Source organism: Pelophylax lessonae (assembly GCF_965119305.1).
Source record: "Pelophylax lessonae genome assembly, chromosome: 4".
NCBI classification, from domain to species: domain Eukaryota; kingdom Metazoa; phylum Chordata; class Amphibia; order Anura; family Ranidae; genus Pelophylax; species Pelophylax lessonae.
In genome coordinates, this window is record NC_138771.1 from 580,090,295 (window position 1) to 580,162,383 (window position 72,089).

Consider the following 72,089-nt stretch of genomic DNA (forward strand, 5'->3'; position numbering starts at 1 on the left):
TCACAGTGGAGGGCCCCTATAAGTCATATACAGAGGGGGGGATGGGATCCTTCTGATCACAGTGGAGGGCCCCTATATGTCATATACAGAGGGGGATGGAATCCTTCGGATTACAGTGGAGGGCCCCTATATATCATATACAGAGGGGGATGGATCCTTCTGATTACAGTGGAGGGCCCCTATATGTCATATACTGAGGGGGATGGGATCCTTCTGATCACAGTGGAGGGCCCCTATATATCATATACAGAGGGGGATGGGATCCTTCTGATCACAGTGGAGGGCCCCTATATGTCATATACAGAGGGGGATGGAATCCTTCTGATTACAGTGGAGGGCCCCTATATGTTATATACAGAGGGGGGATGGGATCCCTCTGATCACAGTGGAGGGCCCCTATATGTCATATACAGAGGGGGGATGGGATCCCTCTGATCACAGTGGAGGGCCCCTATATGTCATATACAGAGGGGGATGGGATCCTTCTGATCACAGTGGAGGGCCCCTATATGTTATATACAGAGGGGGATGGGATCCCTCTGATCACAGTGGAGGGCCCCTATATGTTATATACAGAGGGGGATGGATCCTTCTGATTACAGTGGAGGGCCCCTATATGTCATATACAGAGGGGAATGGAATCCCTCTGATCACAGTGGAGGGCCCCTATATATCATATACAGAGGGGGATGGGATCCTTCTGATCACAGTGGAGGGCCCCTATATGTCATATACAGAGGGGGATGGGATCCTTCTGATCACAGTGGAGGGCCCCTATATGTTATATACAGAGGGGGATGGGATCCTTCTGATCACAGTGGAGGGCCCCTATATGTCATATACAGAGGGGGATGGGATCCTTCTGATCACAGTGGAGGGCCCCTATATGTCATATACAGAGGGGGATGGGATCCTTCTGATCACAGTGGAGGGCCCCTATATGTCATATACAGAGGGGGATGGGATCCTTCTGATCACAGTGGAGGGCCCCTATATGTCATATACAGAGGGGGATGGGATCCTTCTGATCACAGTGGAGGGCCCCTATATGTTATATACAGAGGGGGATGGGATCCTTCTGATCACAGTGGAGGGCCCCTATATGTCATATACAGAGGGGGGATGGGATCCTTCTGATCACAGTGGAGGGCCCCTATATGTCATATACAGAGGGGGATGGGATCCTTCTGATCACAGTGGAGGGCCCCTATATGTCATATACAGAGGGGGATGGGATCCTTCTGATCACAGTGGAGGGCCCCTATATATCATATACAGAGGGGGTGGGATCCCTCTGATCACAGTGGAGGGCCCCTATATGTCATATACAGAGGGGGATGGGATCCCTCTGATCACAGTGGAGGGCCCCTATATGTCATATACAGAGGGGGATGGGATCCTTCTGATCACAGTGGAGGGCCCCTATATGTCATATACAGAGGGGGATGGGATCCTTCTGATCACAGTGGAGGGCCCCTATATGTCATATACAGAGGGGGATGGGATCCTTCTGATCACAGTGGAGGGCCCCTATATGTCATATACAGAGGGGGATGGGATCCTTCTGATCACAGTGGAGGGCCCCTATATGTCATATACAGAGGGGGATGGGATCCTTCTGATCACAGTGGAGGGCCCCTATATGTTATATACAGAGGGGGATGGGATCCTTCTGATCACAGTGGAGGGCCCCTATATGTCATATACAGAGGGGGATGGGATCCTTCTGATCACAGTGGAGGGCCCCTATATGTCATATACAGAGGGGGATGGGATCCTTCTGATCACAGTGGAGGGCCCCTATATGTCATATACAGAGGGGGATGGGATCCTTCTGATCACAGTGGAGGGCCCCTATATGTCATATACAGAGGGGGATGGGATCCTTCTGATCACAGTGGAGGGCCCCTATATGTTATATACAGAGGGGGATGGGATCCTTCTGATCACAGTGGAGGGCCCCTATATGTCATATACAGAGGGGGATGGGATCCTTCTGATCACAGTGAAGGGCCCCTATATGTTATATACAGAGGGGGATGGGATCCTTCTGATCACAGTGGAGGGCCCCTATATGTCATATACAGAGGGGGATGGGATCCTTCTGATCACAGTGGAGGGCCCCTATATGTCATATACAGAGGGGGATGGGATCCCTCTGATCACAGTGGAGGGCCCCTATATGTCATATACAGAGGGGGGATGGGATCCTTCTGATCACAGTGGAGGGCCCCTATATATCATATACAGAGGGGGATGGGATCCCTCTGATCACAGTGGAGGGCCCCTATATGTCATATACAGAGGGGGATGGGATCCCTCTGATCACAGTGGAGGGCCCCTATATGTCATATACAGAGGGGGATGGGATCCCTCTGATCACAGTGGAGGGCCCCTATAAGTCATATACAGAGGGGGGGATGGGATCCTTCTGATCACAGTGGAGGGCCCCTATATGTCATATACAGAGGGGGATGGGATCCTTCTGATCACAGTGGAGGGCCCCTATATGTCATATACAGAGGGGGATGGGATCCTTCTGATCACAGTGGAGGGCCCCTATATATCATATACAGAGGGGGATGGGATCCTTCTGATTACAGTGGAGGGCCCCTATATGTTATATACAGAGGGGGGATGGGATCCCTCTGATCACAGTGGAGGGCCCCTATATGTCATATACAGAGGGGGATGGGATCCTTCTGATCACAGTGGAGGGCCCCTGCAGGGGAGGGGGGATCCCCTTGGGTAGTCAGTGTCGGTGAGATGGGGGTCGGGGCCGCCTGGTCCCCGCTGTCATGTGTCGGAGTAGCGGTAGAAGCCCCCCACCCCCCGCACACACATACAGGCCTCACCCTCCCTGCACACAGCCCCCCTCTTCTCCTCCCCCGTGCACAGCACAGCGCGGCCTGCGCTCCCCTCCCCCCTCTCCGCCGCACCTTGGGCAGCCGCCCAGCCTCCCCCGTCACCTGTAGGACCCGCAGGCCGCGGAGCCTCTTGCCTCCTCCTCTGCGATACCTCTAGGACCCCGCTCACCTGCTGGCCACGCCTCTACTGGCGTCATTCAACAAACGTCAGCCAATCCTCTTAGGAGCCCCGCCCAGCCGTCAGCGGCGGCCGCCAATCCGCTACCTCCTTCTTTCGCTTCGCAGCGGACTCCCCTTTCCGGCCGGTCGGTTCGGGCTGGTCCCTCCTCCTCCTCGCTGGTCACCCGGGAGACGGTGAACGTGACGTCACGCCAGTCGCAAACCAATAGCAGGGCGTGGGAAACAGAGGGCTCCGCCCTTCGCTGCTTACTATTGGATGAGACCGATTGATTGATAGCTAGAAGAGGGCGGGATATGATATGTGTCATTGACTGGGACCAGCTCCACCGGCGACGTCACTGCGCTATTTATAGCTACATACACATCCCGCCTTTTAAAGGGGACGCTGGCCAGTTATTCCTAAAGGGCCATACACACTATAAGATTTTCTGAAGACTTTTTCCTTTAGATTTACCTTTTCTATGTAGTGCAGGGGCCTGCCAGAGTGCATACAAATAGAAAGTGTTTAGGTTTGACCTCATATTATATGGTTTTGGTAAATCTAAAGGAAAAAGTCTTCAGAAAATCTTATAGTGTGTATGGCCCATAACGATCGAGCTGTTGTCATTAGAAGAGAAGAGCGCTGGGATTTGTAGTTCCTCAGGATTGTAGAATATAGCTGTAGATGGACCCAGTGCTGGGTGGACCAGTCGGCACTTAACACTTTCCCTGCCAGAGCCATTTTCTGCACATGTTTAAGAAGTCTTTTAGGCTAAAAGATCCGTTAAATTCCTCCAAAAATGACATGTTTTATGAAAGAAGACACCCGGGAGAATAAAATGGTGGTAGTTTCAATGTTTTATGTCACACGATATTAGCGCAACAATATAGGAAATCAATATTAGGGCCCACAAACACAATAAATTACCACTTTCTGGGGTAAGATATAAAAGATGAGGTTACACCGAGTTAAAGGGATACTTTACTATACTTTACTTTTTTTCTTTAACCACTTTAGGACCGGAGGATTTTCCTGCTTAATGACCAGGCCACTTTTTGCAACTTGGCACTGCGCGACTTTAACCGCTTGCCGACCGCCGCACGACAATTTACGTCGGCAGTCAGCCCCTCACAGGCAAAGCGACGTAGGGCTACGTTGCTAGCCTGAAAGGGTCTAGGGAGCGAGTGCGCGCCGCCGGAGGTGCACTCCCACTCCCGCGCGGTCAGGGACCCCCCCCCGCGCGTGTGCCCGGTGGACCCGATGTCCGCCGGTCACTCGTGATCGTCCGTTACACCGGAAGAAAGGCAGGCGGCTATTGTATACAAAGCCGCCTGTCATTCTTCCCTGTGTAAGAATGGAGATCAAACGGTTCTGCTATGTAGGACCGTTGATCTCTGTTCTTACGCTAGTAGCCACAGCCAATCACAGTTAGAAACACGCCCCTAGGGACACACTTAACCCCTCCCTCTCCAATAAAGTTAACTCCTTCACTGCCAGTGTCACTTTTATAGTAACAGTGCATATGTATAGCACTGATTACTATAGTAATGTCACTGGTAACCCCAAAAATGTCAGTCAAGGGTCCGATCTGTCCGCCGCAATGTCGCAGTCCCACAAAAAAAAATTGCAGATCGCCGCCATTACTCGTTACAAAAAAAAAACAAAAATGGCTAAAATCTTTCCCTTAGTTAGTAAAGGCAATAACTTTTGCGCAAACCAATCAAAATACGCTTTTTGCGATTTTTTTTTTACCAAACATATGTAGCAGAAAACAAATTGGCCTAAAATGTTAAACAATTTTGATTTTTACATTTTTTTTTGCAGGGGAATTTCATATAAAAAAATGTGAAAAATATTGCTATTTTTGCAAAATTGTCGCTCTTTTTTTGTTTATAGCGCATGATCAAAAAATCGCACAGGTGATCAAATACCACCAAAAGAAAGCTCTGTTTGTGGGAAAAAAAGGACGTCAAATTAGTTTAGGTACAGTGTCGCACGACCGCGCAATTGTCCGTTAAAGTCACGCAGTGCCGAATCGCAAAATAGGCCCTGGTCAGGAAGGGGGTAAAATCTTCCGGGGCTTAAGTGGTTAACTGACAATTGCGCGGTCATGCGACGCTGTACCCAAATGAAATTTACGTCCTTTTTTCCCCACAAACAGAGCTATCTTTTGGTGGTATTTGATCACCTGTGCGCTTTTCATTTTTTGCAATATTAATCAAAAGTGAGCAAAAATTTTGCGAAAAAATTAACATTTTCTACTTTGACAGTTAAAAAATATCCAATATATTCAATTTTTGTCATAAATTTAGGCCAACATGTATTTAGCTACATGTCTTAGTCAAAAAATTCTCAATGAGCAAATTTTTAACCACTTTAAGACTGGAAGATCTTACCCCATTCCTGACCAGGCTATATTTTGCGATTTGGCACTGCGTTACTTTAACGGACAAATGCGCAGTTGTGCGATGCTGTACCCAAATTAAATTTATGTCCTTTTTTTCCCCCACAAATTGAGCTTTCTTTTGGTGGTATTTGATCACCTGTGCCATTTTTAATTTTTGAAAGAAAGAGCATCAATTTTGAAAAAAAAAAAAAACAATATTTTTCACATTCTGATATATAACATTCCCCAGAAAAAATGTATAAATCAAAATTTTTTAACATTTTTTAACATTTTAGGCAAATTTGTTTTCTGCTACATATTTTTGGTAAAAAAATTTACAATAAGCGTATTTTGATTGGTTTGCGCAAAAGTTATTACGTTTACTAACTACGGGAAAGATTTGTAATTTTTATTGTTTATTTTTTTTTACTAGTAATGGCGGCGATCTGCGATTTTTTTGTGGGACTGCGACATTGCGGTGGACAGATCGGACCCCTGACTGACATTTTTTACACTTTTGGGGGGACCAGTGACATTACTACAGTAATCAGTGCTATAAATATGCACTGTTACTGTAATAATGACACTGGCAGGGAAGGAGTTAACACTGTTGGTGATCAAGGGGTAAATTTATGCCTCATGCTTACTGACGTGTGTGGGGGGAGGGGGTTGTGTGACACACACACAGATTGCAGGTTCAGCTATCTGGCCCGACTCCCGCTGTGTCCGCATACAGCCGGAGCAAGCCTCCGGCGGGGCACGCGCGCCGCTGAGAGGAGGGCAGGATCCAGCGATGTAGGTCTACGTCGCTGGACCCAGGAGAGCCACTCTGCCGCAGTAGGCTCAATGTGAGCGGTCGGCAAGTGGTTAAAAATCATAAACATGATATACAGGTGAATCTCATAAAATTAGAATATCATCAAAAAGTTATTTATTTCAGTAATTCAATTGAAAAAGTGAAACTCGTATTATATATAGATGTGTTACACACAGGGTGATATTTTTTAAGCATTTATTTCCTTTCATTTTGATGATTATGGCTTACAGCAAGTGAAAACCCAAAATTCGGTATGTAGCACCTTCCTAGGTAGGTACTAGTGACAGAGTAGAGTTTTTGGCTTTGTCTGCCTATCAGAGGAGCTGCAGATAAATCTCTATTTATAGAAAAACACCATTAAATCCCAAATATAATAATTGGTATTAGTACCGCAGACAAAACTTAGTCGGGGGCAACAATAAGATTGTCCCATAAAGTTTCAATCCACAAAGAATGCACAGTCCATCAAATAGGATAGAGTGTTTTAGCAGAGTCTGTATAGCAGTGGATAGTCTTATATTTTAAGATCAGACCCACAGGAATCCCAGTGTGCAGCCGAGGCCACCTCACACTCCTTCACCGCTGTGCAGACAGATATAGTACAGATGGTAACTCACCAGAACCTAATGCCTACCCACTCTCATGGATAAGGCAGAAGGGCATAGTAGATAATCTCCACAATGGCCTGACTCCTGATTCTTGTGTCCAGCGCTGATAAAATATGGTATCCACTGTGGGCCCTTTACGCTGACACACACCCCTCTCCTCAGCCTCCCTAAAGTCTCCCAATAGCTTCCCTTACCCGCTCCACGCCAGTGTAGAGACTCCCAAAACACCCCGTTCGTCACCCCTGAACACTTCCGGCTTCCATATGGTCACGACCTGACGTGTTTCGTCATTTCTGACTTTGTCAAAGGGAGTGTGCTAGGAACATGGAGTTACATGACTGCAGTGAAAAAATGTATTTACATTTAGTAGAAAATGTCTGAGTTGAGTATAAAAGCAAAGGGAAAACAGCACATAACAGGTATGTTGCGATATAGGCTTTCCTTCCACTTTAACCCAGTCCAGTTGTGGCGAGCCAGCCAGAGAAGGATGGAAGGTACTTGTGGGGCAGCCACAAAAGTGAGGAAACATTCCTCGAACAAGTTGCTGTTCACCAGTTATCAAAAGTTTATACAATACCAAATCATTTGTGTATACAAAATTAAAACAGTACACCCTATGATATCTATCACTAGTGAGCGGGGAGGTCAAGGATGAACTCAGGAATGCTTGGACACGAGTCCAAACACGCATGGTAGGCATTCAACAGCACACAGCTGCACATATGAATGCTCTTCGTAAACCTGTGGCTGCTGGGTAGCCAAGCCTCCACTGCAGCTTCCTGGTGGGGGAGCTAGGGCAGGTTTGAATTAGGATCCAAAACTTACCATGTGAGAACTCAAGACAGCTGTCACCTGTATGGGTTAATCATCTGCGGCATGGGCATTCCCTGCCCTATGTATAGTTCTGGCTGCAGGATGGGGAATTTCTCAGTTGAAGACGGTTGACCCGTACAGGTGATATCAGCCTGGCGGGCTCGTATACATTGGTTTGGACCCTACTCATGCCCGAGCTCATTACTGTTTACAGTGTATTACAGGTGCTTATATACCGCCATCAATTAGTGAAGCACTTAAGGCTCCATTCACAAATGCAGAGCGTGCTCGCATTTCTGTACTTTCCCACGCATTGTGTGTAGGGCAGCCCATTCAATTCAATGAGCTCTATGTACGAGAAACGTGCAAAGGAAGTCCCTGACCCTTTTGCAAACTTGCACGCACTGAACCACATGGTGCTGTGGTAATTTTAGAGCATGCAAAATCATTTGAAATCGTGGCGATATTGTTAACAATTAATGGCACCGTCACACGTCTGCTGAAGGGCAACGCGTTTCTGTGCATGTTGGGAGGACGTGTGAAGCATTCCTGCCACACACAGATGCGAGCATAACCTTACATATTGTTCATTCACATGAGTCCCTGCCCTAAGGAAGCTTGCAATCTAAAACTGTCCATACACTGGTGTTCCGTCAGAATCAGGGAATCAGGGACCTGTCAGTTTGTGTAACGGAAGTGACATTCCATCAGCTGTGCATGCGTCCACCACTACCAGGTTTGCTAATCTGACAGAACACCTGCAGTCAGAAGGTGGCAGCGGACATCTTACTACACCCAGCTATGTCTTAAATTTAACAGTAATTTTATAAATATAGTGAGCGGATATATAAATAAATATAGTATGTTGACATCTGTGATGCTGTTTTCATGTTACATTTTCAAACAAGCTGGACGCCAGCAGTAGGAAGGTGGCGGAGGCCATGTTGGTACACCCCGCACTACTCAGCGCTAAACCTTTAGGCTTTCAAAAATAAACATGTCAATATACTATATTTATTTATATACGCTTTTATTGCTAAAATTACTCTAAAATTCAAAACGTAGCTGGGTGTGGTGAGATATCTGCTGCCTTCCTCTGACTGCAGGTGTTCTGTCAGATTAGCAAACCTGGTAGCGGTGGACGCATGCTCAGCTGATGGACCGTCACTTCTGTTACATTATCTGACGGGTCGCTGATTCTGACGGAACACCGGCACCAGCTGCTGTCAGGATTTCTGAACAGTGGCTGCATCTGACTGGATGCAACTGCTGTTTGGCTTAAAAAAATTCCGTCAGGGCCACCCAATGAGTAATTTTGTGGACAGTTCATTAGGGACCAGTTAAAATTCGCATATCGAGTATAGCCAGGTTTTGGACTCGTTCACATGGTATATGTTTAGCTGCAATGATCAGCACTGATCAAAGTAGAACTATAGGAATAACTTTTTTTTTTTTTATTTTGGATAGAGTAAGGGAGGGTTATAACCAGTGGCAGAACTACCAGGGTTGCAGAAGTCACACTTACGACCGGCCCTGGAGCTCCACCACTGTTGGGGGGCCCCAAGCCAACCATTATCTCAGTGGTAGTTTGAAAAAAACAGACTGATGTCTCCCCCTCCGTAGGATAGGAGAATCAGCCTGTAACTTCAGAGACTGGTCACTGCAGTTGAGCCAGTGTCTATGACACTCTTAGGCCCCTTTCACACAAGCGGTTAGAATTCAGCTTTTAGCTGCGGAAAGAGGAACTAATTTACCGCAGCTAAATGCAGACAATGCATCCCTATGGCCCCGTTCACACACTGCGTTAAGCAACGTTTTCATAACATACGGTTTTGTGCATTTAGGAAAAATAAAGTTGACAGCGTCCAGGAGCGATGTACCGCAGCTATCTGTATATAAACATAGTTAATCGCAGTACAAAGAAAAAATAAGTAAACAGTTGCTATACAAAAGGCAAGAATTGATTACCGCAGCTAAACCCAGCCGCAGGTAAACGCAAATAATCGCACATAATGGCAATGTACAAATGTGAGTAATCTTTGTTTCAGGAGTGTTGGAATTTCAAAATAACAAAACATGCTTTTACCAATGGCCCAACATCCGCCCGTGTAAAAGGGGCCTTACACAGCCCAGCGAGCACACCCACCCCCTTCACTCCAGTCCCCTCACGGACGGGAAGAATACAGCTCCTCCTCCTGCCCCTGTTCCTCCTGTGTCTGCCTGTCCTGACCACATTATCCCGGCGTGCAGCTGTATCTGAAAGAGAGGGGATATGTGGGTGGGAGATATAAAAATTAGCAGCTACAGCTTCCCTTCCTTGGCTGTGTCAGTGATGCGTGAGCTTCCAGCCACAGCCAGGCCACGGGTGAGTGAGCATTACAGTACACTGTGATCAATGAGCTGTCCCTATCTCCTTCTCTTCTTTCCCCCATCTGTCTCCCTCCCCTCTGCTATTCCAAGACCTTCACAATCTTTCAGTTCCAGTTAGGCTAGTTCCATAGAGGGTGCAAATTTCTTTCCTGCAGCCACAGGTTGCAGGAAAGTAATTTGCACAATTCCCCCATCTACACAGACAGTGCTGACAGCGGAATCCCACCTGCCGAGCAATTGTCTTCTCCTGCCAAACAGTGATTATCGCTAGCAGCTACAGCAACCACTAGCGATAATCATAAGAGAATTCACCAGACTGTCTATGGCCGGCCTTAGCACTTAGGCAGCCCATGCATTAATCACTTTTTTTTCATTCAATTATTAAGTTGAATACAAAAAAATAATAATAAGCTCCAACTCCCCCATCTACACGCTCCAGGTGGATGGGGGAATCCTCCCACTGTGGACCAGTGGCAGAACTACCAGTGGCCAAACAACCAGGGTTACTGCTCTGTCCCTGCTATTGACAGCGTTGATCTCTGTCTTCATGGCAGCAGTACAGCACATTAGGATCCAGTGCTGGTTACTTTATGGGACTGATGGGCTCATGCACAAGAGGGCCAGCACAATTGTGGACAGTAGAGCTCCCTGCAGGTTGCTTAGGAGCGGTGGAGCCTTCTCTGTCATGCTGACTGAGATGCAATCCAGGTGATGCTCCTAGTCAGATCTAATGTTAAGCCGAGGTTCAGACTGAGGCAGGTTTAAAATCATGTGAGTTCAGCTGAACTTCCACGATTCAAACCGGCATTTTCAGTCCGACTTTGTGGGCAATTTCACAGAAATCTGTGCGGGTTCTTGCACAGATGTCTATTGAAATCGCCCCCTGAAGTCATCAAAAGTAGTGCAGGACCTACTTGTAGGAATCAGTGTGTTGCCCCAAAGTCAGCGTTGTACTGATTTAGATGGTGCCATTGCCGACGTTTGACATGCAATTTGACATGTCAACTCGCATGTAAAATCGGACCAATGTGAACGTGGGCTAAATATAGTGGTTTTATTGATCGGAGCCAACAACAGGCATGGAGCCCACATGGCTGCTGAACATATGATCGATCTATCTATCTATCTATCTATCTATCTATCTATCTATCTATCTATCTATCTATCTATCTATCTATCTATCTATCTATCTATCTATCTATCTATCTATCTATCTATCTATCTATCTATCTATCTATCTATCTATCTATCTATCTATCTATCTATCTATCTATCTATCTATCTATCTATCTATCTAAACACACAGTATTTATAATTGTGCTCTTGACTCTAATAAATATTGTGTTTCTTAGATCTGACTGGAAGCATCACCTGCATCACATCCTAATCGGCTTGTCAACAGAGAAGGTTATACAGTGTTACAGCTGCTAGGTGACCAGCTGGGAGCTCAGCTGTCTACAACCAATAGTGCCAGCCTTCCCCTGCATGCACCCATTAGCCCCATAATGTCACCATAATGTCCACTGCAAAAGAGATAGACACCAGACCAACACTGTCAAAAGCAGGGACAGGACAGCAAGAGAAGGCTGGGGACCCCCAGGGTGGTAGAACATCAGGGCCCAATCGCAAGTGTAACCTTTGCAACCCTGGTAGTTCTCCCACTGCTTTGGACCCTTATATGGAGTTTTCTGGTGTGTTGGTGACATATCTCTTGCTTTCTGCCACCCTGAGGGGCCCCAATACAGAAGGAAGGAGGCCACTGCATAACATGTGAAAGGTTCCTGCTGGGGGGTTGTAATAAAGGGCCCCGCAACAGGAGTAAAGGGCCCAAGGACCAGTGGGGAGGGCTGTAGGACAAGAGGAAAGGGCCATGGGACTGAAGGGGAAAGGAAGGATGTCAGGGGGGCCCTTCAAGGTTTCTTGCATCGGGCTCTGAAGGTTCTAGTTAAGCCTCTGGTTATGACCCCTGTCAGGTTTTTTTGCCATCTGTGTCCCATTGTGGAGAGTTCCCTTCACTTCCTGTCCCATATCCAAACCAGGAAGTGAGAGTAAATCCCTTCAAATTAAGTGAATCTCTTGGGGACGCACAGGTCGCCAGAACTAGTGTCTGCATTGAAAGATTTCCCCTTTATTACTTTTCTGGGGACTACCCATAATTTGTGATTTTCTTTTACTTTCAATGATAATGGTAAACAGGACAATTAGAGAGGATGCATCTCTTAACGGGGGTACAGACAGCAATAAAAACTGACAGGGGCTCTAATCCCTCTCCACTCTATCCAAAACTAAAATAAAAAATTAAATAAAATTGTGACTTTGTTATACTTTAGGGTAGGCTCAACTCATGGACATTGAGATATTGTTTTTCTGTGTACCCTGTTTACACCAAACAGATGTGTTGGTGCGCCTCGCATAAAATGCTGTATGACAGCATTTTTACATAGCTCAACATCCCATTACATTTTATCAAAGCGTTTTGCAATGTCCTGTTGTCCAATGAGTAAATGGGGTGTCATTTTGTGACATTTTAATAATGTTAAAAAATAGACACTGGCATGCATTGTAACAACACATCGTAAAACAAACCATATGCAACCTCTAATGTGAATAGACCCTTATGGCCTTTACACACGATCCGAAAATCACATGAAAAATACCACTTTTAAATTACAGAGCTTTCGAGAGCTAACCACGACAGTTCATTCGATATTATCCAATCGGACAAGCACGAAAATGTTCTCGTACGATACCAGATCGTATGATTTTCGTTTAATCAGTACAGTTGTCTTTTTGAAAATACAATACACATAACATTACAACACATGACATCACTTCCGATTTTTTAATCTGTAGTTTGAGAATTTTTGTAACTTTAGTAAGCTGTTCACTTTCGATATGCGACTAGAATGCAGAGAAAAATAAACTGTCGTCCGATTTTCGGATTGTGTGTACAGGCCATTAGTATGGCTCTGCCATAATACCAATGGAGCGTGGGTTTGTTTCCCTACTTCTTTGGCTGGGTAAGTCTGCCATACCCTGAAATCAGCCAGTTCAGCAGGGACCAGCCAAAAAGTGTGTGGGCTCCGTCACTCTGCAGAAGTTGATTGTTTAACTGGTTCCTATCCAAGGGATATGTTGAAAAATGCTCTATTAAGTAGCAGCTGCAGCCACTGACAGGATACAATGACCCAGCAGGGCCAGGGGGATTCCTCCATCCACCCCCATAGCGAGAATGAAAGAATCTATAAATCTAGCTTTAATCCTCCTATTGCCTCCCTGGGGTTTGCACTGACTTCTACCATAGCCAATACATGTATAGTTTCTCTTCAGCTCAGCTCTGATATCATACCTCCCAACATTTTGAGATGGGAACGAGAGACACCCATTGGCAAAAGTATATAGGCATAGGACGTACCTCCATGCCACGCCCCTTAACAGAGAATTATAGAAAAAAAAAATGTTAGTTAAACCCACAAGTGCTTTTTTTAGCACTCATTCCTAGATTCCTTTATACTGGCTTATGCAATTTACAAATTAAGCAATTTAGAAAGTGGATAAAAGGTTTAGCACTGGGAAACACGTTTTTTAAAGATAAAAAGGGAAAAAGAAAAGAAAGTGGGACAGAGGGACTTTGTTCCAAATCAGGGACAGTCCCTTGAAATCAAGGAGCTATGTGATATTACTATTGCACTTTACTGTGCCTGCAGGTGAGTGTGGGTTTATTAGTTTTGATAGTGCCTTGCACTAAGACCAGGGTCTTCTACTAACCTTTGTGTTATAAAGACAGGTTACTGTTTACTTTGAGTATGCCATTTACAAGTAGGTTTGTTTTTAGGGGCTAGGGTATACTGTTTTTTATTTTGCATGCTTTTGCATGTTTTTATTTTTTTGTTATTTTATAAACTTTTGATATATGCTGTGCAGCAAAATTGCACACCTTGCTGGCACACTAGAGTGGTGCAATCCCCATATGTAAAAGAGTATCTGTGGGGCAATAGGTGTGGAGAGGGTGGCTATTACACAAGTGAGGGGAAGGGAGCTTACCTGGTAGTCACTGTATTCATCAATTCTATACGGTCCATGTATACAAATCTATGTGTGTACAAATAAAAAAATAAATAAAGTGTACATTATTTCAAAATTCCACAAAAAAGTGCAGTAGTGCAGATATCTCCAAATTCAGGCTCTATGCCCTTGATACTGCGTCTATATCATGAAACCCATAAAAGTGCTCTCGTGTTCACTTCTTGAATACATGCAGCCAAATGATGCAGTGCTCCAGTGGTCCTCCACCACCAACACAGAAAACTCATCAGATTTATATCACTACCCACTACAGGTAAGTCGAAAAATGCTTGTTACACAGGGGACAAACATCATTGACTTTTCATCCAGACCAACTCCTTTTCTATCCTCTTGCTGGTTATAATCATATAGACGCATGCAACATAAGGAAGAAACAGAGGAAGACCGCCATAGTGTGAAACCTTAAAAAACTTGATTTTGACATAAAACCACTTCCACATTGCCTACTCACATAAAAAAATGCTATTCCTTGCAATAAGGTACATTTGCTTGTTTCCTAACATCAAGAGTGCTAGGGTACCTGCTCCATATGCTGTGGCCACAAGCGGCCCATTCCAACTCTTCCCCAGGTGTATGATGCATCACTTTGCGTTATACTGTGCGGGATGTTGTCACTTCCTGGCCTAGGTAGGCACGGCGTTATTTGTGAACTTAAGAGCACTTTTATGGGATCCATGATATTGACACTGTATCAAGTGCATAGAACCTGAATATGTTAGAGATATCTGCACTACTGCACTTTTTGTAGAATTTTGATAAAAGTTATTTTTGCACTTAATTGTAAAAAATATGTATTTTCTTTTTTTTTTGTATGCACAATCACATAGATTTGTATGCACATAGATTTGTATGCACAGACCAATAGTGCTGTATAGAATTGATAAATATACACTATATTGTCAAAAGTATTGGGACACCTGCCTAACCTTTACCTGTCAGACAGATTTTTGTTTGGCGGGGGTGCATTGGTCTAAATGCACCCGGTATCTTCCTATGTTTAAACGTGTAAATATTGTGCAGCAGAGATATATATTTTTTTACTTAATTTATTGTATTCACTTGCCACAAATGGGGTATGCCCCATCCCCCTGTACATATGTTTTTTTCCCTTTTCCCCCCTTTCCAAGTTTGAGGGATACTCCGTGTAGATTTTTGTATAGGTGTTTTTGTAAGGGCGGATGCCCAGAGTCAGTGAGGAAATGGCTCAGTTTGGTGGGGGGGGGGGGGTAAATGTAGCAACCTCCTAGGTAGATGCTAGAGAGAGAGAGAGAGAGTATGGTTTTGGATCATTTCTGCTTACCAAAAGGATTACCAGGTAAATCTATATTGTTCTCTGCCTACCAAAGAGCAGGATCTGCTAGTGAGGTCTGCTCAATGTGCTCAGGTGCAAGTCAGTTTCACACTGATCCAATAGGGAGGCATATTGGACAGTGGGAGGAAACCTGACAAATGAGTGCACAGGCATTTAGTACAGCCCTGGTTATTGGCAGAGGAAAGTGCATTGGTGCATGCTGGAATACTGTATAAATGCCGGGAGCACATGTGCTCGTGGTCTATCAGCTGGATAGTGGAGTTCCGAAGGGAGGGGGCGGCTGCCTCCTCCTCTATAGAAGTTGCCATGCAGCCTCAGGTAGTTTACCTGAGGGACTAAAGAGTCAGAGAGGAACTGAACCCGGAGGTCCTGTAAAGCTGACTGGAAGGGAGACACTGGAAGGATCTGATTCTGCAAACAGTGAGAGTATCCTGAAGATAATGTAGTTCACCAAGTCTATTGCTGGAGAAAGAGCAAGGAGACTTAACCCTTTCCATGCACGTGGCAGTATGTTTAAAGCAGTGTGACTGATTCCACAAACAACCTGGTGAGGCCAAATGAGAGTTGTCCTTATCAACTGTATATAGTTCCAGTTGGAGTATCAAACTATTCCCTTTTTCCATCCAAGATCCACAATAAATACTAAAAACCAACACCCCTGGACTATTTTTCGAGTAACGAGCCATTGGGAATAAGGATTAATGTGTGAACTGTACCCTAAGTGACCATTTGCCTTTTAATCAGAGGAGGGTCAACAAGTCATCATACAGCAAGCGCTACGGTGGGGATTCTCAAACTATGGCCCTCCAGCTGTTGCGGAACTACACATTCATTGAGGCATTGTAAAACTCTGACATTCACAGACATGAATATGCATGATGGGAATTGTAGTTCCTGAACAGCTCGAGGGCCATAGTTTGAAGAGCCTTGGGGATTATAGTGTGGGGTTGTTTTTCAGGGGTTGAGCTTGGCCCTTAGTTCCAGTGGGAACTGCAAGGGCGTCAGCATACCAAGATATTTTGGACAATTTCATGCTCCCTACTTTGTGAGAGCAGTTTGGGTTTGGCCCCTCCTGTTTCAACATGACTGCGCACCAGTGCACAAAGCAAGGACAGTAAAGACATGGATGAGCGAGTTTGGGGTGGAGGAACTTGACTGGCTTGCACAGATTCCAGACCTCAACCCAATAGAACACCTTTGAATGCTGAATATATGATATTCCCCCAGAATGCTGGTGTGCTTTCTCTTACTGCAGTGTTATTAATGTAAAATCCACAAATTACAGAGAGCAAGCTGCACAGGGAACTCCTTTACGGGAGATTGATGGCATCCCCCCTAACAAGCTTGCAGGATTCCGCTGTTGTTCCTAAAACACCCTGGGAGCCCCAAAGTCTGAAGACACACAGGGAACCCTTTATGGGAGTCATCCTACACTAACATGCTTGCAGGCTTTCTCTGCTATTCCTTGAACACTTCTGGAACCTCAGAATCCAAAGGACTCTAATATGATAATAGCTGCCTTTACCTAGAAAATTCTCTCACATACAGAGGCCACCGGTGAGGTGTGGGAACAGGGATCGGATCAGTGTATGAGAATTTGGGGGGGCTCTAACATGATAATATCTTCTTTACTCATGAAGTTCTCCCATATAATAAGCATATTGGTGAACAAGGCACAGGGTGAGGATAAGTATGTGAGAAAGCTAAAAAGGGAGTCTTACAATGTTTGACTCCTAGCCTCCTACTATACGGCAGCAACACGTCCTCTGCTTAGTTTAGAGGAAATCTCTCCCCAGTCAAGAGCAAAGTTAAACATGCAGCTGCAGTGTGCTAGGTATCATGGAAATGTTAAATATTTAGTGGTGAGTAAGCCCTACTAATTTCATCTTGAAAAAGAAAGTATTCATTCTTTATGAGTTTTACCCTATATATCTTACACAGCTTTCATTTTTACCCAAATGTTGAATTTATGAAAACGTTTTCTTGTAATAAAGGAAAACTTCAGTATTACGTGAATACATACACTATATTACCAAAAGTATTGGGACTCCTGCCTTTACACGCACATAAACTTTAATTGCATTCCAGTCTTAGTCCGTAGTGTTCAATATTTAGTTGGCCCACCCTTTGCAGCTATAACAGCTTCCACTTTTCTGGGAAGGCTGTCCATAGGGTTTAGGAGTGTGTTTATGGGAATGCTTCACCATTCTTCCAGAAGTGCTTTTGTGAGATCAGGCACTGATGTTAGAGAGAAGGCCTGGCTCGCAGTCTGCACTCTAATTAATCCCAAATGTGTTCTATCGGGTTGAGGTCAGGACCCTGTGCAAGCCAGTCTAGTTCCTCCACCCCAGACTCGTTCATCCATGTCTTTATGGACCTTGCTTTGCGCACTGGTGCACAATCATGTTGGAACTGGAAGGGCCAACCCCAAACTGTTCCAACAAAGCATGAAATTGTCCAAAATGTCTTTGTATGCTGACGCCTTAAGAGTTCCCATGACTGGAACTAAGGGGCCATGCCCAACCCCTGAAAAGCAACCCCACACCATAATCCCCCTCCACCAAATTATTTGGATCAGTGCACAAAGCAAGGTCTATAAAGATATGGATATGCGAGTTTGGAGTGTAGGAACTTGACTGGACTGGAGTCCTAACCTGAACCTGATTGAACACCTTTGGGATGAATTAGAGCGCAGACTGTGAGCCAGGCCTTCTTGTCCACATTAGTACCTGACCTCACAAATGCGCTTCTGGAAGAATGGTCAAACATTCCCATAGACACAGTCCTAAACCTTGCGAACAGCCTTCCCAGAAGATTTGAAGCTGTTATAGCTGCAAAGGGTGGGCCAACCTAATATTAAACACTCCAGACTAGGAGTGGGATGCCATTAAAGTTCATGTGCGTGTAAAGCCAGGCATCCCAAGTCCAGAGTACAGACAATCTGGGATAATACCTTTCTCCCCAAGCCAGTGATCTTTTTCCTGATGTGGTCTCGGCTGCCTTCTATCCTCACTGTGAAAGTGCACCGAGGCCTCATTCATTCCTTTGGGTAAGCCCTACACCGAGAGACCTCTGAAGGCAGCCATGACTATGGCAAAACATAGGAATAAATGGGGCCACGTTGTGTGCACAGTATTAAAATTTGATTTCCTGGCCCTACCTCACATCCGCACACAATGTCCTGTGCTGACATGAGGATAGGCCAGGAAAGGAAAATTATGGTAAGTATTTGATAACAATTTTCTGCTTTCCTGGCCCTACCTCGCGTCAGGACATTGTGTGCTGACCCCAAGGCTCTGTTCTTGGACCCCTACTATTTTCAATCTACACCTCCTCTCTGGGTCAGCTGATAGCCTCCCACGGCTTCCAATACCATCTCTACGCTGATGATACCCAAATCTATCTATCCACCCCTCAGCTCTCTCCCTCAGTCTCCACACGTATCACTAATTTACTATCAGATATATCGGTCTGGATGTCTCATCAATTCCTCAAACTCAACCCATCCAAAACCGAGCTTATAATTTTTCCTCCACCACGTGCCCCTTCCCCTGATTTCTCCGTCAATATTGATGGCATTACTATCAGCCCATCCCCCGCATGCCAAGGTCTTAGGTGTTGTCCTGGACTCTGAACTCTCCTTTAAACCCCACATCCAATCGCTGTCCAAATCCTGCCGCCTCAGCCTCCGCAATATCTCCAAAATACGCCCCTTTCTAACCAAAGACACAACAAAAATCCTAGTTCACTCTATGGTCATCTCACGCCTCGACTACTGCAACTCCCTTCTCGTTGGCTTACCTATACACAGGCTATCCCCCCTTCAATCCATCATGAATGCTGCCGCCAGACTCATCCACCTTACCAATCGCTCAGTGTCCGCTGCTCCCCTCTGTCAAGCCCTCCACTGGCTTCCGCTCACCCAACGAATTAAATTCAAAATACTAACAACATCTTACAAAGCAATCCACAGCTTAGCCCGTAGCTACATCACTAGCTTAGTCTCAAAATACCAACCTAATCGCTCTCTTTGTTCCTCTCAAAACCTCCTGCTCTCTAGCCCCCTCGTCACCTCCTCCCATGCTCGCCTCCAGGACTTTTCCAGAGCCTCTCCAATCCGATGGAACTCCTTACCCTTATCTGTCCGATTATCTCCTACTCTATTAGCTTTTAGGCGGTCTCTGAAAACCCTCCTTTTCAGAGAAGCCTATCCTACCAACACCTAATAAATGTACCTCCATTTCCTCCATCAACCCATCCCCCACGGTTATTGCCACGGTTATTGCCATTTGTTTCACTTGACCCTCCCTTCTAGATTGTAAGCTCTAACGAGCAGGGCCCTCTAGTTCCTCCTGTTTTGAACTGTATTGTAACTGTATTGTCTTCCCTCACATTGTAAAGCGCTGCGCAAACTGTTGGCGCTATATAAACCCTGTATAATAATAATAATAATAATAATGAGAATAAATAAATAAAGTAAATAAATAAGTAAAGTGCACCATGCTTCAAAAATGGTTGAATCCAATGCGAAGCAAGTAAAATAGGACTGAACCCACTAAAAAAGTGATATAGTGCACTATATGAATGGTCACAGTGGTGAAGAAGTGACACGAAATAGTCAGCAAAAATAACAATGACACCCAGATAAAAATTGGGTAAATGAAAAAATATGTGAAAAAAAAATGATAATAAAGATAATAAATGTAGAGAAAAGTTCATCAGTTCATAAAGAACATCAAAGTTCATAAAGAAAGTGCTGGTGAGGAAAAAATTCCAGAAGTGCGGGAAACTCCTCATGGTGCGGGAAACCAATATACACTGTGGTGGTGAGCTAGAAATCCTTAAATGAGTGAAATGGCCGCTCACCTCCAGAACACTCAAAATGAGCGTTTGTACCAAGGGTAACAAGATCTCCACTGTGGGAATAGGGGTCCAGTGATGGTTCCTTTTTAAAACAGGCTCCTCTGTTCCTTATTGGAAAGCCAGCGTCAACAACAAAGGGTAAAATCCTAAATAAGGTTTGGAGCTCACACCCACGATAAAAGGAGGCACTTCATGGTGTAGTACGTTAAATAACAAGCATTTATTTGAATAGGTAAAAAGTAATGCACTCACATTTCATATGAGATATAAACAGCATATAAGTAGCGTGGCAGCGGCAAGGCAGTGGAATCCAGGAACTTCTGGTCTTGGCCGAAGACCGGAAGTGACGTCAGACGCTTCTCCCGACGCGTTGCGGCACAGCAAGAACGTGACTTTCTCAAGGGATGAGAAGCACGGCTGACGTACTTGGTTAAATAGCCAGCGGTCACTATGGCGACCACTGAAAACAACTGTAATATGCTCAGCCACCACCAGATGGAGCCCCAAAGGTAAACATATCGTAGCAGCATATAGTAAACATAATGGAACATGGAGCAGATCGGCGTAGCTGAAGCAAATTACATCACAATCAATACTTAAAAGCTGAGAAAGATAATATAAACACTTCTAAAACATAAATAATAAAAAGCACAATAATGACAAACCATGATTTCTACTGATAAAAAATAGTCCATTGTAAAAGTAAAATGAATGGGTCATTGAATGTAAAAATTCCATAAAAGGACCAATATAAATTAATGGTGACCACTCATAAATATTGGGACATAAGTATAGTATTAAAATTAATTAGAATAAAATGTAGGTCAATAGAAATATTTAAAAATGGAACAAATAAAGTGATAAGAAAATGATGAAAAAAATCCCCAGAGCAGACTAAAAAGTAGACCTCATGAACACAGCACCTTCTGTTCTGCATGAAATGAATTCCTTGATAGTATATTTCTTGTGTGTAACTGTGGATTCAAATTCAGTGCATTTTTTCTTAGAAAATTTGGTGCGTTTGCAGGCATCACAACATTTACAGGGGAAAAAAACATTTTCCCTCAAAGAAGCTAAACGCAACTTTAGGGGGAGGTCCCACCACGTTCTTAGCCAGTTGGTCTCGTAGGGTGGGTGCTTGAGAGTTTTATCCGCCAGTAAAATTTTCCAATGTTTTTTAAAAATGTTCTCAACTTTTTTATGTTGAATGTTGTAGTCCAGGATAACATTCAGTGTTTGTTGTGTTTGTTTTTCTCGTATAGTGTCTTTCAATAAATTATCTCTTTCTAAATGACCCACTTCATTGATTTTTTCTTCAATAAAAGAATGTTTGTAGCCTTTTTCTAAAATCTTTAAAATCTTTGCTTGTTCTACATAATTAATTTTTTCAGTACAATTCCTGCATAATCGTATCAGTTGTCCCTTAGGAATATTGGTTACCCAGGGTTTATGGTGGCAACTGGTTAATGGGAGGTAACTATTTCTGTCGCCAGGTTTAAAATAAGTCTTGGTCTTGATCTTATTTTCTTCATGCCAAATTTCCAGATTGAGGAAGTTAATAGTGGTTTTATTGATCTCCCATGAAAGAGAGATGTTTTTGGTGTTAGTATTCAGTGATTGCCCAAACTCGAGTAGATCTTTTTCATCTCCAGACCATATCACTATAATATCATCTATAAACCTCTTATAGAGGATTAGTTGGTCTGGTTTATTGTGGTAGACTGCAGTCTCTTCCCACTGTGACATAAAAATGTTTGCCAAGCTGGGCGCAAACTTGGCTCCCATCGCAATTCCCTTAGTTTGCTGATAATAGTTATTCTGATACCAGAAGTAGTTGTGTTCCAAACTATATTTTAAACATTTTAATAGGAATTTTCTTTGTTGGCGTTTTAAATCACTCATGTCCTTAAGGGACCATTTAACTGAAGATGGTGGTCTATTATGGTATATAGACTGGAAACATCCGCTGTGGCCAAAAAGAGGTTATTTGATCCAACTTCTATATTATCAAGCAGTTGTATTAAATGTTTTGTGTCTTTCAAAAACGATGTAGTCTTGCGGACCACCGGTTGCAGGAACCAGTCAATATATTCACCGAGCCTTGCACCTACAGAATTAATCCCATTGACAATGGGTCTTCCTGGGGGATTTTCTCTGTCTTTATGAATCTTCGGTAGAAGATAAATAATTGGTATTCTGCAGGTATTGGGGACAAGGTATTTTGCTTCTTTATCATTCAAGAAGTCTTTATCTTTACCATATTTTACCAATTTTTCTAGATCTTTTTTAAAAACGCGGGTGGGATTTTTTGTTAGTTGGGTATAAGTGGAGACATCATTCAATTGTCTCTCCATCTCATTCTTACATGCTTCCTTAGACATCACCACAATGGAGCCGCCCTTATCAGCAGGTCTTATCATTAAGTTTTTCTTTTCTTCCAGTGACTTGATACCTTCCTTGATTTCCTTCTGTTCCCAAACCTTTTTGACCTGTAATTTTTGCAAATCCTGTACCACCAATCTCTTACACACCTCCCCATGATTGTCCATCATAGGAGGTGGATTGAACAAGGATTTGTTTCTTAACGTCGTATGGGAATAGTTAGTAGGGGGTGGTCCATTGTGTGGTTTTTCTCCTGGTTTGGATAACATGTATTTTTTAATGTTAAGTCTCCGTGTAAATTTCAAGATGTCTACATAAGTGTCAAATTTATTTAGATTTTTTATGGGTGCAAATTTTAAACCTTTATCTAGCACTTTCAATTCAGGTTCCGTTAGAGTGGTTCCACTGATATTGAAGATTCCATTTCCTATTTCTCTCCTTTTCTTTTTGAAGCCTCCTCAGCATCCTCTCTTCGTTCTGGGCTTCTTATCCATCTTCCTTCCTGTTGTGGACTCTTTCTGTTGTCGTTTCCACCTTCTGTTCTCCTGGGAGGGGGACCTGGGGGTCTGTCCCCTAAAAAACGCTGATCCTGATTGTCTTGTCTGTAGTATTGAGGAGTTCTATTGTAGTATTCCTCGTTTCTGAGAACTTCATATCTATTATATGTTGGTATGGGCTCACGTCTGTCATCATAGTAGTGGGGGCGTTGAGGAGATGGTGTCCGTCTACTATCATCATAACGGGGTGGGCTTCTTGGTTTATCATAATGATGATTATAATGATGATAATTTTGATAATTCTGATGGTATTGGTGGAGATCTTCTTTCTGGTTGGTTATGATACTGACCTTTTCTTGGTTTCTTATTCCATTTTTTCTTCCAGAATGGTTTCTTGTGTTGGTTCCAGTGGGGTCTCCCTTGTTCGTATGGAGTCTGATGGTAGTAGGGAGCTGGTCTTGAGTCATAGGGTCTATTATGTTCATAAGGTGTATGGTGATCAGGTGGTCCACGTCTTGACTCAATGTATGGGGTAAGTTGGTATTGATCAGAGGGATATGGTTCGGGTGGTAAATTACCTCTAGGTGTCATAGGGATATCTCTCTCAGGAATATAGTAACTGATATTGTAGTGATGTTTTTCTGCCATATGTAGGCTGTTTCATTTTTGTAAAAAAAACAACCGTGAAGTAGGCCCAAGCCCCAAAGGGTACGTAAGTCAAAAAATAGAGAAAGTATGGGTTTTCAGGGCCAATTTGAAAAAGGAAGACCAAAAATCCATGATTTATAAAAAATTGAACATTTTATTAAATTGATCATTTAAAAATATAGTGTAGTACATAAGGGATTATTAGAAGAAAAGAAACGAGTCCCCCATATATTCACCAGAACATTAAAAACTACAGCACAGAAATATACCCCTCATAGGGGACTAATACATGCTTCAAGCTGATGTTGGTGCAAGAAGTCTCTGTTGATATTCGGTTTGAAGGTCTTCAACCGAATATCAACAGAGACTTCTTGCACCAACATCAGCTTGAAGCATGTATTAGTCCCCTATGAGGGGTATATTTCTGTGATGTAGTTTTTAATGTTCTGGTGAATATATGGGGGATTCGTTTCTTTTCTTCTAATAATCCCTCATGTACTACACTATATTTTTATATGATCAATTTAATAAAATGTTCAATTTTTTATAAATCATGGATTTTTGGTCTTCCTTTTTCAAATTGGCCCTGAAAACCCATAGTTTCATTTTTGTAATCATTAACGTCTCTTGTGTATTTCCTCTTTTTTCTAGCTGCAGTTTCTCTATCCTTTATCTTCATATCTTTATTTAGTCTTGTAGATAGACTGATAAAGTCAGGTTGGTCCTGTGAGGGTTCTACAAGTTTCTTCAATTCCCAGTTGTTCATCTATTTTCCTAATTTTGCGTTGCTTTCTTTTAGTGAGAAAATGGAGTAGCTCTAATCCTTGGTTGTTAAAGAAACTAAACCATTCTTCAGTACTATCATTGTCTACTAGGCCGTCATTGATGGGTACATCCCATCTGAGCCTTCTAGGGACAATCTTTTCCTTGATATATTTTTCATGGGAAGCTATATCCCACCATGCATTAATCTTTTTTTCCATTAGGCGTTTCATTTTTCTAAAAGTGCTATCCAAGTCACCAATGGGTTGTTTATCTTGCTTGGTAAAGATATCCTCTATATCTATCTCTCTATTATCTAAAAAATTGAATACATCCATGGTCGGCAGCACAGGTAACAAGATAGGCAAGTAGACAAAAGATAAAAAGAGCCTAATGCGCTAACCATCAACCAGATGTGATTTTATTATACTAGGGGTGATTGAGCGCCGGTTTTATTCTATTATTTACCTTGCGCTATATATATATATATATATATATATATATATATATATATATATTTCAGGTTCTTATATAGCGCTGTCAATTTACGCAGCGCTTTACATATACACTGCACATTCACATCAGTCCCTGCCCTCAAGGAGCTTACAATCTAAGGTCCCTAACTCACCTTCATACATACACATAGTAAGGCCATTTTTTTTTTTTTTTATACAGGATCCAATTAACCTACCTGCATGTCTCTTTGGAATATATATATATATATATATATATATATATATATATATATATATATATATATATATATATTTTATGTACCAATATCGTTTTTTTTACCGCCGATACCGATATTTTGGTCATCGGATATCGGCAGATATTTTCGGACATTGAAAAAAAAAATGTATTTTAGTTTTTTTTTTTTTAATGTCTACAGGTACTGTGGTGGAGGGATCTGGGGATCTAAAAGACCCCAAACCCCTCCTCTGCACTTAAAAGCATTCAAAACGTCAAGTTTGGCTGTTTAAAATGCTGTACATTTTTTTAATTTGGCGCCACCAGTACCCGAAAGGGATTTAATTTCATGACATCACTTCCGGGTACTCTGCGGCGCCGAATTCAAAGAAATGGAGTCCCGATCAGACGGCAGTGGTGGAGATGGAGACCCGGTCAGGCGGCGGTGGTGATGTTAGGAACGCCAGGTCTCACGGGGGCGGGGGGGGGGGGGGAGGATAACCCCTCCCGCTCCTTGGAGTGACAGCCAAGCGGCTTCTCAGCCGCATCGGTTGTCATTACAAGACAGCCAACCATCGGCTATGGACACCGGTACCAGGGTGATGCCTCTAGCTGCAGGCATCACCCTGGTACAAGCACTTTCCCAAAATATCAGCAATATCGGTAAATCAAAAGGCCGATTTCGATAGATCGGGCAAAGAGCATATGGGCCCTCGATATATCGGCTTTGCCAATAATCGGTCGACCACATATATATCTATATATATATATATATATATATATATATATATATATATATACATACACACACACACACTACTTTGATATTTCCTTGAGCGTTTGACAAATGATCTATATGATATAGGAATAGAGGGGGAATGATGTTTGATTGATTTTGTGTGTACTGTAGATGTTGGTTTGTCTTGTGGTTGGGTGTGGTTTGTTTCATCATGCCAGAATTTTTTGATATGCGTTTTGTGATTTTTAGGAGAAAGCCGCCAAGGAACAAGTCTCGCTATGTCCATGTACCAAGATCGACGAGGCCAGTCAGGAGCCACCAGGATCACTGGGACCCCTTCTGCCTCGATCCTGCGCAGGAGTTGTAACGGGGGGAAGGCATAAATTAGAGGATACTGACCACAGGGGACCACCAGAGCGTCTGCCAAAGAGAGTCGAGATCTCGCTATGAACCCTTTGAATGTTCCTGTAGAGGCAAGAAGCCAGTAGGTCCACATCCGGAGTCCCTCACCAGAGGCACAATTGTTGAAACACCTACGGATGTAGGTACCATTTGCCTGGACTGCTGGCTGAGGTAGTCTGCCTACCAATTTTCCACCCTGGAATGTGCACAGCAGAGAGAGGGCTGAAATAGTTCTACCCATCTCAGGATGCCAGTCACTTCTTTGGCTACAAGGGCACTTTTCGTGCCCCTTTGATAGACTTATGCCACTGCCGTGGCATTGTCCAATTGAATCCTTACCAGACACCCCTGTAGATGATCCATCCACTGGGACAGAAAGTCTGATCACCCGGATTTCTAGGATGTTGATCGACAGAATAGACTCCTTCCGAGTCCAACCCCCCTGGGCCGAGTGTGTGCCCAAAAGGTACCTCCCCACCCAGACAAACTGACGTCCAGTGAGATCACCATCCAGTATAAGGGAAGAAAGTATTTTCCCTGACGAAGCGCCGGGGAGCAGAGCCACTACAGCAAGGCACCACTCATACCTCGGGTCCATCTGATCAGATTGTGCAGGGATCCAGGATTCTTGTCCCATTTTGCCAGGATCGCCTTCTGCAGAGGTCTGGTGTGAAACTGAGCAAAAGGAACAGTCTCAAAAAGGTGGAAACCATCAACCCCAGCACTTGCATGCAAGTCCTTAGAGATGAGCAACGGTTGGACAATAGAAGCTAAAATCGCATGCTGCAACATTTGCAGCTTCTCCTCCGGCAGAAGGACTCAAGCCGAGATTGAATCCAGAGTCACCCCCCAGATAATGCAACCTGTTGGACGGAGTCAGGGCTGACTTCTGAAAATTTAGCATCCAGCCGAACTCTTGTAAGGTTCGCAGTGATGTCCAGATCGTTCTATAAAAAAGGAACGCGACTCTGCTTGCAGAAGGTCGTCAAGGTACCCCAGTACCGCAATTCCCCTCTGTCTGAGTAAGGCAAGCAGCAGGGTGAACACCCAAGGTGCTGATGCAAGACCAAAGGGTAACACCCCAAACTGATAAAGTTCTCCCACCGCAAAGCGAAGGAAACGTTGATGCCCGCCCTATATTGGGATATGGAGATAGGTGTACTTGATGTCGATAGAGGTCAAAAAAAAAAAAATCCCTTTGATGAAGGGAAGCCACCACTGTGCAAATGGACTCGCATCTTGAATTTTTTGAACCCTCAAAAAACGGATTAAGTCCTTGAGGTTTAAAATTGGATGAACCTTGCCCTCCTTTCTTGGAACAGGGAAAAGGTTTGAACAAAAACCCTGAAAGCGTTCTAATTCTGGAACTGGTACAATGACCCACTGCAATAGCACATCTTGCACCACCCTCATGAGGTCCTGCAACCGATGCGGGGACAGGTGCAGGTAAGAAGGAAAGACTCTTGCTGGAGACAAGGACCGAAACTCGATCTAGTAACCGAATCAGACCAATTTGTGAACCATTATGTCTTGAATGAAGTAGGTTCAAGGATCCGGAAAGAAGCAAAGACATCCCCCCACCCTATGATTGGTTGAGGGCGTCCCTTCAGGCATAAGGACTTGTCCGAGGGACCCACTTTTGACTTACCGACCCAAGGTCTTTTGGATCCCCCCCACCAAGAACGCTTGGGAGGGTTTGGAACCCTTGTCCTGTGGGAGGATAAAAAGGGCCGCTTGTGGGCTGAGAACACCGGACCACATTTGCACCTAGGCTCTCTGCCCTTTGTGCTCTGTGGATGCAGTGTGCTTTTTCCACCAGTGAGAACTTTAATGATCTCTTCCATTGAGGCTCCGAAGAGGCAATCACCCACAAAAGGAAGATCAATCAATCACCATTTTTGAAGGAGGCTTGGTCTGCAGACCAACACTTTAACCAAATCCAGCAGGTCCACAGTCACAGACGCCCTGTAGTCCAACGGGGCCACATCACAGATATACTGCAACCATTGTATCAACTGGTCAGTAAATCCCGCCAGCTCAGGTGGATGTTTACCACCTTCCAAATCCTGGCACAGAATTCTAGCCCATTCCATTAAAGTCTGAGAGACCAAGTTAATGGAGAACACCGGCCTCAATATTGAACCTGTCACAGTGAAAAGATGGCAGACCAGGGCCTCAGCCTTCCCGTCTGCAGGGTCTTTAAAGGATGGAGTGCCTTGTTCAGCCTGGAAACCTGCCACTCTACAACCGGCAGAACTGTCAGTTTCTTTAAGAGGGACTCCTCAAAGGGGTGCCTCCGAGCAAAACGCTTTGGTATCCCAACCATGCGTTTCAGGGAACTCCACTGACTAGGGACAATCTCGTCAAAATAGGAAGGAAACTGAAACATCTTAACCCGCTTTGGACGGTCTGCGGGTACTGAACTGCACTGGCGCAGCAGACGCCGCACCAGCTGGGCCTTCCATCTTTAGAGTTTCCCACACAGATACTATCAGTGCCTCCACAAGCGCCTTTTTCTGCGCAGAAGAGGACACATCCTCACTATCAGGGCCCTGCAATTGCGTGGACACTGATCCCATAGGGTTGCTGGCATCTGCAGCGGCCACTTCAGCCCCAGTTTCTAAGGACACAGAGAGGGGCAGGTGAGGGTGGAGGGCACTTCTTTCCCTGTCTTTTCTGCAAGGCCAAATCCACTTGATACCAGCGACTGCAGGACCGCCATCATGGTCACCAGGGCGGACGTAGATTGAGGGTCCCGCAGCCTCAGAGTGGGTCCGGTGGTGACACTTGCTCTGAATGTTCCATTGAGCAACCTGGGACCACTAAAAAGCAAAAAACATTTTTGAACAAAAAACGGCTGTAAAATGACCCACCACTTTAATAGTGGCACTACAGGTTCCAGCTACTACTACAGCAGGGAGGAGGGTCACATACACCCCAGATTTTCACACTGCAGAGTAGGAACCAGCAGCGCCAGTCAGCCTGCTCTATGCCGTTCTGAAAGGAAGTGGCTCTGCCATGGCACCACTAGAGACCCCTGCCGCTGCCGTGGCTACAAGAGAATGGCCACCAATAGACTTCTATGGAAACCTCCACAAACATGGCCACCAAGCACACAGTATGAGCTATAATAAAATGGCGGCGCCACACAGCGAGGAGCAGGGCACTCTAGACCCCAGGGCCATTTGCAGGTGTGTAACAGCAGAATGCGTCCTTGTGAGGTGTTCCATTCGCCGCCCAGCCCCCGTCCAGTGGGGCTATGTCATGGCCGACTGAGCACAGAGCTACAGTCTGCACGCATGTGCTGGCCAGACTGGGGGTAGCCTAAGGATCTATAATATTCAGTACGTCACCAAGTCTGGCAGTTGATTGTAGTTCTCACAGGAACAACTTGATTGTAGAATGGGGGAAAAAAAAGGCTAGGACTAGAGATCCCAGCAAGGAGCTAGGTCCTGACTAGGCAGAAAAAATAAAAAAAACTGAAGCCCTACTATAGCAGGAAGTGGCAGTATATCCCATGAGACTGCTCATTGGCGTGGTCAAAGCCTTGTTAACCCTTTTTCAACCTATTGTCCTACTCCTAAGAAGGGCAGCATAACCTAATGATCAATGAAGATATGAAACTGTCCATTAATGAACGAAAGAGAAATTGTGATTCTCATTTTAACCAGAATCATGCAGCTCTACCCTACAGTATGGCAAAAAGAAAAAATAGATAAACCGAGTTTATGCAACTTTACATTATAAGAACTCATTAGTGCACAAAGTGCTTTTATTTCAAAAAAAGTTACTACATACAAATATATATATACACAATAAAAAAAAAAAAAAAAAAACACAAACCACCACACAGAAAATGATGGTGGAAAATCCTAAATAAGCCACACAGTAACAAAATACAAAACCGGACAACATGCTGGATGCGGAATCAAACCTGCTTAAAAAACAAAAAAAAGTTTTTGATACAAAGAATGCACATGTTGCAGAAGTCAAAATGAAGGATGTTTTTGCAAAGGAGCTTTTATCGAAGGGACAATAAAGGATTCAGAAATATCCTGGTGCTGGTTAAGTGCTTATTTTTTTTCTCTATGATGCAACATTGACACCGATACCACCCTTTGATGTCTTCAACCCTTGTAGTGGGGCTAACCTGTGTGCATCTTCCTGACATACAAGAGGTAGGGAAAAGTCCACAATAAGCAGTATTTGGGCTCCAAACATAGTACAAACAATGCTGCTTTCATTCGGCATATCAAACATGTTAATAAACCTTGACCGAAAAGACACAAGTCTGCTAAAGTGAGTGGATAAAGTGTGACAAGAAAAAAAAAAAAAAAAAAAAAGATACCATCAGATCAAGAGCAATGATTTGCATATGGTAAGGGTAATTAGTGGGCTCTACAAACGTTACAGAACTGTTGTAACAGGACGACAGAAGGGAGTTTTTTTTTTTAGGTCTCCTTTGGCAGTTAAATATAGAGATGAAATTCATAGGAAAAGAAAAATTGTGGATATCAGCGAAAACCTGTATTTACAACACCTAGATGGTACTGCCAAATAATGATCATAGGGAAGAAAAAAACAGGACAAAAAGATGAGGCAGCGCCTCTTCAATCTGCATTTTGTTGCTCGATTGGAGGGTCTTATTACTTCAAGTTACAGCTCACGCATACAGAGGTAGCTAGGCTCATCATAGCAACATGCTGTTTACACATGGACCAGCTTTTGCTCATACAAGACAACCACTGTGCCCTTCTACAGTCAACAAAGCCTGTTAAGCACAGGCTAGTGATGCAACACTTCAGTAGTCTAAAGCTGCTCACAGGTCAAACAGTAATACATTGCTAAACTGCAGTATATGCGCTTCACAACCTCTGTTTTCTGGTGATGAACACAAGCCATGAGCATACAAACACTGCATGATGTTGCATAGCTGTGATGTGCCTAGTTACCCACATGCATGAGATTACAGCAGTGTGATCTCAGGCACCATTGGAAGATTGGCAGTGACCACAAGCACCACTTGGTGAGATTAGAAGCTGGTGCTGTCCGGCTTTATCTGTAATATGTCTTTCCGGCACAGTGAGTAGAGGTTTATTAAACTGATTCCCAAGCTGGAGTGCTCCGGCACTCACATACAGTCCATTGAGTTCTCCGGAATTGGGTTAAGAGCGCCAGAAAGACCCTTGGCAGGTGCGCAGGTTGGAGGAAGCATAGCATGAGCAGCAGGGTCCACATTCTCAATATCTTCCATCTTCGACTCGCTAGTACTCTCCCAATTGATGTGAAAGCGTGTAACACGTGGATTTGATGCTAAAATGTTTCTTTGAAGCTGTGGGAGAAAAAAAAAAAAAAATCAACTGTCAAGTAACAAGTCTTGCTACAAAGGCAAACAGATTAAATTATGCCAGACCAAAAAAGCAGAATCAACAAATCAACAAGCTCTCCAAGGTTACCAGTAACCAAATCAATGTTCTGATAATGCCTTCAAGCGGAAGTATAGATCAATACAAGTCTGCCTAAATATGTTGGTTACTAACTAACCAGTCAACTACTTAGTCTGCATGAAAGCTTTAGTGTCTAAAAACTATGGTATATACCCTATATAGTCAAAAGTATTAAGACGCCTGCCTTTACACACACATTAACTTTAACCCTTCATGATTAAGTCTGATATTTTTGTTGCTTGCAAGTTAACCACTTCCATACCGCTGGACGTCATGACGTCCAGGGCTTTGAGTGGGGTTATCTGAATGATGCATCAGATATTTTTTTCACACGGCGATTCCCTTCTTGACCCCCCCCCCCCCCCCCGAGTGCTTCTACAGGCTTGTGTGATCGGCAAGCCGGAGAAGGAATTGGCAGCCGGCAGAAGGGTCACCAAAGACTGCGAGGACCAGATGGTCCCCGCAAGTCTGACTCCGAGGCGCGATGTGATGACGTCACGCCCGGCCTGGTAAGTTTTCAATACAGCACTGATCTCAGCTGAATAGCGGAGATTTTTTTTTTTTTATTTCAGGCTTTCTAGCCTGTAGGAGAGATCTGAGGTCTTATTGACCCCAGATCTCCCCATAAAAAAAAAAGAGGACCTGTCATTCACTATTCCTATTACTGGTTTGGACCAGTACACAAAGCTAGGTCCATAAAGACATGGAAGAGCAATAAGTGGATCATGGGTGCAATGTGGGCTATTGCAGACATGTCCACTGGCTTTCAGTCCATACCTCTGTACAGGTTGTTTAAAAGCTAGGAGGACATGTCAAGGAAATACAAGAGCGCTGATCAGTGTCCCTGTTGCCCATTAAAACTACAAGTTTGACTGCCACAGTGGAAGATTGTACATAGCTTTTTCATTCCCAGGAAATCTGAATGAAAGCCCCCGACAGCCATGCTGTTTTTAACTGCTTCCCGCCCACACTATAGCCGAAAGACAGCTACAGCACAGGCTTACAATGCCAGGAGAGCGTCCATGGATGTCCTCTTGGGAACACACTTCCCGTACACCCCCTCAGGAACATGAGCTTATCTCCCATTGATGGCTCTCCTTCCCTGACACAGACCATGTGTGAGGGAAGGAGAGAGTGATCGCAGTGAGCTGTAACAGTTTGTCACAGTGGCATCAATCTCTCACATTGCCGCATATGAGTGCTGCCACATCAGTGGAACCTCAGCACCCATCAGTGCCGGCTCATCAGTGCCACCACGTTTAAAAGTTTTCAAGTGAGGAAGCATACCAAATTCTAAGTGCAGCCAAGGAGAGCAGCGGGGAGATCTGTTGGATTCTGCCTCGAATTTGGATTCCGATTACAAGCCAGTACCAAGCAGTGGGACACAGACAGTAAGAGGAGGAGAGAGTGTGCCCGCAAAAGGCAGCATTGTGGTGAGGAGGCTGCCACCACAAGTATCCACTATTAATGCTGTGGTATACACCAGTAGCACCTAGCAGAAATTGAGTACCTCTGCAAGAAAAGGCAACGTACTGGTGGGTTGTCACCTCAGCTTTTAAGGGTTAGGACCCTTGCCAGCCTTCCATATGCCCTTCAAAACCCTCTGTGGCTTCCTCCCAACTCAGAAGCAGCTAACATCCCTTCTTTCATTGCCCAGCCAGGTGTCCAGATGAACACAGAATTTTTCCCCCATAATTTTTTTTTCCCATTTTGTTTACCGATGACCTATTATCTTCAATTGTGGCCCAGTGCAAACTATGCACAATTCATATCGAGCAACCAAGTGTAAAGTTACATCCATCCCTGTAAGTGGAGAGAGCAGTGGAGGAGTTCAAGATTTTTTTTTTTTGGGGCCTCACATTCATATAATGGGACACACCAAAATAAGTTACGTTCATACTGGTCCACCTATCCCATGCCAATCGGCTCAAGAACAATCCTCCATTATAACAATACCCATAGGCCACCTCCAAATAACCCAGCATATGACAAGTTGTATTAAATTTGGCCACTTCTAAATTTTTTTTAGAAAAATTCGCTCAACTATTTGGACCAAAAATATCTGTGGATGTGTCGTCACTTGTCCACTTTACCGGTAGACGGGGCTTCAAGCAATTCATTCCCAGCAAAAAACCCTGATATGGGGTGAAACTTTACAAATTATCCGACCAAACCACAGGGTACACCTATTGTTTCCGTGTGTACGAAGGAAAGGACACCCAGCTGCATTCCCCCTGAATGCCCAGACTATATAGGAAAAGGTGAGAAAGTAGTTTGGAACCTCATATTCCCACTCCTTGAAAAAGTTTATCACCTCTATATGGATAACTTCTGCACAAGTTTGCCCCTTTTCCACAACCTTCACCAGAAGAATATTCCAGCATGTGGCACTGTGAGAGCAAATAAGAAGGGCTTCCCTCAAAGGCTCCTTAATATGAAAGAAGAGGGCAGGAGGAGGAGGAGTTAGGAGAGAACATTTCTGGTCTCCAGTATCCTTCCCAACCAGGCCTCTATGTAGGTGACCGTTTCTGCTATTACCATACTTCACTATGTTATTAGTGAAATGTGGTAAACGTAATTCTCAATTCCTGCCATTTACCTTCACAGCCCTTATGCCACTGCCTGCTCCTGAACTAACCCTGGCCTGTTATTTGACCATGCCTCTGACTGCCGCTTAAACTGTACATACCTCTGCCTGCTTTGGAACTGACCTTGGACTGTTTATAGACCCCATTTTCTGCCTGCCCCTTGGACTGATCATTTACCCTGCTACTGTAGTAGTGGGATTCATAACACGGGTCTCACATACAGTTCCTCTGGAAAGTATTCACCCACATTTCACTTTTTCCACATTGTTATGTTACAACCTTATGCCAAAATAAAATAAACAAATTTTCTCAAAATTCTACAAACAATACCCCATAATGACAACGAGAAAGTAGTTTATTTTTAACAAATTTGCAAAGATTTCAAACGATAAAAAATCCCATGTACATAAGTATTCACAGCCTTTGCTCAATACATTGTCGAAGCACGTTTGGCACTAATTACAGTCAAGTCTTTTTGAGTATGATGCTAAAAATTTGGCACATCTATTTTTGGGCAGTTTATCCCACCTCTCCACATTGTAGGACCTCAAGTTCCATCAGGTTGGACGGGGAGCATCAGTGCACAGCCATTTTCAGATCTCTCCAAAGATGTTCAATCGGTTACAAGTCTGAGCCACTCAAGGACATTCACAGTTGTCCCGTAGCCACTCCTTTGTTATCTTGGCTGTGTGCTTGGGGTCATTGTTCTGTTGGAAGATAAACCTTCATCCCAGTTTGCGGTCCAGAGTGCTCTGGAGCAGGTTTTCATCAAGGGTGTCTCTGTACATTGCTGCATTCATCTTTCTCTCCATTCTGACTAATCCTCCAAGTTCCTGCTGCTAAAAAAAAAAAACATTCCCACTGCATGATGCTGCGACCATTTTGCTTCATTGTAGGGATAGTATTGGACAGGTGATGAGTGGTGCCTGGTTTCCTCCAGATATGAGCTTGCCATTCCTGCCAAAGAGTTCACTCTTTGTTTCATCATGCCAAATAATTTTGTTTCTCATGGTCTGAATCCTGCAGGTGCTTCTCGTCAGACTCCAGGCAGGCTGTCCTATTACTGAGGAGTGGCTTCTGCCTGGCCACTCCAGTCATACAAGCCTATTTGGTGAAGTGCTGCAGAGATGGTTGTCCTTCTGGGAGGTTCTCTCTCCAGAGAAATGCTGGACTTCATGGCTAGGTTTGTGCTCCGACATGCGCTGTTAACTGTGGGACCATATATAGACAGGTGTGTGCCTTTTCAAAGGGGGAGGGGGTATGTCTGTATATTAAGAACAGTGTACAGGTAAATATGAGGGATGATAATAATGGAGCTATGGGCGAGGCAGAATCCCTATGGGTAGAACTTCAAAGGGAAGGCACGGTGGGGAAGGTAATATTGGGCGTATGCTATAGGCCCCCCAACCAGGGGGAGGAGGGGGAGGCGGGCCTCCATTTACAGATAGGATTGGCAGCAAGGATGGTAAATGTCATTATAATGGGGGACTTTAATTATCCAGATATGGATAATCACAAACACACACACACACACACAAACACATCATAGGTTGAACTGGATGGACTGATGTCTTTTCAACCTCACTATGTAACCAATCATGTCAGATCAACTGAATTAACCACAGGTGGATCCCAATGAAGTTGTAGAAACATTTCAAAGAAGATCAGTGGAAACAAGTTACACCTCAGCTCAATTTTGAACAACATGGCAAAGGCTGTGAATACTTCTGTAAATGCTTTTTTTTTTTTTCCTTTTTTTTTTTCAGGAAAATAATGAATTAATTTTGGAATAAGCTGTAACAAAATGTGGAAAACGCGAAGAGCTGTGAATACTTTCCAGATGCACTGTATGCGAGGGGCTTCAGAATTGTTTTTCCCGAATGGAGAAAACGATTTTTTTGGTTTTCTCCAGGATTTGTATTTCCTGGATTAGGGTCTGGAGAATGCAAAGAGATTTGGTGGGATAAGCCTATACAGTTGTCCCCATTCTTTCCTGACCGAGGCCCTAAGCCTGATGTTTCTTCCTGCTGCTCACTTACTGCCCTCATGCCTCTGCCTGCCGCATAAATGGACCACACCTCTGCCTCTTAACCGTACTATGGACCATGTTCTTGCCTAACAGGACAAATATTTTGGCGGTGCCGACAATATCACTGCCTGTATTGACCTTGGACTGTAAATGGACAGTTTCCCTGCTTGCGCTGAATATGGGCAATATTCCTGCCTGCTGACTGGACAATTCTGTTCACTGTCACTGACCACCTCTCTGCCTGATGCCTGGACCAATGCTCTACAGTCTGGACAACTGCACTACTAAAAACACACGTCTTTTTTTACCTTTTGCACAGCAGAATGTATTCTGGGGTGTAATTCTTGGCATGTGCATGCTATGTGTTAACAATATGAAGGTCTTCAAAAATGTAATAGCCAGTCAGGAAATTAGGTGTGATTTATGTCCCTAGAACACCTGACGGTGCTCCCTGCATATTGGGCTTCTCTATGTGGCCAGGCTGTGAAAGTCTCACATGTGGTATTCCTATACTCAGGAGTAGCAGAATGTATTTTGAGGTGTAATTTTTGGTATGTACATGCTTTGTTAAAAATATCTTCCAAAAAAGGGAATTTTGGCTTACCGTAAAATGTATTTCTCTGATGTTCGACACCGCTAGACACGGCAGGAAAAAAGCTTGACTACACCTATGGGCAATCCCAGGGGGTATACACCCACTCAGCTATAGGTACTGAGTTTTTTTTTCTGCCTAGTCAGGAGTAAGAACCTAGTTCCTTGCTGGGATCTTTGGTCCTGGCAATTTTTTCCTTTTAAATGGAAGATTTTCCTATATCTGTTATTTTGTTCCTGTGAGAATTTACCATCAGCTGCCACACTGGGCAGCGGACTAGATAATCTAGATCCAGAGGGTCCCCCCAGTCTGTCCAGCAGGCCTCAGCTCCGCACAAGGTCGGCCGCGACATGGCCCCACTGGACAGGCCTGCGAGTCAATCGCTGCATTCCTCCTGGCCGACAGCCCACCATTCCGATTGAGTGGTGGTCTGTCAGGAGCGGTGCCTGCCCTGTTCCTGGTATGGTAAATAGCTATCCCCCCTCTAGCCCTGCAGGGTTTTGGGGTGGACGTGGGCCCTTGCAAGCAAAAAGGAATGACCGCACTTCCGATGAAATTCAAAAAAGGAGTGTCTTTATTCCACATCAATCAAATGGCAAATATAGATACAAACTGTGAGTGCAGGACAAGATGGTAGACGCGTTTCACGACTGGATGTGTCGCTTACTCATTACCAAGTTCACTCTGGATGTGCATCGGCCATATATACACCCCATACATGCAGCTGGCAGCAATTAGATTCATTAAACTGGTTGTTCATCCAATTAGTCAGCTGTTGGGAATCTACGGCTTGGTTGCACAAACATAGTGACCCCAAAGAAATCCAAATTAAACACACAGTGCAAAAAAGTTTCTATATATATATATATATATAAATATGAATATAAATATAAATCAAATACAATGAATATACTGATGATCAGTGTTGGAGTGAGGGAACAATCAAGAAGTAATAAAACCCATATTCAATATTATAATCCATCTTCCATGTATAGACTGGAAATACATATAAATAAAAAACATGGAGATGGAAAAATGTGTATGGGAAACATTTATAGTGACATTGTGAACTTAAATAAAAAATTGTTGAAAATAATAATGATTGAAAAGTGTATGCAGTGTCACGAAAAAATTCTTGATTTAAAGAAACCATTTTGACCGACTGCAAAAACCGATGTGATGCATTCAAGATAGGAGCAATATGTGCATCAAAAAACTCCAATCTACAATTCCTGCCCAAAATAATATATATGTGAAGGAATGGAAAATAAATAATACTGTACATGTAAAATGCAGCATAGATATCCTACATATGAATACATTCTCCATAAACAACCATAAGTGGTGAACACTGGTGAAAAACATGAGAAATACCATGTGTGTGAAAACCATGTATACTTTAAAAATATAAAATTATATGTGTAAATGGGTACACTTGGTTTGCATTAATCAAATAGGACATATATAGTACATGAAAATGTAGTGCATATTGATGTAGCATGTGTTCCTGTAAAATATATATATATATAGATAGATACAGATGAATCTAGATCAATGTAGACACATTGTTACAATCTGTTGCCATTTCAAGAAATGCTACAGAATTCCAGAATGCACATACTTATTCATGGGCTAAATTCCATAAACAGTGTTTAAAACCACAAAAACTCTTTCCAAAAAAGACATGTATGGGGTGTATATATGGCCGATGCACATCCAGAGTGAACTTGGTAATGAGTAAGCGTCACATCCAGTCGTGAAACGCATCTACCATCTTGTCCTGCACGCACAGTTTGTATCTATATTTGCCATTTGATTGATGTGGAATAAAGACACTCTTTTGAATTTCATCGGAAGTGCGGTCATTCCTTTTTGCTTGCTGTGACCCTGGATTGGGGATCCGACCGGCACCTGATCCCAGTCTCACCTGGAGCGGTCTCCCCAGCCTGGACTCTGCCTATTGGACGTGGGCCCTTGGCCGGGTATTGGGATGGGATTAGATTTGCCCCTTCCCCTCCAGCCCCTCAAAAATTTCCATGATCACTGTGGGTCTGCACAGGATGCATTGTGCATGTACGAAACTTAAATAAGCTGGAGTAGCAGCTTGGGGGTGGGGCACTTCTGCATAAACTTATGTGCTCAAGACTGGATGCAAGAACAGCTGCACATAGCCTACAAATAAGGAAGAGAAAAGGGAGCACATTTTTTACTGGCTAAACAGTGGTATGCAAGGAGCTGGTGATGTCAGGGAAAGATGAACCTTCTAAACATTTAACAGCAAAGGCTTTATCTAGAAGCAGATGCCTGCTATAATACTGTACATATTAACCAGAAAAGTCTACGTGCCCCTTTGATTTAGATTGTGGCAAGGGTTCAACTTTCCATACAAGTCTATCAGAACACAAAACAAAAAAAAAAGAAAAAGAAAAAAAGGGAAGTTGCCACCAGAATTTATGACCGTTATGGTTTACTTTGAACCCAGCTCTTGAATCCATTAGACAATGTTTCAACAAGAAATTGTAACTGCAGCATAAGGCCCCTTTCACACAGGGGAGTCCGTCGGTGGACTCCATTTTTCTAAACGGGGATCGCCGGCACACTGTGTGGAGACAGAGCTGTCAGGTCCCCGCTGTTATCTATGGGGGAATCGGATGGGAACAGACCGTCTGTCCATTCTTATCCGATCCCATCCGCTGGACAGATGGAAAATAGGGCTTCCATCCATCCAGATTTGACGGATCAGATGTCAGAGGACATGTCTCTGCTGACATCCGATGCCCCATAGAGATGCATGGGCCATCCGTTTTTCAGGCGGATCTGAACGGTCCGCCCGTGCGAAAGGGGCCTAATAGCTGCATAATCGTTGCTTAAAATAACATCCTCTTTACATTATCATTCTAACCAGAAGAAAAAAAAAAAAAAACCTGGATTTTTGTCTTAGGCTCCATGCACACAGGGTGTTTTTGCAGCTGCTGTTGGGAGCGTCAGACGTTTTTTTTTCGGCAGCCTAAAAATGCCCCTCCCATGTTATTCTATGGCCTTATGCACACACTAGGCTTTTAGGAGCTCCAAGTGGCATAGGCATTTTTGAGCTGCCCAAAAACCCAGGACCAGTGCATTCTGGAGCTGCAGCGTCAAGCTGTAAAAACATCTGATGCTGATAATGGCTGATTAACGTTGCTTACACAGCATCAAGCCACGTTATACGTTTTTTTGAAAATCAGTGGTTCCCTATGGGAGCCCATTGATTTGAATGGAAGGCGCATCCATTCAGGACGATCCAACTAGCGGTGAGACTTGTGCTCTAAGAATCTTGAGGGGGAACTCTACGCCAAAATGGAGGGGGAAAAAAAAAAAACGGTGTAGCCGCGCCCCCCCCCCCCCCCCCCCAGGATCCAAACCAGGCCCTTAGGGTCTGGTATGGATTTTGAGGTGAGCCCCACGCCCCCCCCCCCCCCAAGATCCATACTAGACCCTTATCTGAGCATGCAGCCTGGCAGGAAGGGGGGGGGGGGGGGGGACGAGCGAGCGGCCTCAACCCCCCTGGACCATACCAGACCACATGCCCTCAACATGGGGGGGGGGGGGGGTGTACCCATTCCCCCCATAGAAAGCAGTGTATGTAAATAATGACAGGAGACGTTTTGAAAAGTTTATTAAATAACTTAATCCGGTCTTCTGCCCTCCGCTGTTCCTCTGGTCTTCTTCCTCCGGGTCTGCGCAGCTTGTTGTATAGCCATTAGGGGTGTGGCCTCCCAGTGACATCAGGAGACTCCGCTCCTTTATGTCACATGACGTCATATGTGACAAAGGGACGAGGTCTCCTGATAACGTCACCGGAAGGCCATGCCCCTAATGGCTATACAACAAGCTGCACAGACCCGGAGCCAGCATAATCACCGGAGACATTGCCGGAGGACGACGAAAAAGAGCGGAGGGGAGAAGACCAGAACTTTTTTGAAATGAGTTCCTTTGGATATTTGTTGTTCTGTCTCCCTGTTAAAATAAACCTACAAATAAAATTCTAAACTGATCATTTGTCAGTGGGCAAATTTACAAAATAAATAGATTTTTTCTTTCACTGTATTCAGCTTTTATGTAAAAGGTTATATGAACAGTTTCAGGCAGATTGACGCACTTAAAAAAGTGTTACTAAACCCAGTAATATAAAAAATGTTCATCAGCCCCCCCTGCACTGCCCACAGCTTATAAATATTTTTTACATTAAAATACTGCAGTTATATACCCCGGTCACATGATACTCGGGAAGGTCCGCCCGAGTCCAGAATGTTCATGTAGATTTCACTGCCTCTTGAAATCCACTATAGTCTGTCCTCATGCTTTTATGGGAGGCGGATCATCCAATCAAGATGTGACATCCCACCCACTATGATCTTTTTTTAAATATTGGGCACGTAGGAGGAGGGAGAGACCAGGCTGTCATTGAGGCTCTATACATGCCCACATGGGTGATGTTGACAACATGTGACCTGAATAGCTCAGCTAAAACTAGGAAGCGCTCTCCAGCAATAGCAAACTGAACATGTGCAGCTGAACTACGCTTTCAGGGTCTTATCAGGACTTTCCCAGGGTAAACATGCAGGAGGGGGAGGGGGGGGGGGGGGGGGTAGGATCTGTGCATACAGGATCACACAGCCTTTTTACACAATGCAGAGGATTAATAATTTAAATTACACAGCGAGTATAACAAGCATGCTATTCTGCATCTATAGACAAATTTTACTGTTGTAGGTTTAGTAACATTTTAAAGTGGTTAACCCACCGTGACATCTTTATATAATCCCCTGTCTTGTTATGCTACGTGCTGTGCGTTTTATTAAAACATGCTGTCTATACCTGATTGCAGAGCACCGATCAGCACTCACGTGACCGGCTGCTTCTCTTCCCTCTCGATCTGACAGCTGCAGTGGGCGTGGCCAAGATTCCACGCAGGTCAGTCAGGATGAGAGAGGAGGAGAGAGCCGGCCGATCACACGCTCGCTGAGAGGAGCTCTAAAATCAGGTGTAGACAGCATTTTTTTTTTTTTTTAAGCGAGGATGACAGAGGAGACAGGAGAGCTGTGGCTGACGAAGGCACGTAACCTGACCAGTGTCAGGGCTCAGCAGCCATGATAAATGTGTTCATTTTATAGAGGGGAGGGCAGAACCTGGCAGGATCAGCCAGGTATTTGAGGTGATAGAATGAGCCAAATTACACAGCACAAGCACTGTGCTGTATAACATGCTTTAAAGCACAGGTGTCAAACACAAGGCCCGCAGGCCAAATGCGGCCCCCCCCAGGCCATTTGATGTGGCCCTCGCACTTCTCCTGCAGCACCCCCCTTGTCTCTGTCCCCACCTTGTCTCTGTAGTCGGCAGCAGAGAAGACAGAATGCCTTTGCCAGATCCTGCACTCCTCTGTGCAGCGACATAAAGGCTCGCTTTTGCCCACACCCACCCTTCTCAGCAGTCCGCAGCAGAGAGGAGGGCGAACTCCTCCTACAGATCCTGCACCTCTCCGTGCAGCCGCAACACCACATTGCCTTTGCCTCCCCTGGTCTCAGCATTCAGCAGACTCTGGAAGCTGACTCCAGCCCTCCTCTGGTTCTCCTCCAGACCCTGCACTTCTTCCCAGATCCACCCGCATCTTCTTCCTGGCAGCAGCACAAGGTAAGGGGGTGCATTGTGATGTAAGGAAGGGTCTGTGACTTTTGACTGATTGTGGGGGCTCTTGACATCTCATGTAAGAGTGTAAGGGGGCATGGGGTGCTCTGGACATCTAATCCTACAGATATAACTGGCCCTTTGAGGGCAACCATAACGCTAATGCGGCCCGCAATGAAATTGAGTTTGACAACCCTGCTTTAAAGGAACAAGAACTTTTTTTTTTTTTTAGGGTAAAACGCTTTAAGTTGATGATCTAGGTTAGTAATCACACATTTTTAAAAGTGCAAACACAAAGCTTAAAAAAGAAAGACATGAACCCGTACCTGACAGAAATCTGGTTTCAGTGGTGGATTCTCTCGGAGCTCAGGATCGGAGTATTCATTATTTACATAGTAGCCAACCCGGATAAATTCTTGACCCCTATACGTGCAAGTGATCAGGACGACTGTAACCCCCACAGCATCTGACTCTGGTATAAGGCTGGAGTTCGGAGCATCCGCCTACAACAGGAAGAGGAACGTTAGTTTCTTATGATACAGTTATCCAAGTACAGCGTATAGTAGCTGCTTTATTACTAGACCAACTAGTATATAGGATGTAGGGTCCTCCCTGACCAGGTACTTCAAACATCTTAGCTGTGCATGCAATTAAACCCAACAAGCATAATTCCTAATATAAAGTTTAGAGATATAGAAAGGTTTTCACAAGCCAGGTCTGCCCCCAATTCACACACCCAGTACAAGCATAGAGCAAACCACAAAGTTGGGGGAAGAGCACCATTACTCTTCGCTCTGCTTTTTCAGTAACCGTATTTAAGCCAAATCCTCAGCAAAGTAGGCAGGCAATTTGCATTCTCAGTTGGGGGGATAGCAGTGGCAAACTCTTGAACCAGTTATTGCGCAGAGAAATTTTGTCTACCGACAAGACGTGTATTCCAACTTGAATCTTTGTGTGCTTAGTGTATTTGTTCCAGGTATGTGCTATAATCCAGTGTGAAACTGCCTGTGTAGAAGCTTCCTGCAATGAAGACCAGTCACTGCTGCTCACTTCTTGTGCAGGGTGACTGGTCCTATTGTAGCTTTCTGCTGGCAGCTTTAATTGGGGGAGCTGCTGGGCGCCTCCCAACAGCTCTGCTTTCTGCACAGCGATGTCACAGCTACTTTTACAAGGTAACATCTGGGTTTATAAAAGATCTTCGGTGCATTTAGATCCTTTGTGACCATTAAGGGAATATCTTTAAATGAAAGTTTTTGTGCCGAGTTAAGTGCAAGTTGAACACTCAAACGAGGGTGGGTAGACAGATGTCTAATGTTAGACAGGACAGAAAGGAAAGGCATTACCAACACCAAGTGCTGCACCTTCAAAACAATTTACATCTCTACATGCCCATACTTTGTACAGACCTGACAGTGGGGGGGTTCAACACTTCTGGTGGCTGGGGGTGTGCATATCTGACAAGCTGACTGGCAGCTGAAATGGATCCAGCAGCTGGGCTTGCTCCCCAATCTCTTAAAATACACCCCCCGTAACGACTGTGCCCCCACCATACATCCCAGGCCCTGCGCTCCCAGGACCAGCATGGTGGGGGTCTTTGACTAGAGGGCGCTAAATGGCCATGCGTTCTTCCTCCTTCCCTCCTAGCTGATCTGGAAGCAATGTGTAAAAAATCACTTCTAGGTCTCCATGTCAGTTTCCTCCGCTTGAGGAAGAACCTAATGCAGGGTAATTTGAGCTGCATGTGTTTCATTGAAGGACAAGCAAGATATCTGGTGTCATTTAAAGGAATCCGTCATATCAAAAAAAAAAAAAAAAAAAAAAAAAGGCAAACAGCTCTGGCAGTGAAAGTGTTAAAATTAAGTTTCACTTTACATGCTTTGCAGTTTATCGATTCACATTGTGCAGCAAGGTGTGCCTGCAAAACAGCTTGATGAAGCATTCTCACCTGAAATACAAACATATGACGGCCAGCAGGGACTGGCCCTACTAGCACTGAATCCAGGACCTGATCATATTCTTCACTTTCTGCTGAACCCACATAAATTATTTTCCACTCCAAATCTGTGAAGACAAAAATATATTGTCAGAAATCACCAGAACAGAAAGAGTCTTCCCAATTTAGGCTAGAGACCATAATAAAAGCCTGAGCTGCACGTAGACTAGTATAACAACTAGATATGAGAATCCTCAGGGACTCAGAAGGTGGCAGTATGTGAAGGCAGGTGATGGGGCACAGACCAGACTTCAGGTGACAATCCGATTTCCTCAGCAACAGGGACTTCAAAATTTTAAGCTGACAGAAGATTCTCAACTAAAGTAGGGAAAGTAAATCTTTATTTTTCACTTTGCAACACCAACTTGTTTTCCCCCCAATTTCATTGCCAAGCTACAACTGTCACTTCAACACCAATGTCTTGTTAGACTTTAAAAGCACTGGCAGGTAAGCGCATAGGGTGGTGCTTAGCCATAAAAAAGGCAAGTCAGCCACCAATTAAGTAGGAGCAAAGAGGAGTAGTGCAAATACAAGCAATACCAAGCATGTGTAGCAACACCTATAAAAGTATAAAAACAGAAGGTTTACTTTAAAGCGAACTTATATTCCAAACTAAATATTTCAAAAAGGTGCATACTGTTAAATATTATTAAAATGGACAACAACCAACATGTACAGCAACTTACTAATGTGGCTGCATTCGTTTTTTTCCCCCCAAGCTTTTATTCCTTTATTTTGATCTGGTGATCAGCCAGTAACACCCCCGTCTTAGGGTGGCAACATTCACTCCTCCACTGTATCAATGAAGGAGCAGTATAAGCACCCTTGAACAGAAGCATTGTCAGTGGAGAGGAGAGTGTTAAATGGGTTCTAAAGGCAGGGTTTACCAAAAAGAATTTTCGGATCCTCCTCCAGGAAGATTGTCACAAACCTTCCAAAAGACAACAAAAGCGCTGGCTATGAAGGACCTGTTAAAGGACCTGATGTGATGGAGTTGACTGGTTTCACCAGTCGTAGCACCAGAGAAAGGGCATCAGGGATTCTGTTCCAACACCTTTCTTGTTATGAAGCCACCCAGGAGTTTCATCCTCAACTTAAAGTTGCTGAACAGGTCAGTCCTATACAGAAGATTTTGTGTGGACTCGAACTTCACTGTCAGGAATCTGTTGACCAAGGATGCTTCATGGCTTTGATTGATTTAAGAGATGCTTAGCTACATATTCCTATAGCCCCTCAATCCCATAAATTCCTGAGGTTGGTGGCGAATATGGGTAAGGAAGTCCTGCATAAACAATTCAAAGCCCTCCCTTTCAGCCATTCATCTGCCCCACAGATTTTTTATAAAGATAATGGCAGAATGCCTTGCTCCTCTCTGCCTTCAAGGAGTCTCAGTAATTCCATATCTGGACGACCTCCTCTTTGCTCCTTCCAGGGAAAGATTGCAAGAAGACCTGGGCAAGGCCCGCAGTCACTTGGAAAACCTGGGTTGGGTTGTGAACCTTCAAAAGTCGAACTTCACTCCAGCTCAGCTAGTACAGTTTCTTGGTTACCAGATAAATTCAGTAGAGCTAAGCAAAAAAAAAAAAGGCAGCAGGACCTGCGCAACTTGACCGGTGGGCGGGACCAGGGAAAAAAGGAATGTCCGCCGCCGCCTACAGCAGTATCCATGAGCAGTACAGGCTCTCCCCCGAGCATTGAAGAGGGAGAGGAAGCCCATCCAACAGTTTGTGCAGTATGGGAGAAACAGGTATGGTGGATCAGAAAGCCTGGTCTCTCAGAACAGCACCTAAGAGCTTCTGACTCCCCACTAGGTGTTCCTCAGCTGGAAAAAAAACAAACTGATGAGCTGTGGGCAGAAGCCTCCGTTTGGTGGAAGTGGTCTTTCCTGTTGGCAAGTGGGAGGAGACCTCTCAGGTGCTATCCTGAAAGACGTTAAGGGAAAAAGCTTGTACATAAATGAATAAAAGCTGACCATTGTTGTAAGCACCCCTGTTCAGTGATTAAAGGTTTGTCTTAAAGTTCTAAAAGTAGGTTTTTGGATCTAAGCTGGATGAAAAATAGTTTCTGCCACCATCCCAGAGTTCTAGTATGTCGGTTCGTGGTGCCTCAAGTATGGGATTTTAAGGGCAGGAGTAAAACAGGTACACAAAAGTAGTACAATTTATAAATAAAATTTATTGCATATAGGGTTATATACATAAATGCAGGTGAGTTAATGGGTAAAGTCCCATTGTGGTAGTGAAGAGGAATGGTAAGTTGTGTTAACCGTGAAATAAGTGACTTTGAAAAACAAAGTGGTAAATGGTCCTGCTCTGCCCTTCCTCATATCCAGAGATGGGAATGATTGCAGAGAAAGGGCCTGATCGGTATTTCCGACATGTTTCGGCCTGTAGCGGCCTTTTTCAAGGATATACTACCGATTCTAAAGGTAAGTGAAATTAATATCAGTAGTAGCAATATATAACTGTAATAGACTTGAATGTACATGAAATTGTAATGTTACATACATATTTTTTGTCCAATTCCTGAAGTATTGCTTCCCCAGAGTTTCTCCGGGAGCTGCAGGAACAGTGCTGTGTTGGGTGAGAGGGTATAATATTGATTGGGGTTGTAAAGCCAAGCAAAATGGGACTATTAATGATATAGTAAAAAAATAGTATTATTACTTCTTGGGCCACGCTTTGGGTCCAAGGATTCAATGTGGTTAAAAATAGTGGGAGTCCACATCGATGAAGGTCATCTGTAGTAGAGATAGAAATTATGGGGCTATTGTGAATGGTACATCATAGATAGTGAGGTACGAAAATTTGGGAGAAAAAAATTAAAAAAAAAAAATGCAAAGTAAAAATAAGTGGTTAGACTTGGTCAGAAGATATATCATAATCTTCTCCAAGTCTATACTTACACTTGCTGATGCACAGTTCAATGAGGTATTGCAGCACGTTGCCTCCAGGTCTTCTCCTCCCTTGATCCGGGAGAGACTGAGGACTCGGAGGTGTTCCCCGGCCTTTTAAAGTCTGGATCGGGTCAGGGGATAATCGGAGTCAGGTTATGCCAGTTCATGTGTGGCAATACTTTAGAGATTGGATGGTGGGTGGTGATCAGATTGGACGATCTGTTCAACTGGTTGAAGTAAGCTGAAATATGTGGTTGATTTAGGGGAAAGTATCAGTTAGCCTCTTACAATATTTGAAGTATGTAAGGGGATTGAGGGACCTTCCACTATCCCCATCGGGGATCCCGGCTTTTACTCCTTGTCGGCGGCCGCAAGGGCACGTCCGCACGGTCACAAGGGATGCAGCTTCTGCGTTGCGCAGACGCATCTCGTGCCAGACCACGAACACTGCTCACTGGCGTCACGCAGCGCATCACTGCGCATGCGCGACAGCCTTTAAAAGGCCGGGGAACACCTCCGAGTCCTCAGTCTCTCCCGGATCAAGGGAGGAGAAGACCTGGAGGCAACGTGCTGCAATACCTCATTGAACTGTGCATCAGCAAGTGTAAGTATAGACTTGGAGAAGATTATGATATATCTTCTGACCAAGTCTAACCACTTATTTTTACTTTGCATTTTTTTTTTTAATTTTTTTCTCCCAAATTTTCGTACCTCACTATCTATGATGTACCATTCACAATAGCCCCATAATTTCTATCTCTACTACAGATGACCTTCATCGATGTGGACTCCCACTATTTTTAACCACATTGAATCCTTGGACCCAAAGCGTGGCCCAAGAAGTAATAATACTATTTTTTTACTATATCATTAATAGTCCCATTTTGCTTGGCTTTACAACCCCAATCAATATTATACCCTCTCACCCAACACAGCACTGTTCCTGCAGCTCCCGGAGAAACTCTGGGGAAGCAATACTTCAGGAATTGGACAAAAAATATGTATGTAACATTACAATTTCATGTACATTCAAGTCTATTACAGTTATATATTGCTACTACTGATATTAATTTCACTTACCTTTAGAATCGGTAGTATATCCTTGAAAAAGGCCGCTACAGGCCGAAACATGTCGGAAATACCGATCAGGCCCTTTCTCTGCAATCATTCCCATCTCTGGATATGAGGAAGGGCAGAGCAGGACCATTTACCACTTTGTTTTTCAAAGTCACTTATTTCACGGTTAACACAACTTACCATTCCTCTTCACTACCACAATGGGACTTTACCCATTAACTCACCTGCATTTATGTATATAACCCTATATGCAATAAATTTTATTTATAAATTGTACTACTTTTGTGTACCTGTTTTACTCCTGCCCTTAAAATCCCATACTTGACTTGAGGCACCACGAACCGACATGTCTTAAAGTTCTAACTGCCACTTTTGCTGGATAGCCTGGGCTGTTAAAGGAAGTTTAAAAACAGGAAAGTTGAAGAGGCGTTATCACATTACAAGCAGTTGCAGGGTGCCCACAATCAGTTGAATGGGACGTGTTCAGCAGGTGATACTGCCTACTGAATGGATCATTTTTGCTGCGTCAGTCTCTCCCACTTACCATGATGTTGGCCCATGAGACTCCTTGTCTGTCCCCCCCACCGTTGCTAAGGATCATTCAAAACATGTCCACAACTGTTTATTGCCCCCACAATTTCCACTTGGAATTGTAGTTTGTTCACGCACCCCAGCACACTGACAGGAAGGTATGTTCGTGGTTCCCCAATAATGCCTCCAGGTCCTGGATACAGCTGCAGTTCACCATTAGGCAATTAACTGAGCCCTTGTCAAAAGAAAATGGATTGCTTTCAAAAGTATATATAAATGTGTGTGCTAAAGAACAGGAATAGGGGAAAAAAAATTAGCAACCAGCTCAAAATTTAGCTTTACAAATAGAGTAAAGGATCACTGTAAAAACGTAAAGGCACTTGCAGCTTGCTGAAATCTTGACAAATGTTTTTTTATGGGGCTTTCTGTGCAGACTGCTCTGCAGACTAGTAATAAGATGAAGCCTGTTCAAATCTAGTCTTAAATAAGTTGCAGCCTTTGCTTTAATTTACCTTTACTACACCACATTAGCATGATAAAATGAGGCGCAAAGGCTAACTCACCATCGGGAAGATCTTCTATACATTCAAAAGTAATCTCAAACTGAAAAGGGTTACGGAAAGGACAAGGGTTATCCAGCACAACCATGTTGAGTATCTGCACCTTTGCCATGATGGGGAAGAGAATGTACACACTGCAAAAAAAACTGGAACAAAAAACATTCAAATTAATAACCAACAACATATCCACTAATTTATCAATTTTTCTTAAACAAGCCTTTGCCGCCGCCCCCCCCCCCCTCACACAGTAATCAGATTGCCCTGTTACCAAAGCACTCTAGAAGACCTATTCAGATGCCAACCCACCCTCCCTTTCGCAACTGCACTCATTTATTTTCCTGCACCACCAATTTAGCTGCAAGGACCACAGAAAAGAAGCATTGTGCATGTGTAAGCTTCAAGTGACTCTAGTTAGTTAGAGCTGACTCAGTTATAAAAATCCGGTACACAGAAATGTAGAGTTCAGGATACTTTTATGCTTTGTAATTTGATCAAATAAAAACATCCAATATGTTTTAGGGGCAACAACACTCCCCAAAGTATTGGCCATATTCCTGATTTGTGCCTGCTGTAGCATGTACTTGTAAGAGAAAGTTTCCTGTTCTGTGTATTGCTTCCTTGTGTAAAATCCCCGGTGTTCCCGCCAGTCCCTCTGCTTTCCTATTAAGAACTGACCACACCGTGGTCAGTTATCTAGCTGTGCTGGGATCTCAGCCTGCTCTCATCCAATGGTTAGACTTGTCCTGTCATTCTTCTGCACAGCCTTTCACTGGGAATATCAATGTACTGCTATTTCTCCTCTTCCAGTTCTAATGCAGCTGAGAACAGAACAGTGCTTCGGTGAGCATTGGGGGAGCAGAGAGCAGCTAACAGTCACAGCTCTCTGCTCAGAGGGGGGCCGGGGGGGGGGGGAGGTGAGTGAGGAATGAGTGATCAGTGGTGTTTAATTGCTCAGTTCTCTGGGTAGAGGCGGTGGAGGACAAAGGCAGCTCAGATCGAGGCTGCAGCCATCTAGAAGAGTATGATTTTGTTTTTGTTGATTCCCATACTGCTCTTTTAACGTCAAGGTATGCATGATGCATATTTACAGCACTTTATTTGCGAGTATCCGGAACACGCAGGTGTGAACGGGGCCTTAAGCCAAGTTCACAACCCTGCATTTTGCAGCTCGTTTGCATGCCTTGCAGAAACGCACTACAGTCCATTTACCATTAGTTCCTATAGGTCTTGTTCACATCTATGCATGTTCCATTGTGTTTTTTTTTTTTTTAGGAACGGTACAGGGACTTTTTATTTGGCTCTATAGATTTCACTGAAAGCGCACGTACATACGTTTTGGGTGTGTTCTCCTGCATGACAGCAGGCACCTCCTCCTAGCAACATTAATGGATAAGTTCACCTTTGGAACATGTTAAAGGGTTGAGAGTGGGAGAAGATCCCCCATGACAGCAGGCGATCTCTTCTCCAACAATCTGAAAACATCTCCACCCACACTGCCACATCATTCATTCACTATAAACTAGTAGTTCTCAACGAAACGCAATGGCACTGGTGAGCACTCTGGTAGTTCATTGATCTTCCTGCCCTCAAATATACGGAGAGCTATCCTGAGAGACTGCCGAGGGTACAATGCTCTGCAGGCGCCTTGGGAAAAAAAATGCAAATGTACGTTTTTTTTAATGATTAGCGTACATCCCAAAAATCATTCACCTCCCTGGTGGTCTGATTATGTCAGGATTTCTGTGCTAAAAGCGGTACATTGTTTTGTATGCAAATCCATTTTATATTTTAAAACTCGATTTTCCCTGCGATTCCCCGCCGTGCTCCCGCTGTGTGCTCGGCCGATGCCGGCACCTGTCTTCCGGGTTCTCTTCCCTGCGAGCGCTGCGACGCAGAGGGGTGGAAGCGGCGGCAATTTAAAAAATGTAAATACACTAAATGACATGCTACAAAGCTGTGATCCTAACAGATTACACTGTATCATGCCATTTCACCACAGGATTTCACCTGGTGACTTTTCCAGTGCCCTGCCTGTGCTTTTGCCTGGAAAATAGAGAACGACCATGGCGTCCAAAAAGCGTTCTTTTTGAGCAAAAGTGCTTTTAGATGAACTGGAAAACGGCGACATGGAGTTACTTGAAGAACTGAGCGATAGCGATTCGTGGGAAATTCGTCATCAGATGCGGAAAGTGACGATTCTGATGTCTCTTTCTGGCACATAGCTCTGTTGGAAATTCTGAAGAATCATTTGATATACTTCCTAAATTCCACAAGCTTTGTGCCAGGAAGAGACATCAGAATTGTTGCTGTCACTTTCCGTACCTGATGAATTTTCCTACGAATCGATATTGCTCAGTTCTTCAAGTAACTCCGTTTCGCTGTTTTCCAGTTCATCTAAAAGCACGCTTTGACACCATGGTCGTTCTCCATTTTCCAGGCACAAAGCACTGGAAAAGTCACCAGGTGCAATCCTGTGGTGAAATGGCATGATACAGTGTAATCCGTTAGGATCACAGCTTTCCATCATGTAATTTAATGTATTTACACTTTTGAATTTGCCGCCGGTTCCACCCCCTGCGTTGCTACGCTCGCAGGGAGGGAACCGGAAGGCAAGTGGCGGCATCTGCACAGAGCGGGGAGAGAGTGAGGACAACGGGGAGGACGGCGGGGGATTACAGGGAAGGTGAGTAACGTTCTGGGATAATCCCGAGTGTGGCTCATACTGAATGTTAGACTTGAGCCACACTCGGGAATACCGCTAGGGAGGATAAAAAAAAAAACAACAGACCGTGCTGCATAGATGTAAATAGGGTTCAAGTGTGTTCGGATCGTAGTCCCAACCCACCTGAGCAATCCTGGCGGGAAGCCGCCACTGCACACCGCTAATAGGCAGTGCAGCGTTTCCGGCCATACACACACTGCCTATGATTGGCGGTATGCAGCGACGGCTTCCCGCCAGGTGGGTTGGGACTGCAATCCGAACATGCCTGAGCCCATCCCTAGATGTGAACCAAGCCTTAGGCTCCAGTCACACCTGAACATGGACGGAACTTCCATGATTTCAAATTGCTGCGGAACGAGTTTGCGATATTATTTGTAACGGCACCCCCCCCCCACCCCCAACTGTACCACGACTGACACGGTAAAACATTCAATTGCAGCGACGCAGTCACTCACAAGAAGCTCATGTTGCTTTTTGAGCGACAAGGGCTGGGCTCGCAGCGCAATTTACCGCACGACAAATCGCAGAGCGCTTGGGGTGCCATTAACTAATGGCATCCAAAACGTGCCCCGCATTTTGCAGCAATTTGAAATCGCAGGAATGTAAAAGTGAAAACCACACGGAAATGCACTGCCTTCTACAGACGGGAGCGGCGGCCATTCACCACCTCCACAAGCACGGGCACATACATGTTCACAGCAGCCAAAATGCATAGCACTGCGCTACCATGCGGCTTGGTGGTGGTGCAATTTTAAGCATTAGTCCATTGCTACGTCTTTGTGCGTTTAAAAAAAAAATAATAATAATATGAACGCCAATAACGCACTCAGACGCACCTTGTGGCGTGAACAAGCCCTTAAAGCGATACGCAATTTACACTCTGAACAAAAACGCTTACTTTGCGCCAGCGAATGCTGCGTTTAGCTCAGTGTTGGCGAATCCCGGGGGGGGGGGGGGGGGGTTTGTCCCATTTCCCTATGACCCCAATACTGAGACATGAGAGCCTAACACCGGTGTGTACCGGGATCACAATGGACACCCTCCCCTCCCCTCCATTCCTGATCATAAGTCATGGAAGCCCACACAGATCCCGGGATAATTAGAAAGGGGGACAGCACTAAAGGTGGGGGACAGCACTAAAGACGGGGAACAGGTGACCACAGCCCCGGGAATTTCCCTGCCATGACTGGGGGAGGTGTAACGGTCATTACCGGCTCCTCACAGCTCCTCTTCCAGCCGCGCGCGATCTTTCCCGCCCTGCCGTTTGTCTCCCGCGCGAACTCCCCACAACCCCGGCTCGCGCCGAGCGGCCCCGCCTCCTCTCCCCTCAACCGCGTCACGTGCCCCACGCCGCCGACCAATCCGCAGGAGCGAGGCGTCACATAATGGGCGCGGGGGGCGGCAAGAAAGCGCTCTGACCAAAACTTGTCGAAGGAAAGTGAGGCGCTTCAGCCAGTTTCTAGCGCTGTATCACAAAAATAGCTCAGGGCGTAAAAGCGTCACAGGACGTTTACCTTATAGACTGATTTGCCCATAGCAAAGATGGCGGTCCAGTTACTTGTCGTGGGGAGTGACGCAGTGTAACCTTATGAGTGGGCGGAGCAATGCAGCTACAGCTGACGTTCTTTCCCGCGCTCGGGCACGGCTGTCAAAGGGGCGGAGTCTTTGTTGAACATCACGTCATTGACATGTCGCTAGAGGACCGACTTCCGGTTGACCTTGCTCTGGAAGTTGTCTCTCTGTTCTGTGAGATTATCGCTACCTATATCGGATTGTGTTACCAGAAGTGACGTACTGAATATACAAACTTACTGCGCATGCGCCATGCGTTCCAACATGGCCGCTATGCGTTCCAATAGGTTTCCTAATGTGACAGAACACATCAGAGGCGGTGTTCCGTGAGAAAACCATACCCTCGTCACTTCCGATTCAGCTACGGAGGGTATGGATTTCTCACGGTAGTTAAACTTGCGGCGCTTACATTAAAACAGCTTATCTGCAACATAAATCATCTCCGCTCTTCGCCCTGTCACTGCCCTCATCTCCGGTAATAAATATAAAAGCGGATCACGGAGCTGCGATCGCCGTCACATTTACATCTCATACTCCCGCCGCCGCTTTTATATTTATTACCGGAGATGAGGGAAGTTACAGCGATAGCAGAGGAGATGATTGATGTTACAGCCGAAGTGTTTTAATGTACCCGCCGCAAGTATTACATTAGACACAGTGCCGTGAGAATTTCATGCCCACTGAGCATGCGCACTTGTCAAATTCTTTCATGTTCATTTACGTATCCGGGGCTCTGAGCATGCTCACTGCTGCGCTGCTCAGCTGTTTCAGACCGGAAGTGACGACGGTATGGTTTCTCCACGGGGTATGGTTTTTTAACGTTACAGCGGACATCTTCTTACACTCACGCAAGTCTTGAATTTTACATTCCCTTACTCTCGGTTCACACTTATGCGATGCGGGAAGGCTGCGAATTCGCAGCCTGTTCCCGCATCGCACACGCACCCCCGGCAGTTCACACTGCCATATGCGATCCGCTGGGGGTGTCAATGTAATCTTAACGACACCCCCAGTTTGATCGCATATCGCAGTTCGATCGTGCAGTTCGCACAGGATGGGATCGCACAAGTGTGAACCGCTGTGCGATCCGATCCTGATGCGGCTGCAAAAATGCCTCCTGTGCGTGTTTGCTGCGGGTGCGATGCGAATTTAGCTATACAAACTGTATGGCTAAACTCGCACCGCACAGCTGATCGCATGTAATGTCGGAGCAGTGCGCTCCGACATTACATGCGAACCCGGCACTCGCAGAAGTGTGAACCGGGTCTGAAGCAGTAAACTCACCTTGTATACTAAAATAGACTATGTCACCATGCCCGAGGGAAATAGTATAATTTACTATGTAATCAGTTTGCGCTGAGCAGTGCGGGGTGTACCAAGATGGCCGTGGCCACCTTCTACCTGCAGGTTTCTTGCTATAATTACTAGAATACAATAATAATACAAATGTAATACTGTGATTCAGTATATAAGTTGAGTTTACTGCTAAAATAAATGTAAAATTCAAGATATGCGTGGATGTAAGAAGATGTCCGCCTCTGCTTCGTGTTCTGTCGCATTAGGAAATCTATTGGAACGCATGGTGGCCATGTTGGAATGCATGGCGCATGCGCAGTAAGTTGTTCTAGTCCGTACGTCACTTCCGGTAGCACAATCTGATAGGTAGCGGTATTCTCACAGAACACCGGAGTTGGAGATTTCAACCGCTTGGTGTTTTCACACAACACCGGCGGCCTTTACACTGCGGTAGAAGCTATAATTAGTGCAGATTGTTAGTCCGCCCGCTAGTAACATAAAACATGGCTGCCTCCCAAGGCTGTGACAACTAGCAGGCAGACTAACAATCTGTACTAATTATAGCATCTACAGGAGTGTAAAGGCTGCCGGTGTGTGAAAACACCAAGTGGTCGAAATTTCCAATTATTCCTGGTATACACTCACCGAAAATAACAGCGTTGGAGATCTTGGCGATTTGGAGATCTTGGCAAGTTGGATTTTTCAGCAGAACACCAGCAGTCATTTTTAACAGTCAGCAACAATCCCAGAATGAGTTGTAAGTTTTACCCATGGTCACCTCAGGGAGAGGATGGCAGCCATTGATAACAGTCAGCAGCAATTCCAGATTAACCAGTTCAGCTCTTTGGGCATACTATGTACACTATGTACATCCAAGGAGTGAACCTTTGATCACGATTGGCGCTATACAGATCCTGTATAATAATAATCACAAGCTAATGGTTGGAGTAGCAGTCATTAGCCTGTGTGGGTTTTGTAGAGCCAGCGACCGGCTTCAAACAGAAAGTAATGTAGCTGCTCCGTAGCTGTCAACTACTTTCACACAGCCAGCCATCGCGGATGCACGCGGACGCATTTTAAAATATGGAATTTTAGGTATCTATTTACTTAATGCAACCTCATCTTTTATATTTTAACCAAATATGGGTATGTATGTCGTGGTTTTGCACTAAAATTCATTTTAATATATTTTTTTCCAGAAAATGTGCATTTAATTAACAGTTGCGCAAATATCACGTGAAACAAACATTTACAACCATCATCTTTTTATTCTACAGGGTGTCTGCTTTCAGAAAATATATAATGTTCTGGGGGTTTATGTAATTTTATTGCCAAAAAAAAAAAAATTAGGATTTTTACATGTATGCAACAAAGAAATAAAAATGCTCTAAAGCTGAACTGGTTAAGTTGCCAGTCTCACCTGCGGCCACCATTACCTCAGAAAGAGGGTGGCAGCCATCTTTAACAGTCAGCAACATGTCAGAGAAACTATTTTTTTTTTACCTGCACCCACCATTACCTCAGAGATAGAGGACAGCAGGCATTTTCAGCAGTCGATAACTATCCCACATTAAGTTGTCAGTCCCACCTACGGCGACCATTACCTCAGAAAGAGGATGGTAGCCATCTTTAACAGTCAGCATCATCTCAGAGAAACTATTGGTTTTCACCCGTAGCCACCATTACCTCAGAGAGAGGATGGTAGCCATCTTGAAAAGTCAGCAGTAATCCCAGGTGGTCATTCAGGGAGTTTGAGATTACAGTAATCCCCCGCTCCATCGCGGTTTAGTTTTTGCGGTCCCGGTAATTCGCACTATTTTAATTAGGACCCATTAATTCGGATATCGCGGTCCCGGTAATTCGCGCTATTCTAATTAAGACCCATTAATTCGGATATCGCGGTAATATTTCGCGGTTATGTAGCGGTGAATGAGAGAATCAGAGCGAGGCTGTGGTGAAACGCATGCCTCACTCGTGGACCACACCGAGCGCGGTGACGTTAGAGGGGGCGGTAACGCGATTCGGAGCATGTGCAGATGTGCTCCGTGCTCCTTTGCCATCCACAAGCAAGAATGCCCGCAAGAATGCCACCCAAACGCCCATCATCTAAGTCTTCTGGTGAGCCAAAACAGAAGAGGAAGTTCCTTACAATTCAGGAGAAGGTGAAACTTCTTGATATGATAAAGGAAGGACAGAGTTATGCTGCTGTAGCCCGCCATTATGGTATGAATGAGTCAACAATTCGATACATCAAAAAGGATGACAAGAATATCAGGGCAACTGCTGCACTGTCCATAAACCAAGCTGCAAAAAGAGTTGTTTCTTCCCGCAATAAAACCATTGTTAGGATGGAAACTGCATTGGCCATTTGGATCCAAGATTGCAGAAAAAAAAGCATCACATTGGATGGTAACATCATCAGGACTCAGGCAAAGAAGCTGTACGACACTTTTGCCAATCAAGGAGGCTCTGAAGAAGGCTCTGCCGCAGCCAAACAGTCAGACAACGACAATCCTGATCAGCCTTCTACTTCTAGTACAGGTACATCTTCATCAGGAGACTTTTCTGCCAGCAAGGGGTGGTTTGACCGCTTCCAGAAACGCTATCAGTTGAAGAGTGTTTCATTGCAAGGTGAAGCTGCATCTGCCGACAAAGAAGCTGCTGAAAGGTACACCAATGAGACCTTCAAGAGTTTCATCGAGGAGGGTGGGTACAAACCAGAGCAAGTCTTTAATATGGATGAGACAGGCTTGTTCTGGAAGAGAATGCCCAAACGGACCTACATCATGAAGGAGGAAGCCCGAGCCCCTGGATTCAAGGCTTATAAGGACAGAGTAACCTTGGTTATGTGTGGAAATGCTGCTGGGTCTATGATCAAGCCAGCCCTGATCTACAAGGCCAAGAACCCCAGAGCATTGAAGCATAAAAACAAGAACCAGCTACCAGTCTATTGGATGCATAACCCTAAGGCTTGGATGACTAAACGCCTCACAACTGAGTGGTTCCATGTTTGTTTCATCCCAGCCGTCAAGGTCTACCTTGCCGAACTTGGCCTTGATTTTAAAGTGCTTCTGCTGATGGATAATGCAGGAGGCCACGCCATGGATCTATCGTACGAAGGAGTGCAAGTTGAGTTCCTTCTACCCAACACCACGCCTTTAATTCAGCCTATGGACCAGGGTGTGATACGAGCATTCAAGGCGCTGTACACTCGCAACTCCTTGAATCATCTTGTTGAATCCATGAACAATGATGATAATTTCAATTTGAAGAACTACTGGCGTAATTACACCATTGCAACTTGTCTGGAGAACATACAAAAGGCCCTCAAGGAGATGAAGAAGGAGACCCTGCATGCCTGTTGGAAGAAGCTTTGGCCAGAAATTATTCATGAATATGAAGGGTTCTCTCCTGACGAAGTTCATCATTCAGCTGTGGACAAATCAATTAGGCTGGCGCAGTTGCTAGGAGGTGAAGGTTTTCAGGATATGACCCAGGATGATGTCAATGACCTAATTGAAACCCATTCAGCTCCACTAACCGATGAGGATCTGACAGAACTCACCAAGTCAGCAAGTGAGGAGGAAATGGAGGAACATGAGGGGGAGGAAGAAGATGAAGGCTTGTCAATTGAGCGCCTTGGCAGGGTCATGCGTACGGCCAATGACCTGAAACAGATGTTAGCTGATTGGGATCCTGACATGGTTCGTTCACTGCAGTTCCAAAACAGCATTGATGGAGCCATTCAGGTGTACAAGAACCTCCTCGCCCAAAAGAAGAAACACGCCCAGCAACTGCCTATAACTATGTTCTTCACAAAACAGAAGAAGGCCACATCCACCCCAAGTACCTCCACAGGCACCTCTGATGTAGAAGTAGAGGTCATGGAGCAGCAAGAAGACAACCCACCTACACCAAAAGAAGCGCCTGCTGAACCTGCGCCTTCAAAAGGACAGTAGCTGCTCTTATTTGCTGCTTATCGTCATCTTCTTTTCTGCTGAGTACAGTACAGTACTGTACAAATACTGTACAGTACTCTTTTATTTACTACTGTACATTATACAGTACTGTACTTTTAGCACAATAGTTTTGTGTTTTTACAATGCTCTTGCTCTCTCTCGATACAGTACTGTACAGTACAGTACTCTTTTTTTTTTTACTACTGTACAGTACACAGTACTGTACTGTTAGCACAATACAGTACAGTAGTTGTGTTTTTACAATGCTCTTGCTCTCTCTCTATACTATACTGTACAGTACAGTACAGTTGTACAGTATTTTTTTACTACTGTACAGTATACAGTACTGTACTGTTAGCACAATAGTTTTGTGTTTTTACAATGCTCTTGCTCTCTCTCTATCTTTTATGTGTTTTTATTGCTTAAAAGTTTGTTTAAAGACCTTTAAATGCTATTAAAAAGTTAACAAAACATGCCTAGGGTGTATTTAAATAGGGTCTTTCTATTTTGCGGATTTTCACTTTTCGCGGGTGGGTCCGGAACGTAACCCCCGCGATGGAGGGGGGGATTACTGTATATTTCTGTGTATGCCCCTCAATAATTTAAGACAAGGACTCCAGCCAATCATTGTGACTTCTCAATGTGTCAAGGCAAATGTTGCCAATCATCACTTGCAGTCTCTACATCTCAGGACAGACTTATCCATCCATCATCATATCTCATACTTCAGATCACTCTATCTGGAGTTTGAATCACAAAAAATTATAACCCGCGCTAGGAGTTAAATGTGTTAAAAATGAAAATTAATAAATAAATACAAATTAGTGGTAAATTATGTGTACTGCAGCTGCTGCCCACTAAGTAAAAACTCAGAATGATGAATATTCCAAAAAGCAGCGCTTGCAATAACGGTGAAATATAAATACTTATGGTATGAATAAGGCCTCTTTCACACGGTCCGCCTCCGTAGGCGGGTTCCGTGTTGCTCAGCAGGCGTGAGCCGGCGGATGACAGCTCCGTCTCCGCTTGCAGAGCGGAGAGGGAGGTGTCACAGCCCTGCTGCCCTCTATGGGGGATCGGATGAGAGCGGGCCACCTGTCCGCTCTCATCCGATCCGATCCCCAGGACGGATGGAAAATAGGGTTTCCATCCGTCCGGATTTCACGGACAGGATCGGATACGGATGGCAGCGGGTGTCAGCGGAGGTGTCTCCGCTGACACCCGCTGCCCCATAGGGATGCATGGAGGATCCGATCAGATCCGCCTAAAACACTGACAGGCGGATCTGATCGGACCGCCCGTGTGAAAGAGCCCTAACATGAATACATAAACAATAAAGTGCAAAAATGTTAAATTATATCATACGTAAGTGTATAAAGTGCAACAGTGCTGAATCAAAACATTAAATACAATGGAACTGAGCCAAAATAATACTGAATATGTGCATAAAGTGCTAGGTGCAAAAATTATATTGATTGAAATAACGTGCATCAAATACTGAGTACTGCAAAAACTATGATGCTGATTCCAAAGAATTAATCGCAAAGTGCCCTACAAAGTGCAACAGTGCCAACAATAATCAAAGTCCCAAAAGTGGTAAACGTGCTCCTAAAGATGCTGTATAACTTAAGGTGCCAATTTTTCAAGGTGCAGTGGTGCTCCACACAGTGACGGTGCTTCAAGCCCCCCTGGGGGAATCCACTCACCAGGGCTAAAAGGTAAATTAGCCTTTATGGTAATGTGGGCCAAAAGTTCTCCAGTCCAGGCATGCACAGACCTCCCCTTCAATAACTCCGGTGTCACTCCAGGTATCACTGAAGAAAAGGATGAGCCAGAAATAGTGAAGCCCATAGTATACTGTACAGTTATTGGTAATAAAAGCAAAACTACTCACAATGAGCCTTAATCAGCAGAAGAAGAAATTTATTGAACTCAAACCCAACTCTGCTCCTGGAACGCAGCCGGCTTGCGTTCCCAGGCGTTTTCTTGAGTGATACCTGGAGTGACACCGGAGTTACTTAAGGGGAGGTCTGTGCATGCCTGGACTGGAGAAGCTTTGGCCCACATTACCATAAAGGCTAATTTACCTTTTAGCTCCGGTGAGTGGATTCCCTCGGGGGGGCTTGAAGCACCGTCACTGTGTGGAGCACCGTAGCACCTTGAAAAATTGGCACCTTAAGTTATACAGCACCATTCCATTCACACTAATACGACTTGTCAGGCGACTTGGTCAGCCTGACAAGTCGTGCACCGTCGCGGTCTATAGTGTAGTACAGGAACGGTTCTAATAGGAGCGACACAAGTCGCTCCGACTTAGAAAAAGGGTCCTGTACTACTTCGGGGCGACCTGGAGTGACTTGCATAGACATTCATTTTATGAAGTCCGGGCAAGTCGTGCCGAAGTCGCGCTGCACGCGACTTCACAGGTCGCCCCCGAAGTTGTGCCGCTGCAGTGTGAATGCGGTGTAAGCACGTTTACCACTGAGAAAAAAAACATTTGGGACTTTGATTATTGTTGGCACTGTTGCACTTTGTAGAACACTTTGCGATTCATTCTTTGGAATCAGCATCATAATTTTTTGCAGTATTCAGTATTTGATGCACATTTCAATCAATATAATTTTTTACACCTAGCACTTTATGCACATATTCAGTATTATTTTGGCTCAGTTCCATTGTATTTAATATTGTTTTGATTCAGCACTGTTGCATTTTATACACTTATGTATGATCTAATTCAACATTATTGCATTTTATTGTTTATGTATTCATGTTATTCATACCTAAGTATTCATATTTCACCGTTATTGCAAGCGCTGCTTTTTGGCATATCTATCTGGAGTTTGACCTATTAAGTTGAAAGGGTTCTCTCCGCCATTAAGACCAACGAACAAGGATTGGTGGAAGAGGTATGTCAAACCCATTTTACACAAATTACAGAAACAAACAGATACAGCTACATCACATGTCCTAGGTCCTAGGACATCCAATAGAAACAGAATTCTTCCTACTCTCTCCTCCCATTGGAGCCTGTTTCAAACTCTCTTCACCTATCAGTGCTTCTGTTTCTTTTTTAAACCCCCCTCCCCCCCTATAAACACCTCAAAAAAGGTTGAAAGACCTAACCAAAAGCTACCACTTGTGCACCATCAAAGAAGGGCCCCGACTAAGCTAGCAAAAAAAAAAAAAAAGAAGAAGAAAAAATGCACTTTGGAGATAATCTCCTCTTGTCCTAAATATTATCACTTGTCTCACTATTTATTTTCATAACAATCAAATTATATATATATATATTTCACAGCCCTGCAGGCAACTTCGATTTAGCAGGGTCATCACTGAGTCTCTGAGGCAGCTTAGCTCCTTGATGTTTTAACATTCTTGTAGATACTCTGTTTGGTCTCTGGTGGTCCCATTATGAGTCACGTGATAAACATTGTGGAATCTGGGCCCAGTAAACTTTAGAGGAATTTCACTCGCTCCAATCAACATTGGCTATTTTTAATCCTTATGCTGCTAGCATTTTTAAACAGATTGGCAAGTATTTCCCCTGTCTATATTTACTTGTTTTAAACTTTTTATTACATTTCTTTAGTTACTTCCTGGTTTCCATGCCTGGGCAAATGATGTCACAAATCACAGCAGTCTTCAGGAGGAGAGGAGGGGTTTTCTCATGCTTGAGCTAAGGGCAGATGAATTCCAGGAAGTTGATGCTACATGAGGATAAAAAAAGGAACATGATCTTGTGGTGTAAAAATGACTAGACCTCCATCCCTGATATACATATGAAAATAAGGAGGAATTAGGGGGAGCAATAGGGGGCGTTGGGACTTTAAATGAGGTCAGTCATGTTAGTGAATATCGATAACGATATAGAATATCAAAAATATTGGTATATATTATTTAATGAGTATTTCATAGAGGGTACAATAATATAAAAAAGACATACACAGATCAAGAACTGTACATGCAATACATAAATTCATATAAATACATTTTCCATAAATTCAATTTTGCTCAATCATGCGATGTCCCTTCTTCTGTGATCCCTCCATCTCTTCCTCCTCGTGTCCTGGCCTCGGGGATTATACCCGCCTCAGCCCCGGGTTAGACAGTCACCAATTATTGGGGGGCTAACTTTGTTTCTCCTTTAGAATCTGGTTGACCCTAGTAAGTAGCTGAACTTTGTGTATACATTTATCCTTTGGAGCAAGACGTCATATTCCCTATATACAATTAATATGTGTATGTTTTAATGTTGGTTTATAGATCATAATTTTATTCGGCTCCTGATGAGTGGCCGTGAGCCACGAAACGCGTAGAACCTAGAAGATATGAAGCCAGATCAATTGAAGACTGATTACATGTTATTTATACATACAATGTGCTGACCCAAATGTTATTCATTTATTGAATTTATGGAAGATGTATTTATATGAATTTATGTATTGCATGTACAGTTCTTGATCTGTGTATGTCTTTTTTATATTATTGTACCCTCTATGAAATACTCATTAAATAATATATACCAATATTTTTGATATTCTATATCGTTATCGATATTCACTAACATGACTGACCTCATTTAAAGTCCCAACGCCCCCTATTGCTCCCCCTAATTCCTCCTTATTTTCATATTGATGCTACATGAATCATCTGCCCTTACTCAAGATGACCATGGTCAGAAATGCTATGGGGGTGTTTTTATAAGTGATTTCTCAGCAAAAAAAACATGGAGACATGGATGGATGGGTTGAGTTTATTCTGAATATTATAAATAAATTAAAGTGATTCTAATGCCTCAAGGTTTTTTAGCTTAACCACAGGACTGCTCATCGTACATATACTGTATGGCGGCGGCACTTCTGCACAAAATCACATACAGGTACATGGTTTTTCTCTTCCGGCTTTGCTTTTCCGCCGGCGACCAGCTCCCGCTGTGATTGAACATAGCAGGAGCCAATCAGTGGGTTGGGCGGACCGAGGTCTGTTGGGACCTGCCGATCATTCACAAGAGATGCAGAACGGCGGTCTGCCTATGTAAACAAGGTAGGTTGCCGTTCTGCTGGTAGGGGAGACAGAGATCCTGTGTTTATGCTAAGCAGGAACACGGATCTCTGTCTTCTCACAGCCGAAGCACCTCTCACACAGTTAGTAATCACTCCCTAGGAGCACATTTAACCCTTTGATCGCCTCTGATGGTAACCCCTTCCCTGCCAGTGTCATTAGTACCGTGACAGTGCATTTTTTTTAGCACTGATCACTGTATTGGTGTCACTAGTCCTCAAGAAGTGCCATTTGGTGTCATATTTGTCCGCTGCAATGTCGAAGTCCTCCTTAAAATAGCTGATCGTGAGGGACACACCTAGGACAGAAGATGGTCATATCCTGGAAGAAGTTTTATGCGAATAGATACATCCAATCAAATAAGATTATAATTTAAATGTCTATACTTAATGCCATGCCTACAGGACATTTCCTGGAGATGTTCTGTACTGGCTTTATAAGCTTAAAAGGCGGAAGCAATAAAGCAGAACTGTTTCACCCTGACTGTGTCAGTGTCAGCATTTCTCTGTGTGCACACATGCATTACTCTTAAAAATTAGGCCAGGGACAGATATAACTCTATCGGCATTGTTCCGATCCAAAGCACCGCTATAATTAGTTAAAAAAAAAAATACCATTTAAATTCCATACATCTATCCCATAGTTTGTAGACGCTATAACATTTGGGCAAACCAATCAATATACGCTTTTTGGGATTTTTTTTTTTTAACCAAAAATATAGCAGAATACAGTGGGTACGGAAAGTATTCAGACCCCCTTAAATTATTCACTCTTTGTTATATTGCAGCCATTTGCTAAAATCATTTAAGTTCATTCTTCTTCCTCATGAATGTACACATAGCACCCCATACTGACAGAAAAACACAGAATTGTTGACATTGTTGCAGATTTATTAAAAAAGAAAAACTGAAATATCACATGGTCCTAAGTATTCAGACCCTTTGCTGTGACACTCAAATTTTTAACTCAGGTGCATTCCATTTCTTCTGATCATCCTTGAGATGGTTCTACACCTTCATTTGAGTCCAGCTGTGTTTGATTATACTGATTGGACTTGATTAGGAAAGCCACACACCTGTCTATATAAGACCTTCCAGATCACAATGCATGTCAGAGCAAATGAGAATCATGAGGTCAAAGGAACTGCCTGAAAAGCTCAGAGACAGAATTGTGGCAAGGCACAGATCTGGCCAAGGTTACAAAAAGATTTCTGCTGCACTTAAGGTTCCTAAGAGCACAGTGGCCTCCATAATCCTCAAATGGAAGACGTTTGGGATGACCAGAACCCTTCCTAGAGCTGGCCGTCCGGCCAAACTGAGCTATCAGGGGAGAAGAGCCTTGGTGAGAGAGGTAAAGAAGAACCCAAAGATCACTGTGGCTGAGCTCCAGAGATGCAATCAGGAGATGGGAGAAAGTTGTAGAAAGTCAACCATCACTGCAGCCCTCCACCAGTCGGGGCTTTATGGCAGAGTGGCCCGACGGAAGCCTCTCCTCAGTGTAAGACACGTGAAAGCCCGCATGGAGTTTGCTAAAAAAACACCTGAAGGACTCCAAGATGGTGAGAAATAAGATTCTCTGGTCTGATGAGACCAAAATAGAACTTTTTGGCCTTAATTCTAAGCGGTATGTGTGGAGAAAACCAGGCACTGCTCATCACCTGTCCAATACAGTCCCAACAGTGAAGCATGGTGGTGGCAGCATCATGCTGTGGGGTGTTTATTCAGCTGCAGGGACAGGACGACTGGTTGCAATCGAGGGAAAGATGAATGCGGCCAAGTACAGGGATATCCTGGACAAAAACCTTCTCCAGAGTGCTCTGGACCTCAGACTGGGCCAAAGGTTTACCTTCCAACAAGACAATGACCCTAAGCACACAGCTAAAATAACGAAGGAGTGGCTTCACAACAACTCCGTGACTGTTCTTGAATGGCCCAGCCAGAGCCCTGACTTAAACCCAATTGAGCATCTCTGGAGAGACCTAAAAATGGCTGTCCACCAACGTTTACCATCCAACCTGACAGAACTGGAGAGGATCTGCAAGGAGGAATGGCAGAGGATCCCCAAATCCAGGTGTGAAAGACTTGTTGCATCTTTCCCAAAAAGACTCCTGGCTGTATTAGATCAAAAGGGGGCTTCTACTAAATACTAAGCAAAGGGTCTGAATACTTAGGACCATGTGATATTTCAGTTTTACTTTTTTAATAAATCTGCAACAATGTCAACAATTCTGTGTTTTTCTGTCAGTATGGGGTGCTATGTGTACATTCATGAGGAAGAAGAATGAACTCAAATGGCTGCAATATAACAAAGAGTGAAACATTTAAGGGGGTCTGAATACTTTCCGTACCCACTGTACATATTGGCCTAAACTGATGAAGAGATTCGATTTTTTAAATTTTTTTTATTGGGTATGTTTTATAGCAGAACATAAAAAATATTGTTTTTTTTTTTTTTTTTTTCAACATTCTCTGTCTTTTTAATTTATAGTGCAAAAAATAAAAACTGCAGAGGTAATCAAATCACACCAAAAGAAAGCTCTATTTGTGGGAAAAAAAGGACATTTGTTTTATTTGGATACAGTGTCGTATGATCGTGCAATTGTCAGTTCAAGTAACGCAGTGCCGTATCCCAAAAAATGGCCTGGTCTTGAAGGGGAGTAAACCTGAAGCTGAAGTGGTTAATGCATTTTATGCATTAAGGTAAAAAAACATTCTGTGCTCCAGGAGCCCCCCAACCCCCATCCTTACCTGAGCCCAATCCGATTCAGCAATGTGCACTAGAGCAGCGGCCCTCGCCTCTGTCTCCCTCCTAATTGGGCAGAATTATAACAGCGGCAGCCATTGGCTCCCTCTGCTATCAATCACATGCTGTGATGACGGAGTGGAGGGCAGGGCACGCCAAATCACTCGGTCTGTGTCAATAGATGCAGACTGGGTGGTTTGGGAGTGAACACACACAGGTTTCCCCCCGGAAAAGTGGTTTTCCCTGGGGCACTGGCCAAAGAGAAGGGGCCTGGAGCGCAGGCAGGGGCCCCTAGAAAAGAAGGACCGGAGCTGCTCAGTCTAAAACCATTGCACAGAGCAGGTAAGTATAAGCGCCGGTTCACACTGGCGCGACGCTACTTTCAGGGGCGACCTCCGAGATCGCGGTGCGAGCAGCGCGCCGCGACCTCGGAGCGGCCGCCACAGACTTCATAACATTGAAGTCTATGGCGGTCACCTCCTGGTCGCCCCAAAGAAGCTCCGGACCCTTTTACTAGGTCGGAGCGACTTGTGTCGCTCCTATTAGAACGGGTCCGTAGCTTCCCTATGGGAGGCGACCTGTGAGGCTAGTGTGAACCAGGGCTTACACGTTTGTTTTTTATTTGTTATTTTAGTTAAAAAACAAAAAACATAGGTTTAATATCACATTCAGTGCCGGTTCACATATGTGCGGCTGCGGCGATCGAATGCGCACTGCTCCTTTATTACATGCGATCGGCTGTGCGGTGCGAGTTCAGCCACACACTTTGTATGGCTGAAATTCGCACTGCACCCACAGCAAAGACGCACAGGACCCTTTTTTGCAGCCGCATCAGGATCGGATCGCACAGTGGTTCACACTTGTGCGATCCGATCCTGTGCGAACTGTAAGATCGCACTGCGATATGCGATCAAACTGGGGGTGTCGTTAACATTTCATTGACACCCCCAGCGTATCGCATATGACAGTGTGAACTGCCAGGGGTGCGTTTGCAGTGCTCACCTCACTCACCTTCAATATACTCAAGGTAATTTTAAACGGGTGTGGTTTATTTGTGTAAAGAGTGGGCGAGGTATTATACCACTCAATTCAGTGAATAAAGAATTAGGGCCCTTTCACACGGGCGCTCCGTATGTCCGCAAATCATCCTTTTTTTTGCGGATGATTTGCGGACATAATGTAAGTCAATGGCATTGCGGATGTCAGCGGAATACCATCCGCTGACATCCGATTTTCTTCCTATCAGTTCTGTTCCGTTTTTTGCTGACATCCGCAATGCCCATAGACTTACATTATGTCCGTATATCATCCGCAAACGGATGGGATGATATGCGAACATACGGAGCGGATGACACAAGTGTCATCCGCTCCGTGAAAAAAAAAAAAAAAGAAGTGCCGGAGCGGATCACAATGCGGTCCGCTCCGTGTGAAAGAGCCCTAACTCCAGAAGGATTACCAAACTAGCTGCTCCTGTGTTTGTAGGGGAAACCCCAAAACTTATGGGTTTCAGTAACATTTTGACTGTTGAAGCCAAGTTGAAAATTATATTTATTTAGACAAACATGTATGTCAGGGGTGTCAAACTCAATTTTATCGTGGGCCGCATCAGCATTATGGTTGCCCTCAAAGGGCCGGTTATATCTGTAGGATTAGATATCCAGAGCACCCCATGCCCCCCTTACACCCTTACATGGGATGTCAAGAACCCCCCCACCATCAGAAGTCAAGAGTCACCCACCCTTCCTTACATCACAATGCACCCCCTTACCTTGTGCTGCTGCCAGGAAGAAGATGTGGGTGGATCTGGGAGGAAGTGCAGAATCTGGGGGAGAACCGGAGGAGGACTGGAGTCAGCTTCCAGAGTCTGCTGAACGCTGAGACCAGGGGAGGCAAAGTCATGGTGTTTCGGCTGCACAGAGAGGTGCAGGAGGAGTTCTGCCCTCCTCTCTGCTGAGAAGGGGGGTGGGCAAAGATGAGCCTTTCTGCAGCTGCACAGAGAAGCACAGGATCTGGCAAAGGAGTTCTGTCCTCTCTGCTACCGACTACAGAGACAAGGTGGGGGCAGAAACAAGGGAGGTGCCGCAGCTGCAGGAGAGGTGCGAGGGCCACATGAAATGGCCTGGGGGGCCGCATTTGGCCCGCGGGCCTTGTGTTTGACACCTGTGATGTAGGTAGAGCTGGCTAGGGCCCCTAATACAATTTATACATTCTGAAGTGGGTGGCACCTAGCTAACTAACGTTTCTTTGAAGTTACATCTGAGTCTTTGGTGACATTCTTTGATATGCGGATGGCCATTTCACATAGATGTGTCACTTCCAAAGTTCGTTAGCTGAACAGGTCTTCAAAGGTCAAGCTAGATAGCAATCTAACAGCTGGAGCTGTTAATGGCTTTTGAATAATATGACTTCTCACAACATATACATCCAATATATCTGCTTAATCATAAATACATGTTTGATAATCATAAATAAATGTATGATAAATAAAATGGCTGCTTCCCTTTTCCTCACCAGGGGTGAGCTACAGACAGTTTTTGCGACAGGCGTAAAGAGAAACATTTTAACCATGGAGAGCTGGTTGGGAGTCACTAAAAACACGGTTCAACTTTTTTTAACACCTCTTCAGTTGCTGGCCTAAACCCGGGTACACATGGGCCGAATATCAGAAGACAATGGCCAGTTAAGGCTGGCTTCTGTTGGACGTGCATGCTAGATAACCAGCATCTGATCAACTCTCGATCAGCGCTCTGAGCCAATGCCAGAGAGCACTGATCAGAGTGTTCTGGCTGGGGGCCGCCCCCCTATCAGTACACAACAGCTCAGCGGGGTAGATCGCTGAACTAACCTTGCATGGTTAGTACAGCAGCTCCGACCAGGGCTGATATTTTTACTAATGTGTACCCGGCTTAAATGAGGCCTAAGGGTCTTTTCACACAGGTGTCATCAGTTTGTACATCTGTATTCTGTTCAGTTCAGTTTACATGTTAGTTCAGGTTACAGTTCAGGTTTCTTGCCTAAAAACAGATGACTTTGGTTTACATCCAATAAGATCTGTCTACATGGAAAAGGGTGCAGCCTTGTTTTGTTAAAAAAAAAAAACAGACCTGAATGGACAAGAATGTGTGACAGAGGTGTGGGTGGAACAGAGCACACGCAGAGAGCAGGAGTGTTCACAAGGTTCTTTATTGAGAGATTAAGCTGGCAGGGAGTTGAGCAAGGATAGGTTTACAAGGGTCGTGCAGGCACAGGCAGGAAATTTGGGCAATCTGGCACAACAAGGTTTATGTCCAGTGACTGAGGTTGGTAACCTGGGCACAGCAGGGTAGGCAGCAATGTGGCAAAACGGCCTACAGCAACCTTAGCCAAGGGCATTTGGGTAGAGTGACAGGGAGAGGAGCTCCAGAGGGCAGAGGTCCTTCACAGGCTAAATGTGGGTCCTCCGAGGGATGTGTGTCCTGGCCGCAGCATCAGGACCACACAGACAGCAGTTGTGAGAAGGAGTGGAGACACGGCAGGGAAAAATAGTCCAAGCAGTGCATTGTGGAACCACGAGGGTAAATAGGTCACAGGGCAGTAAGCAGAGCCAAAATGGAACTGCAAGTCCCAGCAGTCCCAGTGTCCAGAGATTAGCACACAGTCCATGCAGGAGGCAGTCCTGAAAACCTTTTAGTCTCTTTCCAGTGGAACCTCCAGACATGAGTTCCTCTGTGTCTGTCACTGGGGAAAGTTCAGAATAGTCTGACCCTCTTCTCCTGGCAAAGGAATGTTATCTCTTAATTTGAATTCAGCCGAGAGTTCAGCCCCAAAATTGCTGGTGCCAAAGTGTCTGGTTCCATCCTGGTACAGGATACAATAACTTCTGTGCTACTTGCTGAGAGGGGCTTCATCTCATACCTCTTTTGGGGGTCACAGGAACTCCCATAATAAATTATTGAGATAAGCTGACTTTTTTTTTTACACACTACCTCTAGACTAGAGGCCCTTCACAAAAAAAAAAAAAAAAAAATGTTTTCAGACCACATTACACCCGTCCATAGACATTCATTGTGGTTCAGTCTGAAAAATTGAGAGACAGACCCAGATTGAACACCCATGTGAAAGGACCCTAAAAGGACCCTAAAGGCTCCTCTACACCAACAAGGTGCACTGATCACTCATCTCAGCTACTACTGTGCAACGGATAGAAACAGTGTTGATGCAACCGATCATGGCACATCTGGCTGTTTACCGTGTTTTTCATGAGAACTTAATTGAAATGTCACAAGGGACTTTTCATTTAGGCTGAATTCACAATGACGTGATAAAATTCAGGGAAAATGGATGCACATTTCCATCCGTTTTGTGTGCGCTTAAAACCATGTTGGCTTGCGTTGAGCTACATTTTAGGGTACTTGTAAAATGCAGGTCAATGCTTAAACACATAAAAAACAATTGTTTTTTGCGGAGACCTGCATTTTACAATGGGCTAAAATGCATATTAATGCAAGCCAATGCGCATTAAACACATATAAATTAGTATGGAAATATACATCCATTTTTCCTGAATTTTATCAACAAGTTAATATGAATTCAGCCTAAGTTCTATTGCCAGCAGCACGGTGGGAGGTGATGGATTGTGTCACACGACGATATGTTGAAGAAAAGTATTGCAGTACTTTTTCAGGGCACTCGACTGCAACACAGTACCCTTATAGGGATTAGGACTTTTTTTGCCTTGGATTGCGTTAACACTGCACACGTGTGAATGAGTCTTAAAGTGGAACTATTGAATTATGACATATATATATATATATATATATATATATATATATATATATATATATATATATATATATATATTGTTATTTTTTTTTATTTCTCCTCTTTTTTGGAAAGGGGGGGGGGGAAGCATGTACCTAGTTTTGAGAGGTACCCGCTTCCACTTCTACTCCTAGGCGGTACTATGTGTCTGAATA

General features: G+C 44.3%; 2 protein-coding genes across 3 annotated transcripts in view; both read right to left on the minus strand.

The window, feature by feature from the left end:
- Positions 1–3,206, minus strand: part of PRKACA (protein kinase cAMP-activated catalytic subunit alpha) — a 149,976-nt gene extending 146,770 nt beyond the window's left edge. Inside the window, exon 1 of one of the 2 annotated variants that reach the window (XM_082253295.1) lies at positions 3,037–3,206. The gene's annotated coding sequence lies outside the window, so the exon portion shown is untranslated. Of the gene's footprint in view, positions 1–2,969 lie in introns of both variants that reach the window. The other variant, XM_082253294.1, reaches the window with a different exon arrangement.
- Positions 3,207–30,782: 27,576 nt separating this feature from the next.
- LOC309554921 (histone chaperone asf1b) lies at positions 30,783–49,898 on the minus strand. Its single transcript, XM_082256659.1, has 4 exons — positions 49,783–49,898; positions 44,668–44,783; positions 43,049–43,225; positions 30,783–31,734 (listed from the first exon to the last, which is right to left on the minus strand). Exons 1-4 carry the CDS (start codon positions 49,889–49,891, stop codon positions 31,534–31,536), a joined length of 603 nt encoding a protein of 200 aa, XP_082112785.1. The 5' UTR covers positions 49,892–49,898; the 3' UTR covers positions 30,783–31,533.
- Positions 49,899–72,089: the final 22,191 nt, after the last annotated feature.

Coding starts and splice junctions, on each gene's coding strand:
- LOC309554921 (XM_082256659.1), bottom strand. CDS start 49,891: ATGGCAAAGGTGCAGATACTCAACATGGTTGTGCTGGATAACCCTTGT. Junction 44,784..49,782: donor TATAGAAGATCTTCCCGATG/GTGAGTTAGCCT, acceptor TTGTCTTCACAG/ATTTGGAGTGGAAAATAATT. Junction 43,226..44,667: donor GTCATATGTTTGTATTTCAG/GTGAGAATGCTT, acceptor TTCCTGTTGTAG/GCGGATGCTCCGAACTCCAG.